Consider the following 72,089-nt stretch of genomic DNA (forward strand, 5'->3'; position numbering starts at 1 on the left):
AGGGTACCCTTGTAGTTGGGGTTTGAGTTGGTGTTCGGATTGGGGTTTCCACCGTTGTTGTTTCCTTTGAAACCCTCATGTCGTTTCGCCAGGTTTTGATCATAGGTCCCTCCCCTGTTGTTATCCCATTTGCGCTTCTCACTACTACCCGCTTTAGACTTAGCCTTCTCCGGTTCATCGATGATAATTTGGTTCATTAAAGTATGCGCCATGCGCATTGCTTCCGGGACATTGGGTGGCTTGGACGAGGCGACGTTTCCCTTAATGGACTTAGGAAGTCCCCACAAATATCTTTCCATACGCTTGAATTTCGGGGTGACCATGGTAGGACACATCAGGGTTAGTTCCAAATATCTACGATTGTACCCATCGAGATCGTTTCCCACGACCTTTAACTGCATAAACTCAATCTCCATCTTCTGGATCTCGGTCCTAGGGCAATATTCTTCAATCAGGGCCCCTTTGAATTCCTCCCATGGGGTAGCAAATGCCTCATCAATACCTTTTGCTTGAGCCAACGTGTTCCACCACGTCAGTGCGCCGTCAGACAGAGTGCATGAAGCAAACTTGGTTTTATTCGCCTCTGAACAGTTACTAACTCGAAACACAGATTCTAATTTCTCGAACCATCTAGTGAGACCAACCGGCCCCTCTGTTCCACTGAAGTTGTGGGGTTTGCAGCTTTGGAACTCTTTGTACGTGCACCCATTACGAATGGGTTGAATAACCGGTGGCGGTGGCGGTGGAGCTTGGAGGTTCCTTTCTGCTAAAGCTGCGGTGACTCGTTCATTGATCATATCCTCGATTTAGGCTGCGGTAGGTGTGGATCGTCCGTTGGCCATGGTGTTCTAAACAAAAATTTTGACTCAAGTCAAAATCCAGTATTCAAATAGTAATAATACAGTATATGGTAACCAACATGGAATCAACACATCACATGTTTATTAAGTAACGCATCTAGGTACAAATACTACAGAATCATACAGTAATGTAAATAGAACACCGTGCAAGAATTAAATAACGCAAAGTTCCATTCATTAATAATAATAAGTTGCATACATTCACATAATTTCGTACAATACATAAGTGAAACATAAAACTACAACTAGATTACATAATGAAATCTACTACAAAAGTCATACAGTGAAGGTGGCTGTAGGATGTCCAATACATGAGACATCTGGTCCTCGAGCTCGGCTACCCGAGCACGGAGGATCTCCACCTCCCTCGTCAATTTCTTGACAGTGGGAGATGGTGGGGCAGGTGGTGCAGTCGGTACGGGTGGTGCTGGTGGAGCTGGTGGTGCAGACGGTTCGGCTCCAGAAGTGGAGGCTGTGAAGCGGTAAGGCTTACTGATGAAGGGATCAGCAGGATTGTAACATCCCATTTTCCTCGAATATGACTTAAGACTTTCTGTCGCGTCTGATTGGGTTTCATCGCGTCCTGGTGCGTCGCGATACGCGACAAAGTGGGCTGGAATGCGACAACTCCAGAACCCCAGTTCTGTCAAGGTTATCACATTCTGTTATGGTTTGTCGCGTTTGGGCGTCGCGTTACGCGACAGATTGTCACGAAACGCGACAGATGTCGCTGTTTTTTGACCAAATTTAAATGGCATCTTTGGGGGTGTTTAAGTCTTTTTACTTGTGGACGGTTTTAGATCTAGAAAACTGATAAATGAGTTATCCTAACTCATTTAACACATCTTCATCTACACCACATTCAATTTAGAGAGAGAGAGAGAGTTAGGGTTTAGTGAGAGAAAGCTCACTTGGAGAAGAAGGAGACCAAATCTCACCCGAATCCAAGTTTTAAAGTTGTTCCCTATGTCTGTAGCTATGTTGTGATTGTATTGGTAAGTCTTAACTCAATGTTTTGAGTTTTATTTTGTTTAAGCTAGGGTTTGGTTCATGTGGGGTTTGTATGACCCATTTGAGGGATAAATGGGTGGATCTTGGGTTAGATTGTTGAAAGGAAACCCTAATTACCATAATCTAGGGTTTTGGTCTAATGAAATGAGGTTTGTAAGTGTCAAAGGTGTTGTAAGCATTAAAACACTTTAAGATTTATGAAAGAAGTGTTAATGGGTAAGTTTAACTTGATTGTGAGTCTAAGTAATATAAAATGGGTCAAGATGTACTAGTTGACCTAATTAGATGAAATGGGTATGGATTACCCTAAGTTTTGTGTTAATTGAAGTTAATAGACTTTAATTCACTAGTCTTAGTGATTAAAGTCGAGTCTTGGCTATTTATGGGCGGTTGTGAGTAGTTGAGTCATTTAATGCAAATTGGGTCATTAAATGCTCAAGTGGGAGTATTTTGGTTAATCCCACAAGTTGTGAAATTGAATGTGCACTTAATGATTTAGGTACATTGCGTTGAAGCTCGAAAGTGCTAAATCATCATCCTTGTGACAAGGTGAGTGGAATAATTATGCGTTCGTGTATATGACATGTTTATTTGTGAATGTTATGGTATGAACCACGTGCCGGTAGTGCCATAACATGTGTGGGATGGGATGTGAACCACGAGCCGGTAGCATCGAGTGTGAACCACGAGCCGGTAGCACTATAAACTAAGATGTGAACCACGAGCCGGTAGCATCGAGTGTGAACCACGAGCCGGTAGCACTATAAACTAAGATGTGAACCACGAGCCAGTAGCATCGAGTGTGAACCACGTGCCGGTAGCACTATAAACGAGTATGACTCAAAAGCGTATGGTGTGAACCACGAGCCGGTAGCACCATAGCGTTATTGGTTAACCATATTGAGATTGTTGTTCTGTTTAGCATATAATATATATTGAGTTGAGTATATGCTAATGAAGTGTTGAGATAATGTACGACTTGTTAGTGTTACGGGTATACTGACATGCTATTTGAGTTACAAGTTCGTATGAGGTATTTGGTATTGTGATTGCAAATGGATAGGTTATATATATGTATGTATAATTGTTGCACTCACTAAGCATTGCTTACCCTCTCGTTGTTTACCATTTTTATAGGTTCAGGCTTGGACAAGGGTAAGGGCATACGTTTAGACTAGTGGTCTCCCGCTTATGTTGTCGGGGGTGCTTTTGGTGTTAGCTTTTGAAGTTGGCCTAACGTTTTGGGTAGTTTAGCCCCAAACCATGCTCGAGGTCGTTTGGATTATAAACTATCCTTGTAGTGGGTCAAACTTGTATTAAACTTAATTAATGGCTTTGTTCCTTTTGTGAACATTTAAATTGATGTACGTTTAAATGGAATTGTGGAATGGTTTACATATTTAATTGGCGCGTAAATGTTTATTATATATAAAAAAAATTTATCGTATGGAAATACGGGTTGGGTTGTTTCAAGTGGTATCAGAGCATGGTCTAAGGGATTTAGGCGACTTGAGATAGGTGCCTAGACTTGGGCTTTATTGTGTGAGCGCTTTATGCGGGACTTGTAGGACTTTGGGTCTAATCGGGAATTGTTAGTGTTTTGGTTTTTGTGAACTAACCTTGTGCTAATTGTTTTTGTATTGTGTTTGGCAATCATCAAGCGAGACGGACATTGTACTAGCGAGTTAATGCGACGTGCTCGCGTAACAATGATTAGCTACCATTGTTACGGGTGCAAATCATGTCAAAACGAGTAATGTACGACGATTGTCGAGCAGGATGGAGTAGTGTGGTGTACATGTATATACTTACGTGTTATGTCTTTTCGTTACATGGTTTAACCTATTCCGTTTTATAGAATGAAGATGAGAAACGGTCCTGATCATGATAACGGAAGTACGAGCGAGGACGCCGAGTTTTCGGCTAAGGTTGAGGCCGTCTTTAAAAAGTTAAAAGCGGATTTTCTTACGGACGTCCGAAAGGTCTTCCAAGATTCGGTCGATGGGCAAGTGACCGATTTGATAAATGAACGAATGAAGGCCACTATCGAAGAGGCCCTTGATGCTAGAAACATTTATCCTCGCGGTGAAGGAGGTGAAGGAAGGCGAGACTTCCACTACAAAAACTTCAAGGATACTCAACCTCCGATGTTTAATGGGGTGAGGGATCCATTGAAAAGCACTTGTTGGATTTCCGATATCGAGGGAGCTTTCCGTATCGCAGAATGTCCTCCCGAGAAGAAGACGAGATATGGGTCTAGCATGTTACGTGAAGAAGGAAAATTGTGGTGGGACGATAAAATCAATTTATATGGTGAAGAACAATGTATGAGCTTGACATGGGAGGAGTTTAAGAAGGAATTTTTCCAAGAATACCGAACTTCTTTCGACCTTGATAGAATCCGGGACGAGTTGCATCATTTGCAACAAGGTTTAATGGACTTGGTTACTCTCAAGTCTACCTTTTTGGCAAAGACTCGTTTTTGCCCGGAATATGTTGGTGACGATCACAAGCAAATGAAAGATTTCTACCGTACCTTGAACGACGAGTTCAAGGGTAAGATTAGTCGGGGAATGGCTAAGACTTTTGAAGATCTATTCGAGTTGGCTCGGGGTTTTAAGCCGGAGGTTCCAAGGAAAAGCGATTTCACTTTTTCTGAAAGAAAGTTTGAAGGTTCGATTCATTCGAACTTTTCCAATAAAAAGAACAAGAAAGGCTTCGAAAGCGTTAATAGTGTGAAGAAGGGTGCTTCCGGGGGTTTCGGGCCCACGTGTTATAATTGTAATCAAAAAGGACACATGGCCCGTGATTGCACCAAGGCGTCGACCAAAGTCACTTGCTTTAATTGTGGTAAAGAGGGGCACAAGAGGCCGGAATGCCCCGATTTGAATAATGATAACGTTAAGCGGTTAGAGAAAGCGGCAGGTACGACTAGGGGTCGCAACTATTTGATGACCAATGACGAAGCCAAACAATCAAACGAAGTAGTCTCAGGTACTTTCATGGTTAATTCTAATCCGGCAAGGATTTTATTTGATAGCGGTGCAAACTTGTCGTTTGTGTCTCCAAAATTTGTGCCTAAACTTGATAGACCGTTAGCTAAGTTAAGTCGTCCGGTAGAAGTCGAAATAGCGGACGGCAAGATGGTGCTAGTGGTTGATGTGTGTAAAAATTGTGACGTTGTTTTTGGTGCCGAAAACTTTAAAATTGATCTTATCCCTATGACCTTGGGCGACTTTGATATTGTTGTGGGCATGGATTGGCTCGATCACAATAGAGCCGATATTGCATGCCATGAGAAGTTTATTCGTGTGAAGACCCCTAGTGGGGGAGAGTTAATTATTCACGGCGATAAACGAAGAAGACTTGTGCCGATATGTTCTTTTGCACGGGTACGTCGTTTTCTTGTTAGTGGAGGCATGGCTTTTCTTGCCCATGTTTTTGATGCCCGTGATGAGCCACCACCTATTCGTGAAATTCCGGTGGTTAGGGAATTCGAAGACGTTTTTCCGGACGAGTTACCGGGTGTTCCGGCGGAAAGACAAGTTGAATTTCGCATTGAGTTGGTTCCGGGAGCTACTCCCATTGCTAAAACTCCTTATCGTTTAGCACCGAAGGAAATGCAAGAGTTGTTAAATCAAACCCAAGAGTTACTTGAGAAGGGTTTTATTCGACCGAGTGCTTCGTCGTGGGGCGCTCCGGTTTTATTCGTGAAAAATAAGGATGGTAGTATGCGGATGTGCATCGACTACAAGGAGTTGAATAAAGTGACAATCAAGAATCTTTATCCACTGCCTAGGATCGATGATTTGTTTGATCAACTCCAAGGTGCGACGTATTTCTCTAAGATCGACCTACGGTCCGGCTATCACCAAATGCGGGTCCATGAGGAAGATATTGAGAAAACGGCTTTTCGAACGCGTTATGGGTATTTTGAGTTCGTAGTTATGCCTTTTGGTCTTACGAATGCACCGGTGGCATTCATGGATCTTATGAACCGAGTGTGCCAACCTATGTTGGACAAGTCGGTGATTGTGTTCATTGACGACATACTAGTCTACTCGAAGAGTATGAACGAACATGAACGCCATTTGCGCGAGGCTTTGAAGACGTTACGAAGGGAGAAGTTGTATGCTAAGTTCTCCAAATGTGAATTTTGGCTAAGGGAATTTCAATTCCTTAGCCACGTTGTGAACAAAGATGGTATTCAAGTAGATCCGGGGAAGATAGAGACGGTGAAGAGTTGGAGACAACCGACTATGCCTACGGAGGTTCGAAGTTTTCTCGAATTGGCCGGGTATTATCGTCGGTTTATCCAAGACTTTTCTAAGATCGCTTCTTCGTTGACGAAATTAACAAGGAAGAACGCGAGGTTTGTTTGGGAGAACGAGCAAGAAGTTGCTTTTCAATTGTTAAAGGAGAAGTTATGTTAAGCTCCAGTGTTAGTTTTGCCGGAAGGGGTGGAAGACATGACGGTTTATTGTGATGCCTCGTTAATTGGACTCGGGTGTGTTCTAATGCAAAGAGGTAAAGTCATCGCTTATGCCTCTCGACAATTAAAGGAACACGAGACGAGATATCCGACTCATGATCTTGAGTTGGCGGCGGTTGTGCATGCGTTGAAAATTTGGCACCATTACTTGTATGGTGTCAAGTGTACGATTTATTCGGATTATAAGAGTTTGAAACACCTCTTTAATCAACGAGATTTGAATTATCGTCAACGTAGGTGGATGGATGTGGTGAAAGATTATGATTGTGAAATACTTTATCATCCGAGCAAGGCGAATGTGGTCGCGAATGCGTTAAGTCGAAAGAGTCATCACCCGGCGTTACGATTGGGATTGTTACGTATGATTATTACTAACGATTTTCTTGAAAAACTCGGAGTGATTCAAATAGAGGCTTACGTTCACAACAAGCATGCGGAGCGAATTGTGGGACAATCGGAGTTCATTACTATAGGCTCGTGTTGTTTGTTGTATTTTCAAGGAAGAGTGTGGGTGCCTAAGATGGGTGATTATCGAAAAGTGCTACTTGATGAAGCACATAAGTCAAAGTATTCCATTCACCCGGGCGCGACGAAAATGTATCTTGATTTAAAGAAAGATTATTGGTGGCCGGGCATGAAATGTGATGTTGTGAAGTATGTTGAACAATGTGTCACGTGTTTGCAAGTTAAGGCCGAGCACCAAAAGCCGTATGGTAAGTTACAACCGTTAGAAATCCCGAAATGAAAATGGGAGCACATTACCATGGATTTCATCACAAAGTTACCTAAAATGGCGAGAACCCAATATGATTCGATTTGGGTTATAGTTGCCCGATTGATGAAAAGTGCTTTGTTTCTTCCCATTAAAGAAGCGATATCGTCGGACACCTTGGCTAAGTTGTTTATCAAGGAAGTCGTCTCTCGACACGGTGTTCCTATATCGATTGTTTCGGATCGAGATACTCGTTTTACATCTCGGTTTTGGGAAAAGTTTCATGAAGATATGGGTACGCAATTGAAGTTGAGCACGGCGTATCATCCTCAAACGGACGGTCAAACCGAATGCACAAATCAAACTTTGGAGGATATGTTACGGGCATGTATTATCGATTTTGGTGGTAGTTGGGACGAGCATTTGCCTTTGGTGGAATTCTCGTACAATAATAGTTATCATACTAGTATTGGGATGCCACCTTATGAGATGCTTTATGGGTGTAGATGTCGAACCCCGATTTGTTGGGGTGAAGTGGGACAAAAGGAAATCGGGAGTACCGATTTAGTTTTAGAGATGAATAATAAGATTGATATGATTCGAGAGCATTTGAAGAAGGCTCAAGATAGGCAAAAGTCGTATGCCGACAAACGTAGACGAATGATCGAATTTCAAGAAGGTGACATGGTGATGCTTAAGGTTTCGCCATGGAAAGGTATTATTCCATTCCGGAAACGAGGAAAGTTAGCTCCTCGATTTATTGGACCATTTAAGGTTTTAGCTCGTGTTGGTGAAGTTGCGTATCGTTTGGAATTACCCGAAGAGCTTGCGGGGATCCATAATACATTTCATGTTTCCCATCTCCGTAAGTGTCTTGCAGATGATTCATCTTGGGTGCCATTAGACGAGATCGAGCTAAATAATAAGTTAGAATATATTGAGGAACCGATTGCCATACTTGATGAGAAGGTCAAAAGGTTGAGACATAAAGAGGTTAGGACTTTTAAAGTTCAATGGCGTCGTAGTAAGGGTTCCGAGTTTACTTGGGAGCCCGAAGAGTTTGTGTTGGTTTATCTTCCTTCTTGTCATGCGGCTTGGATCGCGAGGACGCGCTCTGATTCAAGTGGGGGAGAGTTGTAACATCTCATTTTCCTCGAATATGACTTAAGGCTTTCTGTCGCGTCTGATTGGGTTTCATCGCATCCTGGTGCGTCGCGATACGCGACAAAGTGGGCTGGAACGCGACAGCTCCAGAACCCCAGTTCTGTCAAGGTTATCACGTTCTGTTATGGTTTGTCGCGTTTGGGCGTCGCGTTATGCGACAGATTGTCGCGAAACGCGACAGATGTCGCTGTTTGACAAATTTGACCAAATTTAAATGGCATCTTTGGGGGTGTTTAAGTCTTTTCACTTGTGGACGGTTTTAGATCTAGAAAACTGATAAATGAGTTATCCTAACTCATTTAACACATCTTCACCTACACCACATTCAATTTAGAGAGAGAGAGTTAGGGTTTAGTGAGAGAAAGCTCACTTGGAGAAGAAGGAGACCAAATCTCACCCGAATCTAAGTTTTAATGTTGTTCCCTACGTCTTAAGACTTAAACAAAATAAACCCTAGATTATGGTAATGTCGCGTTTGGTAAGTCTTAACTCTATGTTTTGAGTTTTATTTTGTTTAAGCTAGGGTTTGGTTCATGTGGGGTTTGTATGACCCATTTGAGGGATAAATGGGTGGATCTTGGGTTAGATTGTTGAAAAGAAACCCTAATTACCATAATCTAGGGTTTTGGTCTAATGAAATGAGGTTTGTAAGTGTCAAAGGTGTTGTAAGCATTAAAACACTTTAAGATTTATGAAAGAAGTGTTAATGGGTAAGTTTGACTTGATTGTGAGTCTAAGTAATATAAAATGGGTCAAGATGTACTAGTTGACCTAATTAGATGAAATGGGTATGGATTACCCTAAGTTTTGTGTTAATTGAAGTTAATAGACTTTAATTCACTAGTCTTAGTGATTAAAGTCGAGTCTTGGCCATTTATGGGCGGTTGTGAGTAGTTGAGTCATTTAATGCAAATTGGGTCATTAAATGCTCAAGTGGGAGTATTGTGGTTAATCCCACTAGTTGTGAAATTGAATGTGCACTTAATGATTTAGGTACATTGCGTTGAAGCTCGGAAGTGCTAAATCATCATCCTTGTGACAAGGTGAGTGGAATAATTATGCGTTCGTGTATATGGCGTGTTTATTTATGAATGTTATGGTATGAACCACGTGCCGGTAGTACCATAACATGTGTGGGATGGGATGTGAACCACGAGCCGATAGCATCGAGTGTGAACCACGAGCCGGTAGCACTATAAACTAAGATTTGAACCACGAGCCGGTAGCATCGAGTGTGAACCACGAGCCGGTAGCACTATAAACTAAGATGTGAACCACGAGCTAGTAGCATCGAGTGTGAACCACATGCCGGTAGCACTATAAACGAGTATGACTCAAAAGCGTATGGTGTGAACCACGAGCCGGTAGCACCATAGCGTTATTGGTTAACCATATTGAGATTGTTGTTCTGTTTAGCATATAATATATATTGAGTTGAGTATATGCTAATGAAGTGTTGAGATAATGTACGACTTGTTAGTGTTACGGGTATGCTGACATGCTATTTGAGTTACAAGTTCGTATGAGGTATTTGGTATTGTGATTGCAAATGGATAGGTTATATATATGTATGTATAATTGTTGCACTCACTAAGCGTTGCTTACCCTCTCGTTGTTTACCATTTTTATAGGTTCCGGCTTGGACAAGGGTAAGGGCATACGTTTGGACTAGTGGTCTCCCGCTTATGTTGTCGGGGGTGCTTTTGGTGTTAGCTTTTGAAGTTGGCCTAACGCTTTGGGTAGTTTAGCCCCAAACCATGCTCGAGGTCGTTTGGATTATAAACTATCCTTGTAGTGAGTCAAACTTGTATTAAACTTAATTAATGGCTTTGTTCCTTTTGTAAACATTTAAATTGATGTACGTTTAAATGGAATTGTGGAATGGTTTACATATTTAATTGGCGCGTAAATGTGTATTATATATAAAAAAAAATTTATCGTATGGAAATACGGGTTGGGTTGTTTCAAGGATACGGCACAAGCCGCTTACGGGCGGTAACCCTACGACGTCGACCATATGCGTCAGTGAATGCTCGACCTCCATTGATCCCTGGAATGACGGTACCATCGAAACGGTACCGCTTCTTCGGCGGGGTGGAGGGTGGCTGTACAGGTGCATCATCGGGGTCCTCCTCATCGGAGTCATCGTCACTAGAGTCGTCTGTGGATGAGTCGTTGGATGACGGGTCATCTGAATCATGTGGAGGTGGCTGCACGGGTGACTGTACTGGCTCTCCTCAGGCGGCCATCATCTGTCGGTATCGGAAAGGCGGGATCGGCACGAGACGTCCATCAGGAAGGCGTCGGAACCAATGACGATACTGATTACGGAATGGACCTTCCCCAAATTCCGCGGGAATCACAACACCACCAGGATGGTGCTGTGGCTCCTGAGGTACCGGGGTAAGTGGAGCTGGAATCTCCGGGAGGTCCTGGGCTCTGTCTGCAGTACCCAATGGGGCAGGCGCATGACTACTAGCTCCGGAGGACGAAGCGCCTGGCTCACTAGAGTGTGTCGCCGACGGGATCAGGGGAGCGGCAACAGTGGCAGGTGAAGTGGCTGAAGTGTCTGAATCGTTGCCCAAAATGATAGCAGGTGGAATATCCGACATCCGAACAAGGAAAAATAAATTTTCCATGTTAGTAAGTCATAAAGCAAGCACGTATTAGGCCAAGTAACTACAACAGTCTAAATCATGTATAACAGTAAATAGCATGGTAATAATAATGAATCATACAGAAGTAGCATGCAATCGAAATCAAATGGTAGCATACAGTAGTGAAATCATGTAGTACCATACGGCATATAGCAGTAAAAATAAGCAGCAGCATGCAGTAAGTTCCGCAGAAACAAGTAAACTAGCAGGTTGTAGATTAGTCCTATTAGTGAATCCTACTCGGGTCGGTCTTAGACTCACTAATGCAACCTAATTCCCTACAACCAATGCTCTGATACCAAATGTGATGCCCCGTACAAAGCCATCGTGTACGAATCATCAACAACAGGATCATTACAACGTCAAACACTATATGCGTTTTCAAAACAAGTTTGCATTCATGATAAAAGCTGACGTCATAACCAACGTCAATTGTTTTACAACTAAAGGTATGCTTCTATGAATGGAAGCAAGTAATAATAGTACGTGACCCTTAGGTCGTTACAAATCATTGTTCAAAAGTAAATAAGTTTATGAATGCAAGATAAACGTTCATGCGGTGACATCTCTAAAGCAGCGGGTGTCTACAGCAAGACTAGTACAACAGCGGAAGCGGCTAACCTTAAGCACCTGAGAAAAACATGCTTAAAAACGTCAACACAAAGGTTGGTGTGCTATAGTTTAAGTATAACAGTAATGTAAGGTAGGCCACGAGATTTCAGTGCTACAAAGAGTGTTTCAAAACAGTATGATAAAGTATATGTTTAACCGTAGGCACTTGGTAACTAACTTAACGTTTATAACCCCCCGAAAGTACACTTGGAAAGTGCATATGTTTACGAAGTATTAAACACCTGTTAAATGCTAGCGCTACTAGCCCGAGTGGGGATGTCAAACCCTATGGATCCATATCTAAGATTCGCGTTCACCAGTTCAAAAACCAATGACTAAACGTTACCGAGCTAAAGGAAATGTTTATGCCGTTGTATAACCCATACATATATAAAGTTTAGGTACTCATGCCTAGTATGTAAAACGTAAAATGCGCATGTATTCTCAGTTCCCAAAATAGTTAAAGTAAAAAGGGATGCTATAACTCACAGTGGTAAAGTAGTAGTAAGGTCGAATCGGGAAGTAAACAAGTATGTAGGTCCGGAAAGTCCTCAACCTAAGTCAAATATTACTAAGTCAGTAAATCGTCCTAATAGGTTTAAATGTATGTAAATTAGGTCTTAAGGGTCATCATCATTCATCATCAAACAAAAGGTGTAAAGTAAGTTTCATTCTAGAAAAGAGTTTAAAACAAAGGCTGACTTCGATCAGTCACCACGGCCTCTATACCTACTGAAATAAGGTGAGACCAGTGGCCATAGCTCCATATATGAGTCCTTTAGTTGTGGTAAAAATTCCAGAAGCAAACTCGTCTTCGTTTGACCGTGGCGACGGTCTAAGTGCGAGTAGGTCAGAATTTTCAGCACAACGTTAAAGGACATAGTGACACTCGGAGGGCCATAGATCCTAAACCGTAACTCGGATTAAGACGAGTCTTAAACGAAAAATTATCTACTAGAACAGAGCTAACTGAAAATAAGCTTTACAGTAGCCCAGGTATTCGGGTCTGTTCCAGAAAACAGTAAACAGTAGGTTCCAGTGGGTTCTTGGTGCTCGATGCTTATCACGGTTCTCATCCTTGATGCATATAGCTTCAAGTGTACAACTCGTTGATGTGTTTGCATCATCTTAACCAAGGTTTGACCATCATAACACTTGTGTAAGTCTAAGACATGTAGCACAACTCATTTAAGTATTGTAAGTAGCTTGATGAACCAAAGTTACATCAAAATCTTAGATCCGACACATACATGAACTATAAAAGTAATATTGAACTACAAAGTTGAAAGTAAACTAACTAATCAAGATCTTAAGATGTAGAACATAGTTCTTAGTTAGATCTTGAAGATCCAAGACTCAAAGGTCTAGATCTAAAGTTATTAAGTTAAATCCTAAGTAATAACACTTGAATCTTTACTTTAATGAAACCATAAGCTATAAAACTTAGATTTTCGTCTTGTAAAGTATATGTAAGCTTTCAAGCTTTTGATTATGACAAAATAAGTAGACCATAAGTTATAGAACTTAGATCTATCACAAGTATATGAAGTTATAACTAGAAAGTTATACTTCTATGTTCTTGAACTTTTAAAGTTAACTTTTGTTCAAGAAAAATGAGATCAAAGTTAACTAGTAACACTTGACCATTAACAACCAAAATCACGAATTTAAACATGCTAGGAAATGAAGTAATAAACTAAGTAATCAAGTAACAAGTCATGGTTGTTCATACTTTAAATATTCAAGCCAAAGTCTTGATCTTTAAGAATGTAAACTTTAAGTTCACAAACATGAATCACAAGTATGAGTTTAACAACACATGAACTTTCAATCTTTCAAACATTAAATGTAGAACATAAACTAGAGAGTTTAGTTCTTGTATGTTCTTGTTATGAACAAGATAAATGAAGAACAAACTAAAGAGTTTGATTCATAATAACTAGTAAGTAACAACAACAACTACAAGTAATCAAACAATAACAAGAAACAAGTAAACAAACAAGCAATTGATGATGATGTTTGTGTAGCTAGGCTACGGTTTTTGCAAGAAAAGAAGAAGAAGAAAAAGCTCAAGTTGCTTACAATGTAGAGAGGAAATGAGAGAAAGGAAAGTTGCAAGTAAGAGTGTGAGTTTGAAATGAGAGAACTACAAGTGAGAAGTAATACAAAAGTGAAACAAAAACTCTCTCCAAGGCCATTGTAGGCCGACGGTCACTCAAGGGGAGGGAGGAGAGAAATATCCACAAGTTAATTTCATGTATTTGACTAAAAAGTTGGTTACAAGGTGTGTGTTCATGGGGATAAGGTGCAAGTAACAAGTAACTAGATTCTTACAAGTTAATTAATCTAGTTCCATCACAAGGTAATACTTGCATAAATAAAATGGGCTAACTAGTCCATTAAGGATGTAGGGTGGGCTCCTAAGTCCACTAATATTAATCAAAGCCCAAGTTCAAGTAATTAACAAGTTAATCCAATTAAAGTCCAAGTAATTAACTAATAACCTTAGTTAATTAAAATAATTAATAAAATCAATCATGAATGTAAATAATATTTGAAAATATTATTCATGTAATGTACGTGTGTCACAAAGACGTTTCGGGCATTTAAAGTCAAGTATGGTAACATGTAAATGTATATAAACAATACATTCATTAAATCACAAGTATTAATAATAATTATTAATAAATAAACGTTGGAAAATTCAGGGTCGTTACACAAAACATTAAAACTATGAACTCACCAACCTTTGTGTTGACACTTGTTAGCATGTTTATTCTCAGGTTCCCTAGAAGTCTTCCGCTGTTTGCTTATATGTTAGACAAGCTATGTGCATGGAGTCTTACATGGCATATTTTTCAAGGAAACGTTGCATTCACCAAATCATCACCATGTATCTTATTTTGACTGCATTGTCAACGGAAGTACTATTGTAAACTATTATTTAAAATGATTGTCTATATGTAGAAATCATCAGATATCGAAAACATTTGATTTAAATATTCATTTATGGTGAGCCTTTTCAGAAGAATGCAATGTTTACAAAACGTATCATATAGATGTCAAATACCTCGCAATGAAATCGATGAATGACGTGTTCGTCCATATGAATTTGGAGCGATCGTCACAGAAACTGTAAAAAGAAGATGGGTTAATAAAAGAACCTACTTTGCACGTGAAGTCATCAAATGCCGCAAATTGAATAATTCTTGTGTTTATTTTAGTTGTTATGTATAATAATAATGTAAAACAATCGAGACTTGTGTCTTGACGAAAGCTCAACAACACCCCTCAATCTTCCCCTCCTCCGCCTATGTGCACGATATCAAAAAGTGATTTATTCAATTGTATAAGTATCAAATTAGTTGCTATTTCTTGACTTGAATCTAAAAGTAATATAACGTCATATTGAAATTCCTGACTTTGTAATTTTATGCAAATTTTTGTTTTTAGCATTAGCTCCTTGTTAGCTCGTTTTTAATAATTTTAGTCGTTTTAAAATAATAAAATTATAAATTTAAAATAATAAAATTATAAATAGTAATGTAAAAAATCTAAGATGAAAGGATTAATATTCAGTAGTTTTTTTACAAGTGAATAATTATTATTTTAGAAATATATAATATATAATATCTAAATCTAAATATCTAATCTTGATTCTAGAAGATGGACTGTTTTTAACAAGAAAAAAGAAAAAAATAATTTTCCAAAATAGAAAAGGAAAAAAAGATCTAATTTCGTTTTCTACAACATTATTTTAATTTATAAATTTGAAATTTATGTCCGAAGCTCCGACAACGATTGTTTGAGACGCTCGGGTCACACATATTTCGCGTTCCATATTCATTTCACATAACTTTCACTTAAGTCTCCTTTTGTGACCACCATCTTTACTCCCTTTTTTATCTCCCCCCAAAATCACCTTCAAAATCAATTCTTTCATTCTGCAATTCAATCAAGAATCATTTTTACAACAATCCCATTAGTAAAGTTGCAATCTTTATAGCATTTGCACATTACACAACTCAAAAAATGATCTTAAATTGAAAAAGATTGTTTTTTTTTTCTTTGCTAGACCCAAAATCTTGATTTTTTATAGAAAAATGGCGGGTGGTGGTGAAGGTGAAGGAACATCGTTAGAGTTTACACCAACATGGGTTGTCGCCGCCGTTTGTACGGTCATCGTCGGAATCTCACTTGCAGTTGAACGGCTACTTCATTTCACCGGAAAGGTTTTTAATTTTTATTTTTTACTTGTGAATGGGGTTTAATTATTTAGCAATTTGGTTAAATTGAAGTCGTTGATGAGCTTTTTTCTACACTTAATTTTGTAATCGTGTGTAGAAATTAAAGAAAGCAGGTCAAAAGCCTCTTTTTGAAGCCTTGCAAAAGATCAAAGAAGGTATTTTCAGTTTATTTCGATATTTTATTTTGGTTATAAGCTGATAGTATTTGGTGAGGTTTGTTTGCATATTTTGGGATTTTCATAATTTTGAGTTTTGAGAATTAAAATACAATATATTTACTTAATTAATTAGGACTGTAAGGGAGATTTCCTTTTAAGATATTTATTTATTATTATGCTAAACACTTCATACAAGGTTTTTTTTTTTTTTTTTTTTTTTTTTTTAAATGTATATCTTTTTTTATATAAAACAAGAATGGACTTTGACTTTAAGGTCAATTATGCCAATTACGTACTTGAAGCTTGTAAATTGTAATAGGAACTTGATGCTTTTTGAGTAACGTTTAAGAACACTGTTACAAGTAGCAAGTTCTAGAATCTATATTAGTGAATAGGTTTACACTAAAGGTGGTTAACACTATCATACGTGTCATAACATGACCAAAACTCCAATACTTGATATACTTGATAAAATAAAATATTAAAATGCTAAAAGAATAACACTGTATCACCTTATAAGTTTCATTTCTTATTTTCTTGTATCTGCTCAAACCCTAAAGTTTTCCTTGTCAAGTAAATTAAGGCACAAGTTGTCTCTCATCTACACATCCTCTTTGCCATCAGTCAACACACTTAATCCTTCCGGAACATAAGGTCTGGACCACTCACTGTTCGTAAAAGTCGGCCGACACGTTGTTTTGGGGACTAGCCCGTCCCGACTCGCCCAAAAATGTCGTAAAAGTCGGTCAACGCTAAAAGTCAGGTCAAAGTCGGGCTGAGATGGTCGAGTCGAGTCAAAGTCGGGCAAACTCAAAGTTAGGTCAAGTTGTTAAAATATTGGTACAAACTCAAAGTGTCACTAAAAGTGCACCTCAAAGTGCCACTAAAGTGTCACTCAAAGTGTCACTAAAAGTGCACCTCAAAGTGCCGAATGTTTTTGATGCGGAGTTTCAAGGGGATATGGCGCATTACCACAAAGAGATGCCCCGCATCTCTAAGTGATGTGGCACATCACTAGCAGATCAGCAGATCTGGACAGGCGGTTAAAGTTAACCCGATTTCTTTTGTTTATTTTGGTGTATTGCTTTCTTGTTGGCATACTTTTGCTCATGTTATGTGATTTATTTTCACATGTGTGTTAGGTATCATCTAGCTTTAATAGGTGGCCTAGTTGGTGTAGTTATGATTATGTTCTTGCTTTGTTCTAGTATTTAAGAAGGTTAAATGTAACCATTTGAATTAAGGTAAACCATTTACAATACACATTTAGTTTGCACATTCCAAGTTCATATTTTGTTTACTACACTTCTATTCTAGCAAGTTATTTGTTGTCATATGGTATCAAGAGCTTGGTTATAAACTTGGTTATAAGTTTAGTCCTAAGTTAAACTTTGTGTGCAATTACTCAAAGTCTAAACTAGTTTCTTGCTAATCAAAAATGGAAGTCTCAAATGTAAACAATGGTGGTATGGTCAATGGAATGGAGAAACTTGTAGGTAACAACTACAAGTATTAGAAGATGTGTATGGAGGCTTTTCTTCAAGGTCATGATCTATAGGAACTTGTGTCTGGAGGTGAAGCCATAATTCCCATGGAAACTCTAGAGAAAGAAGAATCTGGGGGAGATTGGTTGTTTTCTAGGGGTGGAAACCGGTAAGCTAGAATATGGGTGTTTAATCTCTAACAAGGATTATGCAAGAGGTATCTTGGAGCATTCCAACATGGGGGAGTCAAGACACATGACAACTTCAATGGAACCAAACCTCAAGCAAAGGAAAGATTGTGAAAAGGAGCCAAAAGAGTTTACTTGGTTAAAGGGATGATTGGTGATATACTTCAACAAGTATATGGTGTTGTCAAATTGAATTGTGACAACGGAATTGCAATCAAGGTAGCTTCGATGCCTATGTTTTGTTCACGTGTTAAGCATATAGAAATGCTTTGTTGGTTTATTCGTGAAAAGGCTCGTAGCGGGGATATCAAGCTCACAAATGTAAAGACGGATGATGTCTTTACTAAAGCTTTAATGAAGACCAAGTTTCTAGAGTTTCGAGAGGTGGTCGGAAAGGTTAAAATGGTTGATCGGAAGTTTGCACCAAGGGGAAGTGTTAAAATATTGGTACAAACTCAAAGTGTCACTAAAAGTGCACCTCAAAGTGCCACTAAAAATCAACCTATGTCTTGCGCGAAGTTTTCAGATTTCGGTATGCGTGAAATGGAAGAATGCGGCGCTTCCCTTCATAGATGCGGCGCATCTATGCACCAAAATGTGCCGAATGTTTTTGATGCGGAGTTTCAAGGGGATATGGCGCGCATCACTAGCAGATCAGCAGATCTGGAGAGGCTGTTAAAGTTAACCCGAAATCTTTTGTTTATTTTGGTGTATTGCTTTCTTGTTGGCATACTTTTGCCCATGTTATGTGATTTATTTTCACATGTGTGTTAGGTATCATCTAGCTTTAATAGGTGGCCTAGTTGGTGTAGTTATGATTATGTTATTGCTTTGTTCTAGTATTTAAGAAGGTTTTGTTCTAGTATTTAAGAAGGTTAAATGTAACCATTTGAATTAAGGTAAACCATTTACAATACACATTTAGTTTGCACATTCCAAGTTCATATTTTGTTTACTACACTTCTATTCTAGCAAGTTATTTGTTGTCATACAAGTCGATGGTGTCACATGGGTGAATGGTTGGGATAAGAAATTTAAAAGTTATCATATACATGAAAGGAGATTATGTATCTAATGAAACAATAAAGTCAAGTGGTCGTGCCCTAATGTTCCAAATGGGAGATATATGTGTTAGCCGATGACATAGACGATGTGGAGATGAGAGACATAAGGTGATGGACTGTTTCTCTTTTAACATATTATCAAGTGTTGGCCATGTTATGAAATGTATATATAAGTGCACTTTAAAATATTATGGGATGGGATGGGATGGGATTTACGTATGAGTTTCTTTTGACCATATCACTGGTATTATGATTATTTTTAAAGCTGCAAGGAAGGAATACTATATTCCCTAAAAATATTGAAAATGTATCTGCAATTTGATTGATACTTTTGTCATATTTTGGGCAGAGTTGATGCTGTTGGGGTTTATTTCTCTCTTACTAACTGTTTTTCAATCAAGAATTATCAAAATGTGCGTGAGGAAGAGTTTAATGGAGCACCTTTTACCATGTTCATTGACTGAAATGAACGACGCCGAAAGTCCTAAGCCTGAGGCTACGTCTCATCTTCGTCATTTGCTTGCGGAAGAAGCAACGGCTACGGGTTATTGTGCTATGAAGGTAATAAATTTAGTTCATATTCATAAATCATAAATTGTCTTGTATATGAAAAGATGCATATTATTCCCAGTTACTATATATGTAATCTTTTAAAATCAATATCTATATCTTCCCCTTTGGGTACTTTTTCTTATAACAGAATAAGGTTCCACTGTTATCTCTTGAGGCATTGCATCATCTACACATCTTTATTTTTGTATTGGCCGTTGTGCACGTCACATTTTCTGTTCTCACGGTTGTATTTGGAGGTGCAAAGGTTAGTAAAATAATATATATGATCTGTATTAGATTCCTTTTTTTATAGTTAATATATGTTAGGCATCATGTAGATACGACAATGGAGGTATTGGGAAGAATCTATCAGTAAAGAAAATTTTGACCATTCACAAGGTAAATGCTATCACTTGACATTTAGTTTTAATTAAAATTGGTCTTATAGTGTGTTGTTGCTATTGACTTTAGTTGATTTTTTTCACTTAAAGTAACAATGGAGAAAAGTTAATTATTAAAGTGCCTCTTGAGGTAAAAAACAGATTACAACTTTTGAAAAACTGTAAATTTTATAATCCATGTTGTAAATAATGCAGGTTTGTATGGTACAGTTAATCAAGTCATCTTTTAAGGTAGTCGAACATTATCCAACCAATAAAAGCTTAGAGCTTAAGCTCGTTGTTCAAATATACCACCTCTACTATCAGTAAATTGTACACTTATCGAGTTATCGTTTAAAGTACCACCTTATACAGAAAATCTATCGTCTCTTGTAGCATTTGACACATGGGTTAAGCAAATTGTTTATTTTATTTATTTGAAGTATGAAAATATAAACTTTTAAAGTAGGAATTTGCTAAACAACCCTTAGGGTTGTCGTTAGTGTGCTTTCAAGTGTTGTACTGAGCAGTTACATACTCACTTGAAAGCGACCCTTTTTAAATTGTACAATTATTTTATGCACGTTAAGGACAGGCTTTAAGAGCCGTCGTTAGTAAAATCCCTATAGATGATATTGTTAAATATTTTTAGCTTTCACTTTTTTCTTTTTTAGCTCGTTTCTAATGGATGCACTTTGCTTAGTTATTAAATATTCACCCTGTGATAGGCTACTTTAATTCAAACATTGAACTACTGTGATTTACAGTGTTGAAGCCGAAAGTCACTCAAGTTAAAGATCACGATTTCATTAAGAACCGTTTCTTGGGTATTGGTAAACGTTCGGCCATTCGAGGCTGGCTGGTAAGTTGTGAAACATTTTTTGCTCTTTAAAAGTGTGTCCTGATATATAAGTTCTGTTCAGGATAAACAGTAAATGAACAACTACAGCTTGTTTTGTGCGATGAATGAATTCTCTACATGATAGTAAATATGTTTTTAACTTCTATGAAGAACATGATTACAAAGTTTCATGCATAAAATGTACACTTTTGGTTAATTTCGAGCCACTTTTCTATGTACATTATCCTGAGTTAATCTTTTGACCTGGTAAACTATTGAATACATAAAAGATTAATTTCCTTTTTTCCGGCATAGATGTATATGTTGTGACATCATGCACATGCATTTTAACAATCATGGTATAACTAAATTTATTTGTTTAATTTTTTATTTTTTTGGAACATGTTTAATTTTTTAGTGACTTCTATTCTTTTATGAGCTTTACAGCATTCTCTTTTCAAGCAATTTTACGGATCAGTCACCAAGTCAGATTATGTAGCATTGCGTTTGGGATTTATTACAGTAAGGATCTTAATCAAAGATACATAGCTCTCGATCTTAAGGCCCACTTTCTCATTTGTTGACTTTTTGTTGACTTGTTTCTTTTCTTGGTATAATTTTCTTTTGTAGACACATTGTAAGGGTAACCCTAAGTTCAATTTTCACAAGTACATGATACGGGCTTTGGAAGATGATTTTAAGAAAGTGGTTGGTATCAGGCAAGTGGTCCTTCATCTCTAAATAGTAAATATACATATACTATGTTTATCCAAAAATAACAATTTGCATTTGATTTTGATTTTATACCTTTGAACATACTTCTTCCAAATTTGAAGTTATAGTAGATTCTTTCACTCTTTAATCTCCACTTTCTTATACTTTTTTTCGTTTTAATTTCATGACGGCTTTACTTTATTTAAAAAAAAAAAATCATAGTATAGTACAGGTTGTATTTCAACTCACTTGTGAACGGGTCAAATGACTAGAATAGGAAAAATGGCTTTTGAAGAAACGTGTCGAAAGAAATCACAAGAAAAATCCTAATGCATAAAACTCCTAATTTGTTTTTTAAAGTTTGGATTATCATTGAAAAGATATAAGTTTTACAATCATATTAGACAAATTGTACGATAAAAAAACTAAAAAGTCAAAGGCATTGTGGTTTATGGGTTCATCTAAACATGTTTTCTGATTTTGATGTTGTTGTGTGTAGCTGGTATCTATGGGTGTTTGTGGTCATTTTCTTGTTACTGAACATTCACGGTATGCAACCACATTCTATTCTATAACTAATTATATACTCGTATAAATTTTGAACTTTTTCCTCTGCACGAGTAACTTAATTGTGTTTCTTATAATTTTAGGTTAGTAGCCGTTATGTAAGATTATTTGAAGACCTTGCTACATTGTAGCTATAGATAGATCTATCACATGTTCAAAAACTTATCTTCGACTTCCGTATTTTCTAATCGTATTTAATAAAGTGTCATGAAAAAGTCTAAAAATTTAGACTTTTTTTTCTACTTATGATTGATTTTTTTTGCTTGGCATTTTACAGGTTGGCATACATATTTTTGGATTGCTTTTGTCCCTTTCATTGTAAGTAGTCTATCCAAAGTGTACCAATCGTTTACCTTATGCCCTTATAATAAATTCACACATATGGCTCGTGAGGATTGCATGCAAAGTTGCAAATGTATTTCGTTTTGTGATGCTGTTGTTCTTCAATTTTTAGGCGTTTTTAAATGATAATATCCATCATAAAGACTCATATTTTGTAGCAGCATTAATAAGATAAATAAAATTTTGTTGCTAGCTTCTGCTTGCCGTGGGAACAAAGCTTGAGCACATAATAATTCAATTAGCTCATGAGGTTGCCGAAAAACATATAGCCATAGAAGGTGATTTGGTTGTACAACCGTCTGATGATCATTTTTGGTTTAAACGGCCCAAAATCGTGCTTTTCTTCATACATTTTATACTTTTCCAAAATGCATTCGAGATTGCTTTCTTCTTCTGGATTTGGGTACGTCTCATGTCTCCATAAACATATAAAATCACATGCAAAAAATATAAATTGATTATCCACTTGTCATTTGTCATAATAGGTTCAATATGGCTTTGACTCGTGCGTGATGGGGAAAGTACGCTACATCATTCCTAGACTCATCATCGGGTAAAGTATCCGTCGGTTAGCCCGTTCGGTTTCTGATTGGGAAACTTGCAACCACCAAACTAACCGAAACTACAGTAATAAACTTATCGATCGAATGATTTTATTGCAGGGTATTCATTCAGATTATGTGCAGTTACAGCTCTTTACCACTTTACGCTCTCGTGACACAGGTAATTTTGTCAAGATCTGATTATTGTTTGTTTCTGAGAATGTGATTATGAGGTGGCAATTTCGATTCGATTACTTTAGTTAAATTTGGGTTAAGTTTCGGTCTAATGGGTCAAATGGGTAAAATTAACAAGCCTGTTATTCCGCTTCTAGTGTGTGTGTGTTTTGTTTCACTATACAAACAAATCTGATATGTTTTCATGTTCATATTCTAGATGGGAACGAATTTCAAGAAATCGATATTTGATGAGCATATTCAAGCTAAAGTTGTGGGTTGGGCTCAACATGCCAAGAAAAAAGCACATAATGGTGGAGCTAATGGCTCGAGCCATGATGGCTCAAATGCCCAAACTGCACCAACTGCTGCAGCTGCTGCTTTCAAGGGTGGTATTCAACTTGCTAAATTGAATCAGAACCAGCAGCCGCAGTTGTGAAGTCGCAACATGTTGCGGAGATGCATATATGTTAATATAATATGGTAGTAGTAAAAAAAATAGGGTCAATCAATAACCTGGTTTTGTTGTGGTGATATAGTAATCGCGGTTTAGCGAATTTTGCATTTGGCTCTGGAAATATGGGTAAATGATTAAGGAGAAGGTGTGTAAACATATAAGGTATTATTGGTGACATTTGACTAGTATACCTGTCAATTGAGACCCAAATACTCAAATTCGGGTCAAATGGGTCAAACATTCGGGTCAATTGGGTCTTGAGAAAAATTAGGCCTAACAATGTAAATGAAAACTTAAAAAAAGATTCAAATAAATTTCTCTCCAACCTATTGAGTCCTATACAAAAAATGAATGAACAGGTCTAATGGGTATCAATACTCAAAGATCAATAAATAGAAATAGGTCTAATGGGTTTTGTGAATGGGTCAAATGGGTCAAGCATAAAAAGTTTCATCCGTCAAAAATTTATAAATCATTCATGTTTATATCATTTATTATGTATATTAATGTTTCTTATGTATATTAACCATATATGCTAATAGCCATCAAAGTTTTTTTAGTTTCAATGTATTTGGAATGTAGTTTTGCGTTTGCGCTTACACTGCATCCGGCCCCTCATCTTTGCCTCAATTTACACAAGGACCCCTCAATTAACAATTAACCATTAATTAACCATTAACCATATATACTAATAGCCACCAAAGTTTTTTTAGTTTCAATATATTTGGGATGTAGTTTTGCGTTTGCGTTCACACTGCATCTGGCCTCCACCAAAGTGTTTTTAGTTTCAATGTATTTGGGATGTAGTTTTGCGTTTGCGTTCACACTGCATCTGGCCCCTCATCTTTGCCTCAATTTACACAAGGACCCCTCAAATTTACTTTTTCTCGGGGGTAAAAAGTGTAAATATACAATTCTATTAAAATAAAAAAAACTAACTCCACCCGAATTTTTAACGGGCCCTATCTTTTCGCTCGATGCGAGTTAAATTTTTCCGAGCCCACCGTTCAACTCAAAAAAATCCTACGAACACAACGGGACTAACTATACGCGAAGGAACACTAAAAAAAAACGTTCAATACCTCGGACAAAGTTTTTTTAGTTTCAATGTATTTGGGATGTAGTTTTGCGTTTGCGTTCACACTGCATCTGGCCCCTCATCTTTGCCTCAATTTACACAAGGACCCCTCAAATTTACTTTTTCTCGGGGGTAAAAAGTGTAAATATACAATTCTATTAAAATAAAAAAACTAACTCCACCCGAATTTTTAACGGGCCCTATCTTTTCGCTCGATGCGAGTTAAATTTTTCCGAGCCCACCGTTCAACTCAAAAAAATCCTACGAACACAACGGGACTAACTATACGCGAAGGAACACTAAAAAAAAACGTTCAATACCTCGGACTATATTCAATACATATACACACCTATAACACGCTCCGTTAACTATGAATACGCAACCCAAAGGCCCCGCGGCATCGCGCGGGCTCATTTTTCTAGTTTAATAACCAATAATAACTAAAATAATGTAAAAAATGTAAAAAATGTAATAAAAAAAAGTGATGTAACCCGTTTGACCCAATTGACCTGTGACCCGTTTCAACCCGTTACCCAAACCGACCCAACCTGAACCATTTTGACCCGTTTAAAAAATTGACCCATTTGACCTATGATCCATTTCAACCCAAAGCCATTTTGACCAGTTACCCAAACCGACCCAACCTGACCCGTTTGCCAGACATACATTTGAGGTTACTCTTGGTGGTTAGTAATATCATATTTAACTATACATGGTGTTTGATTTGCATGTGTTTGTGCTGTTATGTTTAATTATTGCATCTAGAGAAAACAAGAAGGGTGGGCTGGCTGGTTTATATTATATTATTAATAATTATATAAAAAATGTGATATTTTTACTCACTCATTTATGAACAATTCATCTCGGGCATCGAACTTACAATCTCAAATAAGTAATTTCAATAAAGCTAGGCTAAAGAAAGGCTCCTTGGTATATAAATATGATATTGTAAGGTACATGTGCAATGTAACTATACGTGAAAACGGCTTATCTTTACAAGAGGCGTCGTCTCTATGATATTTCATGAATTCCTTGAAAATGAACATTATTTGCGTAACATAGCTCCTTAATCCACACCTTCTTACTACGCTTTTTACACTCTCTAATATTCATCGAAAGGAGTTTCATTGTGCATTCGTTAACACCCCTAATTGATCAATGAGCTGCGAAAATAACGATTTTATTTTATCTTCATCAAAACCCGTTCTAACAGCAAAATCCGTTCTAACAGCAGCCTTAGCCATCGAGTCGATCTCATTTCCAAACATCTTCGAAGGGAACTTTGTAAAAATCGTTATTGTGTTCAACAAGAACCTCCATACCGGGAACATGGAACTCCCCTTATTCTTTCTTACTCCGATGGAATTACAGAAATTTCGTCATCTGAGCTACTACTATCATCCGAGTCTCCTTCCAATTTTATATTCCGAGTCTCCCGAAGTATTACGTATTTTGCAATACCAACCACTATCATCCTTGCGATATATCGATCTCCCACCCTTCTCCCGCCCCTAAAACTGCCGTTCACCGAAAGAAAACTGTCGAAAAAAGTGGATTGCCGCGTGTATTTGAAGACTTACGGTTACCAGATGTGCTATCCATCATGCGTATCATTAGTCGTAGGTGTGCTTGAAACACTAAGACTATGAGTATTCATATTTCCTATTTTGTTGGTTCAATCGAAATTATTACAATCTTCATTTCCGAGCTTCAATAAAAACCAAATGTCATATAAGCCTCTTGATCTTCGATCGTCAAATTCGTCTTTAACTTCACTGAATGTTCATTAGTTTAGATAACTAGGAAAAGAGCTTATTCTTGGAGTAAAAAAGCTATCTTAAGTGTATGTGCATAAAAATTATACCGGGCAATCAAGACCAATATACAAAAAATTGAGTGTATTTGGTCAATCATTTGGGTCTATTAGGTCTGGAGAAAGCAAAGAGAATGGGTACAATATGGATCCATCTTTAGTTCTGCGATATGTTAGAAGATCCATCTAGACCCGTTGAAACTCATTTCCAATCCAAAAACTAACAAAATGAAAAATTAAAAAACTTAGAAAATTAACAAAATTAAAAAGTTAAAAAAATAATAAAAACAACAAAAATCAAAAATTATTTTTTTGAAAAAGTAAACTTTTTTAAAAAACGTATTAAAAATGACAAAAAAATAAAAAAAGTTAGAATTTTTTTATATTAAAATTATTTTTTAAAAATAATAAGGAAAAAGTTTTATAAGAAAAAATGGGTCTCGACCCGACCCGACCCAATCCGTTTGGACCCGACCCGTGTGACCCATTTGAAAATTACCCATGACCCGTTTTGACCCAAACCCATTTGGGTCTCGACCCAACCCGACTCTTTTACATGGCTTAGAAACATTAGACCCAATAATTCAAAGAGCTATATACTAAAAAATTCTCTTTAATATCTAACTTTTTAGGTAAAGGGTTTTACCCGGAAAAATTATTAAAAATAATAATAATAAGATACAAGAAAGCAAAAACGACCTCAAGCGCACCTAGAGGCCCCACGAACAACCAAAGAACTATGCTAGATCCTAACCACAAAAAGAACTAGCAAGACCAACACATCTAACTACCAACCAGTCTTACTATGGACACAACCTATAACCAGCCTGATTTCATACCAAACGTGGTTCTTTCATTAGAAAAAGTTTTCGAAGCCATAAACTCAGCAGTTTCATCTTTATCAGATTCAACATCGCTTTCTTCATCAATTAATCTAAACGCCTCATTATTCAAAGCATTGAACGCGTTCTGAGTCTTCACTTATGGACTTTTACTTGTCCCTGATTCCGGCTTCTTTTTGTCACCCGGAACACTCTTATGCAACCCATTATTAGACTCAATATTCTTCTTGGGCCTATACACCAATTTTTGCTTCAGTTTGCTTACACCAAAAGTAACCTTCTGCTTGTTATTACCCTTTTGTCACTTCTTTCGCCACCTTCTTGCCCACTACCTGAAAACCATCTTCATCGATAGACCAATTACCCTCAGTAAAAGTCACCTCTTTTGGATTCACCACTTTTGGACACTGAGCATCTGAAAACTCAACTTTTGGACATTGAGAATCTGTGTGTCCAAAGATAGCACAATACGCACATCGAGGGGGCTTCCATTCATATTCCACCTTTAAAGAACATACGGATTTGCTCTTAACATTGACACATGAAATCGTCAATTTGATAATATCTTTTAAATCTTTATTCGACGAAACTTCAATCAATGCTCGAGCAAAATTAGGCGTCCCCCACGACTCTAAACACATTGTGCTCGTGTATGAATCCAACCTCATAGGAGTGCCAATATTTGATGCTATGACACTCAGCCCTGTCTCAGTGAATCCTGCAATCGGAATATCATGAAACTTTACCCAAACCGGAACCCGTGTTAAATCCTCCATAGTTAAGGGGGCATCAGGAGACCATGAATTAAGGATATAGGAGTGTGACGATCGCTCCAAATCCATATGGACGAATACGTCATTCATCGATTTCATTGCGAGGTATTTGACCTCTATATGATACGTTTTATAAACATTGCATTCATTTAAAAAGGTATACCATAAATGAATAATTAAATCCAAGGTTTTCGACATCTGATGATTTCTACATATAGACAATCACCGTAAATAATAGTTTACAATAATACTTCCATTGACAATGCAGTCAAAATAGATACATGATGATGGTTTTGTGAATGCAACATTTTATTGAATAAAGCATGTATGACTCCATGCACATAGCTTGTATAACATATAAGCAAACAGCGGAAGACTTCTAGGAACCTGAGAATAAACATTCTTGAAAGTGTCAACACAAAGGTTGGTGAGTTCATAGTTTTAATGTTTCGCATAATCTGTATATAAAGGTGGATCACAAGATTTCAGTTGTTTCATCCAGATACATTTATCAAAATATTCTACAAGATTGAGCACCCTGGTAACTAAACTTTAACGTCTATAATAAGTACCCCTATTTTAACATACATGCAACCAACATGTACAACACACGCAATCTAACGTGTACTAACCTCAAATAGCATACGTCTGTGTTGTAGTTCAGGCTAGGGTTTCTATACCTGGAACAGACGGGGATGTCAAGCCCTATGGATCCATATATAACTACTCGCGCCCACCAGTTCTTATAACCGGCAGTTACTAGTTACCAAAGCTAAGGGATTTTCGGTTCAAACTCAGTGTAGAATTTAGTATGTACTTGTATCCATTGCGTTTAAAATAAAGTGCATGTATTCTCAGCCTAAAAATATAGATTGCAAAAGCAATTAAAAAGGGAGCATATGAAACTCACCTTAGCAGCACATAAAGTCGTTCACCGAAATGTGACCGAAACTCGGAATACCAAATAACCGTAGATCTCAACCTAGAGAACATATGTTGGTCAATAAATGTCTATCAAGCTAGGTCAGGTCATAGTGTATCACAATCCTAATGCTCGAGATCGACATACAAAAGTTATCAAAAGTCGTTTCAAAAAGTTAATCTGACTCAATACTATAGTTGAATGATCATGGTAATCGAAACATTTTAACATTCCACATAGTTTCCCAATACTTGTAAAATTAAACTATAGTTTTTATAAGACTTTAAAATATGATAAAACAATCAATTTTGACAATTGTTCAACAAAACGAGACGTGCCTTAAGTAAGAATTCATTTACTTAATTAGTAATATTTGAAAATCCAAATTATCAATCTTATAAAAAAGTTGTTTAAATATCAATTGCAGATTCAAAAGCTTAAAGTCAATCATAATTCAGTTGACCATATCTTTTAATTCGTTTATCGAAATTACGCGATTTCTAAATGAAAAGTTATTGATTTTTCGCCAGCTTTCCAAAAAACATGCACATCATATACTTTTTATCAGTAGCATATGTATCAAATTCGTGATTCATCATAAACTATCTAACGACAAGAATTAGCATACAAGCATGCATAAAAATATATATACTCGAGCACTAGACATGGATACACTAATAATATATAAAAGATAAGATATGAATGCTCACGTATCAATATTGTGATTCAATATTGCAGGAAGTACGTAGACGCAATAGAGATGATAAACACTAGGTTTGACTTGCGAATAATACTCATGAACCACCCATAACCTCCATAGCTATAACCCATAGTTTCCATAGCTCTATCCCGCTCGAAAACCCATTTCGAAAGTAACCCGCTCATGACCTCTTCGTAGTATTTTATGTATAATACTACTAATAATAATACTCCTAACCAAAAGATTAATAATAATATTAATCTTAATAATAATAATAATAATATATATTTATATATATATACATTTACGGAGGAATTAATATAGAAGAAGAGTGTGTGCTTTGTGACCAGATTAATCGAGCTTTTATAGACTTGTCCTGAAATCCCCTACCATGCGATCGCATGGCTGTATAGGCATTTTCCCATGCGATCGCATGGGCCAACTGTCCAGCACACAAATGTTTTGTAATCTAGCTCGTCGACATAATTAAATATAATATATATAATATATATAATTTAAATTAATTAATTATATATTATATTATATTCTCGTGCACGGTTATCTTGTAATTTTGGTTCCGATGTCTTGTACGTTTACGTTCGACTTATGTCCCGCTTCTGGTTTCTCGAACGCATTTTCGTACGCTTAGAAAACTAATACTTTTCGTTTCGCGAATCGTACCTTTGTCAAAATATAGTCTTAAATTATCCATAAACTATACCACTCGAGATATAACTTATACATTTGAGTGTTTTGGTCATTTACTTCTATAAATCATTGCCTCGTTATTTATTAATATAATATTATTTATCAAACGTTTTAAAACCAAGTTAATATCTATTCTCAATATTCATAAACACGTTTTAAATACACGTCGCAAGTTATTCATACTATTAATATTCCAACTTATCATATATATTCAAATAGATATTTAAACCAATAAGTTTAATGCACAGTATCATACAATTAATACATTGTTACGTTTTCAAGTTATAGTATATATATGTATCTATATACATATAATTGTTCGCGAATCATAGAGAACAGCCGATGGGTAATTGAATAGTTTAAAAAAAAATATTGAGATTCAGTTTTACAGACTTTGCTTATCGTGTCGGAAACGTTAAAGATTAAGTTTAAATTTGGTCAGAAATTTTCGGGTCATCACAGTACCTACCCGTTAAAGAAATTTCGTCCCGAAATTTGAGTGAGGTCGTCATGGCTAACAATAAAAATGTTTTTATGGCGAATATGAGTTGATAAATAGAGTTTTATCACCGTTGAATAATATGGATAAAACAATCCAATTACTCGAAGAGTATGAGAGAAGTTATCGTAATAGAGTGAAATAAAGGAATAGAGATTCGTCTTAACTTTTGACGTAGTCACGATTTGTTTCCGGAATTTAAGGAATAGAAAAATCTTCATAATCCAAATAAGATTTGATTCTTCGGATTTTAAGGAAATTGATTGCTCTATCTGTTATTTCGTTATAAATTAACCCCTTCCGTTTCATTTATTTTCACCACTCCTATAATCTTCTTCCTTATTTCATACTTCTTAATAGATTGTGAAAATGCTTAATCCAGTTCTGATTCTTGATATTTTCTTGGCTATCGTATCCTTCATTCTTCTTTTTCATCTGCCACAAGCGGAGGTTATTTTCTTCTACTATTACCTTGGGGTTATAGTGTTTTTCATTCTCCCGTGTCTTTATATTGCTATACGCATTGATATACACGGTTTGTAATTTCGGGATTTTTATCGGGCTTTTTATTCTCCATTATATTTCGGAGCTTCATGCTTTTGTTTTCTTTTCCCGACCTTAAGTCAAGCGGATAATGGTCCAGAATTCGTAACTATGCATTTCAGAATGAACATAGTCAATGTTCTAAGAAAGAAATTGTAATGGCACGATCTTGATTTGTCAAATTACCAGAATATCCGAAAAAGACCGAATCATCAAGAAAAATATTTTCTTGATATATTTAGAGATTATATAGAATGAAAGAGTTATGTAACATGGTTCATGATGAGGGTGTGATCTGTGAACCTTTATCACGTTCCATTTGAAACTCAGCATGACTTACTGTAATATAATCACGTTGATCAAGTGTCATTATATTATACTAACTCATGCTTCAATTCCCAACACTACTTCAAAAACATCCATTTTTTGAAATTTTCAGAATTTAGAAACTATAATAGTTTCTTTTATGATGTAACACAGATAGCGCGAAGAAATAAATAATTTCGGATGATAATAGTTATGAAGATATCTTCAGAAATATCGAAGATATTTATAATGAAAGATATGATAATATCTTAGAATTTCTAATATCGAATGATGATGATGAAGATTTGTTCATAACGGATTTTGGGTCAGGAGCAAGGTATTCGTTGATGACTTCAGCAGATACTGAATCATTTGTATTCTTTGAAGGCAGGTTTAGTCTTTGTGATTTGTCCACAGCCTCCTTCATGGTCTGCTCAATCCGTTTTCCAGTTCCAAACCTTCTCTTTTTCTCAGCTTTACCACCATACTATTCTTTATCATCAAACTTTTGACTGTTAAGGTCGTTTACAGTTTTTGCTGCTTCATCAGCATTTTTCCAAAATTCGGAGAACTAGTTTCGCAGTTTGGGGTATTTTTCAGAAACTTCACATTCGAAGTAAGTCAGTCTAGGAGATGGACATTGTATATATATAACTGTTGATGTAGAAACGATGCGAGATTCAAAATACTGATTGCTGATTCCCGGTAATTGGTACGGCAATTCTCGTTACAAGACGCGGATGAGTATATGATAGGGTTTTAATGAGTATAAGGATTTTTCGGAAGGTCAAGGATCAATGAAGTTGTTGGTAAATTTACTGCTAATGTGGTGGAACATGAAAGGTTCCCCGGTAACAAGAACGTATATGTCAAGGTTACAATAAGGCTAATTTGAAAAGTCGAAGTTGACTGGTTGGAAGTGTGATAAAACTGGATACTTTGAAAAGGAATTGCAAGATTATTTTTGGTAATAACAATGCTAAAGGATCTTTCACAGTTTTGAAGTCAAAGTATAGCTTTGAAAGATGTATAGATCTAAGAATGATGTCACCGGTTCAGAGTTATGACTTGGATTCTGATCCGTTAATATCAGAATATGTAATTGAATTTATATGAAATGATTGTGTATCATTGTGAAGAGAGTGAGTATAGTTAATGATTTTTGAATCAAAATTGAAGAATGTACAGTGTAACATATCAATTGCGAACTTAAATATTTCCCCGGGTATTACCTACCCGTTAAAGATTTCACAAGTAATATTTTGTACAAAAGAATTTTTCATTACAGTCTTTATGAAAATATATGTATGTATATTTTTCTTCAGATGTAATACAAATTTTAATGAGTTAATATCATATTAAGCTCATTTATTTTTTGACTTGAATTAAAAATAAATAATCTCTAAAATATTGGAGATTACATAATCTTCTCGGAGTATTTCACTAATGAAATCAATACTTCATTATTTATTCTTATTGATATTCCTCAGTGAAGGATGTTGGTGTTCGTGGAATTTTTGTGAACCTTACAAGGCACAGATGATGTTTTCTGGAAAGTTTCGAGTACATCGAAAATGAAAATGTAAAATCAATTATATAATTGAATAATACACTTGGTTTATTAGGAAATGAAATTCATTGAGTTGAAACATAGATTGTAGTTAACGATGGTTAAGTCGCTAACGAAAGATGTACATTATAGCATATTAGTTATATGAATTAACCGAGTAATATCTACCCTTTTTCAATTCATACACAATAGCTTAGTACGAAAAGATTTATGATGGTTTCAAAATTTATATATATAAGATATAAATATAAATTCTTCAGAGGAATTGAGTTAATGATTCATAATTCATTAATACAATATAATCGTTGTTGATTCGTAATGATGTCCACGGTGATTCTTGAACTGGCGGAGCTTGTGATCTAGTAGATGCTGCTGGTGCTGACGATGCTGATGGTACTGTTGATGTTGTGATATAACAAGTCTAGCTTGTAAATCATACACCATTACGATTAGGGTTTCTACTCTATCTGATTTATGGTTAAGGCTAGAATAGATAATCTCTAAAGTTTAGAAATTACATAATCGTCGTAGAATGTTTCTCCGATGAAGTTATGAATCCATACTTCATCGTTTGTTGTTTTTGGTACTCCTTGGTAACTATGGTGCGTATGATGTTGATATCCGAGGTACAGATTGTGATGTTGAGGCGTGTGATGGGGATGTTGTTGTTGGTGGTGGCACTGGTTATGCTGCTGGTGTTTGTAACCTTTGCACCATATTCTCCAAAGCCACTACTCGAGCGCGAAGCTCGTTGACTTCTTCTATTATACCAGGATGATCGGTGGTTCGGATGACCGGATAAATAAGATTTAGAATATGGGATAGTATACAATCGTGACGAGATACTCTGGAGATGAGAGAGAAAATAGTATTACGAATAGGTTCACCGGTAAGTGCTTCAGGTTCTTCGCCAAGAGGGGAATGTGGTGGATGGAAGGGATCACCTTTTTCTTGTCTCCAATGATTTAGTAGACTACGAACCCATCCCCAATTCATTCAGAATAGATGATGGCTAATTGGTTGATCCATTCCGGTTACGCTGCTTTCGGAGCTCGAGTGAAAATCCATATCGGAATAGCTGTCGGAATCTAAGGAATTTGAACTAGATACATGATCCATTTTGTGTAATCAAGGAAAAGATTTTTGGAATGAAATAGATTATAGGACTAATTTGATACTCCTCAATACATAGTTTACATATGTATTTATAATATCAGAATCCCATAAGTTACGGAGGATTTTACGGAAGATGTCAGGCAAAGTTTACTGTAATAGATATGCCAAGATATGAATTTTGTCTATACACTATCTATGTAATCAATGCAGTAAGACGCGTTTAGACTTAAGATGATAGACAGGTAATTTCTGACAAGAAATGATAAGCAAAACTTTTGACATGCAGACACAGTCGAAGTCCAGACTTACTAATGCATCCTAACAACTATCAGTTAGACACACTCATGCAAGACCTGGTTCGCTAGGACCAACGCTCTGATACCAACTGTGACGATCGCTCCAAATCCATATGGACGAATACGTCATTCATCGATTTCATTGCGAGGTATTTGACCTCTATATGATACGTCTTATAAACATTGCATTCTTTTAAAAAGGTATACCTTCAATGAATAATTAAATCCAAGGTTTTCGACATCTGATAATTTCTACATATAGACAATCACCGTAAATAATAGTTTACAATAATACTTCTATTGACAATGCAGTCAAAATAGATACATGATGATGGTTTTGTGAATGCAACGTTTTCTTGAATAAAGCATGTATGACTCCATGCACATAGCTTGTATAACATATAAGCAAACAGCAGAAGACTTCTAGGAACCTGAGAATAAACATGCTTGAAAGTGTCAACACAAAGGTTGGTGAGTTCATAGTTTTAATGTTTCGCATAATCTGTATATAAAGGTGGATCACAAGATTCCAGTTGTTTCATCCAGATACGTTTATCAAAATATTCTAGAAGATTGAGCACCCTGGTAACTAAACTTTAACGTCTATAATAAGTACCCCTATTTTAACATACATGCAACCAACATGTACAATACACGCAATCCAACGTGTACTAACCTCAAATAGCATACGTCTGTGTTATAGTTCAGGCTAGGGTTTCTATACCTGGAACAGACGGGGATGTCAAGCCCTATGGATCCATATATAACTACTCGCGCCCACCAGTTCTTATAACCGGCAGTTACTAGTTACCAAAGCTAAGAGATTTTCGGTTCAAACTCAGTGTAGAATTTAGTATGTACTTGTATCCATTGTGTTTAAAATAAAGTGCATGTATTCTCAGCCCAAAAATATAGATTGCAAAAGCAATTAAAAAGGGAGCATATGAAACTCACCTTAGCAGCACATAAAGTCGTTCACCGAAATGTGACCGAAACTCGCAATACCAAATAACCGTAGATCTCAACCTAAAGAACATATGTTGGTCAATAAATGTCTATCAAGCTAGGCCAGGTCACAGTGTATCACAATCCTAATGCTCGAGATCGACATACAAAAGTTATCAAAAGTCATTTCAAAAAGTTAATCTGACTCAATACTATAGTTGAATGATCATGGTAATCGAAACATTTTAACATTTCACATAGTTTCCCAATACTTGTAAAATTAAACTATAGTTTTTATAAGACTTTAAAATATGATAAAACAATCAATTTTGACAATTTTTCAACAAAACGAGACGTGCCTTATGTAAGAATTCATTTACTCAATTAGTAATATTTGAAAATCCAATTTATCAATCTTATAAACAAGTTGTTTAAATATCAATTGCAGATTCAAAAGCAATTCAATTAAAGTCAATCATAATTCAGTTGACCATATCGTTTAATTCGTTTATCGAAATTACGCGATTTCTAAATGAAAAGTTATTGATTTTTCGACAGCTTTCCAAAAAACATGCACATCATATACTTTTTATCAGTAGCATATGTATCAAATTCGTGATTCATCATAAACTATCTAACGACAATAATTAGCATACAAGCATGCATAAATATATATATACTCGAGCACTAGACATGGATACACTAATAATATATAAAAGATAAGATATGAATGTTCACGTATCAATATCGTGATTCAATATTGCAGGAAGTACGTAGACGCAACAGAGATGATAAACACTAGGTTTGACTTGCGAATAATACCCATGAACATTACCCATAACCTCCATAGCTATAATTCATAGTTTACTTAGCTCTATCCCGCTCGAAAACCCATTTCGAAAGTGACCCTCTCATGACCTCTTCGTAGTATTTTATGTATAATACTACTAATAATAATACTCCTAACCAAAAGATTAATAATAATATTAATCTTAATAATAATAATAATAATAATAATAATAATAATAATAATAATAATAATAATAAAAATAATAATAATATATTTATATATATATATATATATACATTTACGGAGGAATTAATATAGAAGAAGAGTGTGTGCTTTGTGACCAGATTAATCGAGCTTTTATAGACTTGTCCTGAAATCCCCTGCCATGCGATCGCATGGCTGTATAGGCATTTTCCCATGCGATCGCATGGGCTAACTGTCCAGCACACAAATGTTTTGTAATCTAGCTCGTCGACATAATTAAATATAATATATATATATAATATATATAATTTAAATTAATTAATTATATATTATATTATATTCTCGTGCCCAGTTATCTTGTAATTTTGGTTCCGATGTCTTGTACGTTTACGTTCGACTTATGTCCCGCTTCTGGTTTCTCGAACGCATTTTCGTACGCTTAGAAAACTAATACTTTTCGTTTCGCGAATCGTACCTTTGTCAAAATATAGTCTTAAATTATCCATAAACTATACCACTCGAGATATAACTTATACATTTGAGTGTTTTGATCATTTACTTCTATAAATCATTGCCTCGTTATTTATTAATATAATATTATTTATCAAACGTTTTAAAACCAAGTTAATATTTATTCTCAATATTCATAAACACGTTTTAAATACACGTCGCAAGTTATTCATACTATTAATATTCCAACTTATCATATATATTCAAATAGATATTTAAACCAATAAGTTTAATGCACAGTATCATACAATTAATACATTGTTACGTTTTCAAGTTATAGTATATATATGTATCTATATACATATAATTGTTCGCGAATCGTAGAGAACAGCCGATGGGTAATTGAATAGTTTAAAAAAAAATATTGAGATTCAGTTTTACAGACTTTGCTTATCGTGTCGGAAACGTTAAAGATTAAGTTTAAATTTGGTCAGAAATTTCCGGGTCATCACAAGGAGTGGAACGAATAATCCACGGCCCCGATTCTAACACACCATGCAAACCCATTTCTGTTGCAAACTTAAAGAAGAAGAAGCCCTTGGAGTTCATCATTATTTTTTCCAACCCGAACTTCTTCCACACGTTTGTAACATAATTTTTGACAACCGGATATGCCACTCTTTTGCCTAGAAAATACCCGTAAAGAGTATTACTATACCGTTCATTCACTTCCAAAATAGAATCCAGCGGTAACTCAGCATCGATGCCATCATCTAAACTAGCAAGAGAATCAATGAACCTAAAATTCACCGTCTTTTTTTTTTTTTGCCTAGAAAATACTCAGTAATATTTAACTATGAGTTTATATAATATTTATGGTATACGTTATACGTTTAGTAATTGTTGTGTAGCTAGAATTGTAAATGGATCGATATAAAAACCCCATTAACTAATTGGGTCCGATTTGGGTTGATGTATGAATACACCAACCAAGACACAACATGAATCATCAGTAAATAGCTAGGTCATCATGTCTTCATAAAGCAATAACGATCAAAGGCCCCGATTACCTCACGAAAGAAATCATCATAACGACATGATTGGTTCTGATACGACTCATAACAGTCGCTTTTATCAACCCCGGCCAAGTTTCACAATTCATATACAGTTCAAGTGTATACAATTGGCTCAAGGATAACATATATACAGTTGTTGTACCATAATAAATCTAGAATCAAATCAACTTTATCATATTTACAAAGACTAATTAAGAGGCCTTAACCAACATACTTACAAACATATTCACAATCTCAATCTAAACCCGAAAAAAAAAAAAAAAAAAAAAAAAAGTTAACGAAAACCAGAAAAACGCATGTGCACTTTACCAACACAACGTTGATCATCAGTTTATGTACAGTTTCCAAAGAACCGAAACCAGGTATAAAGAAAGCCTATTGATTTATTTACACGAAGATTTTAAAATTTTCAAAAGCTATACGGCTGGAAAACTATAGAATGTGCAAGCTCGTCGTTAAGCTTTATGTTCAGAGGTGGCATACCCTTTTGCTTTAGTATATCATATGCGCGACTGCAATAATAATAATAATCCATCAATTGATTAGCATAAATAAAATTAACAAATGACAATATATAAACAAATTTTCAACAAATTATCAACAAACACTTAAAACACCAAGTAACAAGCTCATGACTTACTCGTTCAAGATTGCAACAATGTTATTCCTTGTTTGAGCAATGATATTTACGTTCTCGTACAACTGTCACGTGAGAAAAAATCAACCATGTATCTTAAGTAACGATTGTGTCAAATATGATTACAAATAAGTAAATGGGTAAGTTAAAACTTGATAAATGTGTGTTTGTTTACCTTCATTGCATTACAATTTTCAGAAATTTGTTGCAAGGCTTTGGCATTTTGTTCAAGAAGCATGGGCGACGGACCATCAATAGCTGCAACAACAAACATTTTTTTACAAAAAATAATGAAAGAAATTATAATAATAATAAATCATTTACAAGACAAAATACCAAAGATGACATGAAATGCACCATCAAGAAGAAATATTTTATGTAAAGAAATATTAATGTGGATACATTCATGAACGATAGCAACATAAATCTCGTTTCTTACAAAGTGAATCAAAAGCACATAATTTGATTGGCAAATAAAGTAGGTACCAACCTGCACAAGAGATGACATCATCATTGTTCATTGAGGTCGGTGATTGAGAATACGGAAGATCGCTGTCACGATGTGTCCCACCAGAAGATGGTTCCGACTGTTGTACATCAACTTTTCTCTAAATATAAAACAGAATATACATATTTAGTAGGGGTGGCAAAACGGGCGGGTCAGGTCAGGTTGACCTATATTCACTCTTTTTGTCTTCTTTTTATTTTACAACAATTAATGAATAATGATGATTTTTAAACATATTCATGTAAATAGTCCTAAAAGCATACTTTTTTTACTTTGTGCTTCCTTGATGAATTGCTATCGTCTTTCTTTCGCTTATCATCTGGAAGCTTGTTCTGCAAAAATAATGAAAGACACAAATCAGAACATTTATTAAATTGGCGGTAATTGCATGTGCATTGTGATTGTTACAGCTCAAAGAATAAAAATTAAATCTTAACGCTAGATAAATTAACATATATCTAAATCTAAATAATCAGTGGAAACGAACTTTCAAGCACCCGGATAGTACTATCCAATAAATTTACAACGTTCACTATTTGGCACATGTTTTCAAGAACTGGTCTATTAAAATTTTCAAGAACGCATTTTCAACCTTCAGGATCAACTGTATTTCAAGATTACAGTATTTCGGCGGAAATAGATAGACACTGTATTTGTAGTACAGAAACTAATACTTAAATGTAAATATCACCTATATTGATCACAATCTATATATGGAGTTATAAGTTATAGACGCATATAAAACATAAATCTTATATAAATAATTATAACATTTAAACAGTTCGGATGAGTTAATAATTATTATTTTTTTAGCCAGAATGGGAATCAGTCAAAAGTCACCCAAAGTATATTTTAATCCATTGAACCTCCTGTACCGCGCATTTTAAATCATCATTCGTCATCATATAATGTAAATTACAAATGATAAAATCGTCATCATATAATGTAAACTTCAAATGATAACGATGGACTAAAAATGCTTGGAGGAATATTACAAAAGATTAATTCTAAAATTACAGGCCAAAAGTAGCTACAATGGGACTTAACTTCTATGATGTAATCAATGTAAGAAAAAAAAAAACGCAAAAATAGAAATGAGCTAAGAGGAATAGAGATCATACATTCAGCATCCATCTAAAACGTAGTGCCACATCCCGTATTGTTTTGTCATTCAACTGTCTTGCAATCTTCGCAAATTGTACTACTCGCTTTTCTGAGGCATATCTTCATAATAAGAACATCACCCATTATTATAACAAACCGGGTTGATGTATTAAGGATTAGTAAAACAATATTAATGAGCAAGTAGAATAACCGAAAGAATAAAATATGTTAAACCATCTACAATAAGTTCTGTAACTCGATTTTCCTCCAATGTTGATCGTGGAACCAGTCGGGGCAGTCGGTTTTACCCTTTTTTACGATTAGATATTACATCTTTAGCCCTCTTAACAATATATCCACCATTAAATTTACTGCATCCACCACAATTATGCAATAAATAGTTGTACTATATGCATAAGTATGGTGGATGTATCATATATTGTGGTGGATATATAATTATCCGTTTCGAAATTTACTGTTAGCTGCACAAAACATTTTCCCTGAAAAATTATTTTGACACAAACAATACAAGCATTTAAGAAACTTATAATATCATATTAACTCAAACAAAAACACTTTATAAAATAACTTAAAGAGTCTCACAATAAGTAAGCCCAATCCAAACACCCCTTTTCAAAAGAAAGAACAACAACAGCAAATCATTATTAGAAAATAACCCTAGTTAACATTAACTAGAAGTATCAAACCCATCAACAATTTCAAATATTTAATATTCAATATTCAACAAGTTTTAAAATTAATAACAAATTAAAAAACTTTACTAACAATTTTACCCACAAACCATATACAACAATAATTCAAGCGTTCAAGATTCAACAACAAATAAAATTTCACATAATTAAAATCTTAAATTAATTTAATACTCAATAACCGAAAAACAAGTGACATACTCTTTGAGAAGTTTTTCAAATAAAGATTGTTCATCACGGGTCCATTTGGCTGTAAGATTAATGCGGTGCAATAAAGCATGTTGAGAATGAGCCACCGCAGAATTCTCCGGCACGGCGGATTGACCACCGTTGGCGGTGGCAGCTCCATTGATGGTATCTCCAGTTGGGATTGCCATAAAAATCAAGAAAGATAGAATCTTTATCAGTAAAAAAGATTAAAGAATGCGAAACAATTTGACTACAATTGGATAATGGAATCTTTTTTTTTTTTCTTTTTCTTTTTATGTAGCAAAAGAAAAGAGTCGAAAACGAGTAAAATAGGGATACAGGGGAAAATTAAGGAGAAAAATAGGGAAGAAAAAAATAAAATTTGTTGTAAAAATAATAAATTCTCGGTAAATATTTATTTATTGTTTTTGAAGTGAAACGTGAAATATGTGGGGAAATTTGGGCGGTGGTGGGGTTGTTATTTCTGTTTGGGATCTGGTTGCTTATTTAATGAGAAGCAGATTATTTATTATTTTTAAATAGAATTTAAATTAAATTTAACTTAAATAGACATGATAGTTGAGTTGTACACTGATTTCTTTTCTTCTTTTTTATTTTGTTTTCAAGTCCTTTTGTTCGAATGAATAAGACGTCTGTAGAAAAAGAAATAAATAATCAATTTATTTTAGGTAATAAATAATCATTTGAATAATTAAATTACAAAAATACACTTCAATGTGATGTAGAGTGTGTTTGGATGAAACTAGCTGGAGCTGGAGCTTATAGCTGGAGCTGGAGCTGGAGCTTGAGCTTATGGGCAAGAGCTGGTGAAGCGACCCGTCCTAATTCATAAGGACGAATACAATAACATATGATTTCATTGCGAGATATTTGACCTCTATATGATACATTTTACAAACATTGCATTCGTTTTTAAAAGACAACCTTTCATTACATCGAAAGTTGACGACATGCATACCATTTCATAATATATCCAACTATAATTGACTTAATAATAATCTTGATGAACTCGACGACTCGAATGCAACGTCTTTTGAAATATGTCATGAATGACTCCAAGTAACATCTTTATAATGAGCAAATGCACAGCGGAAGATTTCTTTCAAACCTGAGAATAAACATGCTTAAAAGTGTCAACCAAAAGGTTGGTGAGTTCATTAGTTTATCATAATCAATCATTTCCATAGTTTTAATAGACCACAAGATTTTCATTTTCATTTCTCATAAATATACGTCCCATGCATAGAGACAAAAATCATTCATATGGATTGAACACCTGGTAACCGACATTAACAAGATGCATATAAGAATATCCTCTATCATTCCGGGACATCCATCAGACATGATAAAATAACATCGAAGTACTAAAGCATCCGCAACCATGGATGGGGTTTGTTAGGCCTAATAGATCTATCTTTAGGATTCACGTCAATTAGTAGATCGGTTTACTAATTCTTAGGCTACCAAGCAAAAGGGCATATTCGACTTCGATCATTCAACCATATAATGTAGTTTCGATTACTTGTGTCTATTTCGTAAAACATTTATAAAAGCAGCGCATGTATTCTTAGTCCCAAAAATATATATTGCAAAAGCATTTAAAATGGAGCAAATGAAACTCACTATACGATATTTTGTAGTAAAAATATGCATACGACGGAACTGAACAATGCAGGGTTGACCTCGGATTCACGAACCTATATCATTTATATTTATATTAAAACACATAGTCGTAATCAAACAAGTGTATAGATATTATTTTAGGTATTAAGATTAATATTCTTTTATACATAATTTTTATTAATACTTATTATACATTATGATACTTATTTGATATCTAATTAATGTTATTAGTTAAAACAAGATTTTATGTAGTATTAGTATATTTTATGTAATAAATATATTTTAATATAGAAAATTATTTATTTGATATATCAATAGTATTAATAACAGTAATCATAAAGATAATACTAATTATGATAAAAATCATGATAATTCTAGTAATAATAATAATAATAATGATAATGTTAATAATAAAAATGATAACTTTAATAACAATGAATCCTAATAATAATAACTATATAAAAAATAATGATTTTTCTAATAATAATACTAATATTTATTAATAATTATAATGATAATAATACTACTAATAATAATACTTTTTTTTTTGAAAAGCCAAATTCATTAAAAACACGAAGAAAACAAACACGAATCGTCTAGTTGCAAAGTAAGCAACTACTACTAATAATAATACTAATAATAAAAATGATAAAAATAATAATGATACTACTTATAATACTTATATAAATGATAATAATGTAAATTATATTAATAATAATAATAAAAATCATGATATCAATAAACATAATAATAATAATAGTAATAATAATAATAATAATAATAATAATAATAATAAATAATAATAATAATAATAATAACAATGGTAATAGCAATGACTACCTCTCAAGAAAATTTTCCAAAAATAATGCCTATGCCCGGGCTCGAACCCATAACCTCCTGAATAACGCAAACACTCTTAAACCACTCAAGCAATTCCATTTTTCTGAATTTATTACCAACTTATAAACCTTTAACTCGTTTTGTTTTGGCCCATCAACAATTAATCGACCCAACAGGAAAGATAAAACAAAGTCTCGGCCCAAGTTACCAATAACACAGCCCAATGAAACAAAATCTTAATAGCCCGCTAGCAATACAGTCCAATTCTAATTGCTAACAGCCCGCTAGCAAATACAGTCCAATTCTAATTGCAGATTTTCGTGGGTTTGCTATAGTAACAGAAATATTCGAAGGTTCTGCATCATCCCTTCGTTAATGTTACAGTAAACAGAAACAGTATAGCCATCGTAGCAGTAACAGTATTCGTTGGGTGTTGACATAAAGCAGATGCCATTTCACACTACAACCACGTTGGTTCTTATAGATATAGAGACGATGAAGAATGTGTTGCAGACGAAAAACTAGGGTTTGAAAGTAAAATAAATTGGGGGTTGATTTTGGAGTCGGCAGATGGATACCACAGCGATGATGAGTAATAGGGTAATTGATGGATTGATTATCAAACTAACGGGGGTTCGTGCTTCACCATGAACAACCCTATTGTCCATCGTCTTGCTCGTTGTTTAAACCGATTCAGAAATATTAAACAAGAACAACAAAACAGTCAGTTCATATTGTAGGTTGATGTGATAGTTTTAGTGGTAGTTTGCGAAGTCTAAACAGAAATAAAACCTACGCTGCAGTTAGGTGGTGTTAGAATGGCATTGTTAGCTAGTACAGGAAATCAAAACTTATAGGGACGGCTGCAGTAGTTATACGATTATGATCGTGGTGATTCTTGACGTTTGGCAGTGGTGATAGAAAACAGAAAAAATAAAGTGAAGGTTGTGGGTTTTAAGGTAAAGTGATGGGTCACGATTAGAAGGGAGAGATGGTGAGCGGTTTGTCCGGTGGTTGGGCAGTGGTGGTGATACGGTGGAGTGAATGGCGGTTATCATGGTGGTTGGGTGGTGATTGATGATAACAAATCGATGAGAATGAGGAGGATGATGTTCTCGTTGGTGGTGTGTGGTTTGTGGTGTATGGTTGTTCATAGTGGTGATGGGTGTTCACGATGGGTGGTGGTGGTTGTGACCGATTGTATGGCGGTTGAGGATGGTAGTTGCCGGAGGTGATTGGTAGTGGTAGTTGAGTTCTTGGTTGATCATACTTATATGTATATATATAAGGTAATATAGATAGATGGTTAAATCTCTCGTGTATACATGTGTATATGTATTATATAGATTAGATATAGTGGAAGCAAAAGACATTCACAGTAATATTAATAATATCACATGAATTATAGTCCACAAGACATAAAGCTAATTAGTGTTTGAAAATAGAAACCAGTTGTCTCATTTTGTACGTTTCTCAAACATGAATGATATATATTCATATATCTCTATCTGTTAATATAAACTATCTGTTAATATAAACTATTAATTCATATTCATAATAATAATAATATAATAATAACTTTATATCTATTTTCACATGTTGAAGACCATGAAATGAAACGGAACAAGTTGTGCAAAACAGTGACAACATAGTGAAGCAACCATTCATTTGGGTTCTTCTACCGACAGTTTTAATAGGAATAGTATTTCGTACTCCTGTGATAATCAGTGGCGAATAAAAGTCTTCAGAAAAAAATTCCAAATTTCTAAATTAACTTTATTTATTTATTCTGGTCATTATGGTATAAAAATTGGTCATTAATTATTTACAATTATTAAATAAAAAATTTAATAAATTATTAGCTCCCAACCCCAAGTAAAAATACTAAATGTTAAAACTAATTAAATACATTCTAATTATATTTTTAACAAAGCTATAATTCATATAACTTATTTTCGGATCATCATTTATTTTAAAATCATATAAGTTCGACTTAACTTCTCTAAATAATAATCGAAACGTCACACGAGTACTACTATCATTTACTAAATGAATTTGAAACCAAATATATATATATATTCAATATACTTTATATAGATTTATTTTAACAAGTAAATCTTATTATTACTTACATCATTTTTCATACCTATTTCTAACAATTAAGTTGTATATTATTTTACGTATTTATTTACAATAATAAATTCATACAACGATTAATAACATTTATTATGTACATATATTTATTTATATTTATATACATATCTATTCACAAATAGTTGTTCGTGAATCGTCGGGAATAGTCGAAGGTCAATTGAATATTTGAAACAGTTCAAATCTTTTGAGACTCAAACTTACAGACTTTGCTTATCGTGTCGGAAACATATAAAGATTAAGTTTAAATTTGGTCGGAAATTTCAGGGTCGTCACAGTACCTACCCGTTAAAGAAATTTCGTCCCGAAATTTGATTGGGATGGTCATGGTTGACAATAAATATGTTTTCATGATGCATACGAGCTGAAAATTAAAATTTTATCATCATCGAGTAATATAGATAAAACAATTTAATTTTTGTGAAGAGTACGTGTAACGACCCGGATTTTTTCGATCGTTTTATACTTATAAGATTAATATTTACATAAATTAAACCTTACCAACATGATAAGCAATCTAAATTGTTGAGACTTATGTTTTTGAAAAGAGTTTTACACAACGTTTGACCGTCCAATTTGACCGATGATATCACGAACTATATAACATACGATAATTATATGTTTGTGTATATATATGTATTTATATATATTTAACATGATCTAAGGATGGTTTAACATCTCATTGTGTACTAATAACAATGAGTTATAAGTATACTTTGAAACTACTAACTTAAGTTTTCAAAACGATAACTATACGTAACGTTCTTTGACATAAATACTTATAACTTATAATGCTTATACATGTATCGTATAGATATGTATTTAATCACTTTTAAAGGGCTTTTATACATAAAAAAATATAAGTATATTTACAAAAGATAGCTATATTTGAATCCTCGTTCCGTTTCTTCAAGATTTTTACAAAGTATATCTAGGGTATATGTACCCGTATCATACCCAGCTTCTATACGTATTTACTATTAGTATATACATATCAAATCAACATCCTAATCAACATTATTACTGCCCTAGATATGAGGTAATTAGGGATTGGAAGCTAGCATAGATTTTTATACAAAATAACAAACTAAAATCTTGTCTTTGTTCCCCCCATTCACGTTTTTAAAGGGCTTCCCCCACCTCATTTTTAGTTCACAATTTTTACTTCCAATTACCCTCTAACTCACCTACTTGAAAGCCATAAGAAACCCACATCAATTCAGCAAGTAACCATGAAGATCTAGCTTCAAAAACAAGCCTTCATCATTATAAGAAATTCCTTTCAAGAACACTTCAATAATCCTTCCAAGTATACAAGTTTACTTCCAACCTTTTGATCTAACTCCACCATTCTTTGATTCCAAGATTATTTCTTATCTCTTGCAGTAACTTTGTCCAAGTAACTTGAGGTAGTAACCTTGTTCATAATCTTATTCAATTCATATTCATATAGCTATCTTATTTTGTGTTATAAAATTTTAACAACAAGAACATAGTTTGAATGATTTCAAACTTGTTCGCAAACTAAATAGATCCTTCTAACTTAAATTTTAAAACACTTCAAGACCTGTAATATATCATAATGATATGCTAACTTAACAAGATACAACTTGATTTTACAAAGAACACCTTAAAACTGAATCTACATTGTTGGAGTGCAACCGGGGGCTGTTTTGGGTTGGATAATTAAAAACCATCTTAAACTTTGAATTGGAAGTTTATATTCTGGAAAAATGATATTTATTATGAACATGTTAATATATAAAAATCTCATGGTGTAACTCAAAGTGTAAGTATTTTTGTAAAAATGATCATCTAGATGTTGTTTTTACAACGGAAATGATCACTTTCATAAGATTCACCAAAGTTTGACCTATAACCTATGATTTTGAATGCAAACTAAGGTATTTACAGTTCATATTCATAAATAATGACTCGATCCAAGGAAGTGGCAAGTTGAACCAACAAAAACGGAGTTATATTGAAGAAACTACGGCTAAAATAAAATTGGGTATCCAAAGCTAGTTTAGCTACGAAATTAATTGGAGTAAAACTAAACTAATCATATGTTTGCTAATTAATATGATATTTTATATATATTTACTTATGATTTGATTTTATATATTTCAGGACCACCCGTAAACAACACGAGAAGATTAATTATAAGACCTCATGATTGTACGCAACACGTCATTTGACAACACGGTACTTTATGTACGCAACACGTCATTTGACAACATGGTACCATGGGTCGAGATTAATTCTGATCAATACGAATACGATGGGGTCATTATTTATTTATTGAGCAACTAATTGTGGACCACTAACATCGGACTGCTAACTACGGACTAATAGATATTAAAAGTATTATAAGTATATATGTAATGATTATTTGAAAAGAAAATATGTTAATATATTATATATATGGTTAGGTTCGTGATATCTATCGGAGATCAAGTTGTGTTAAATATCTTCAAAGCAAAAGTGAGTATATAGTCCCACTTTTAAACTCTAAATATTTCGGGATGAGAATACATGCATTTTATGATTTTTGTTATGGACACAAGTGATTAAAAATATATATTCTACGTTGAGTTGTACCACTGACATACTTTCCTGTAACTTGGTAACTACTATTTACATGAGGTATTGTAAATGCGAATCCTGTTGATAGATCTATCGGGCCTGACAACCCTAACCGGACTGGACGACCAGTATTCAACGGTTGCACAGTACTTCATTTCGGTGACTACACTTGGTACGGTGTAGTGAGATTTCATAATAAAGGGAATATGCGACGTTGATTAAATGTTAAGTATGGTTATCAAGTGCTCAACCACTTAGAATATTTTTATTAAAACGTTTATGTATATTAAATCTCGTGGTCTATATTTATAACGCTGCTAGCATTAAACCTATATCTCACCAACTTTATGTTGACGTTTTAAGCATGTTTATTCTCAGGTGATAATTAAATGCTTCCGCCGAATTATGCCGAATTTAAGCAGGATTTGGAGTATGCATATTTGTGTCAAAAATAAAACTGCATATCGAAAGATTTGTAATGTGAAATATGTTGAAAATCATATTGTTATTATCAAATGTAAAGTTTTTAAAACTAAGATTATCGCTAAACGATAATCATTATTATGCTGTTTGAACCTTTGATTATAATAAAGGTTATGGTTTGTATTATAAAAACGTATGCAGATTTTGAAAAATGTCACATATATAGGTCAATACCTCGCAATGACACCAATGAGTACGTGACGTTTATATTCGATATGAATGGGACGCTTCAGGTGGTATCAGAGCGTTGGTCTTAGAGAACCAGAAAATTTGCATTAGTGTGTCTTATCGAGTTTGTTAGGATGCATTAGTGAGTCTGGACTTTGACCGTGTTTGATTTCGAAAACTATTGCTTATCCTTGTTGGTTAAAAATTAATATGTAAATATTATGTGGTACTAACGTGCTAGTTGTTGTGTGATAGATGTCTGGCTTAGAACTTGTTATCACATTCAGTGACTCCGAACCAGAATCCTCAGATAGTGTTCCAGTCATTAACCTATCCGATGATGAAAACGACACCTTTGGGGAAGACTCACAATTTCCGGATGAATCAATTGAAGAGGAACCGAAAAGTGATCCTGAGGAGGAAGAAATACAGGAAATTACGAAAGACAAGTTCGAACGAGGAAAGAAACGAAAGGCTACTGAATTGGAAAATCCTAATCCCGAGTTTAGTGAGGATATTGTGGCACCAACTACACCAGACACTTCCACCCCTATTCCCGCTATTCCTATTAGTTCTATCCCGGCATCCAGTTCTTCAGCCCCTCAGCCAAAACATAGGGAGACAGCCAGGATAACCTTTAAGCGATTTCTTTGAACACAAATGTTTTGGGATATAGGCTAAATGATGCGCTGTTATTTTAAACCATGGGATCATATAACGTTTTGTATAATATTACTAGTGTGGCTTGCTTGATGTTTGATGTAAGATAAGCATATGTAAAATAGTGAAGTATGAAATGCATTAATTTTCCATGGTTGAGTATTATTTGGGTGGTAGTAATTGATTTCTAGACTAAGCTATTAAGTATGAACTTTAACGGGTAGGTACTACCCTAGATATAATTATAAAACGCTAATAAGAAGAAAAGGCTTTTATAATAATAATTGGTTCATATTATTAATAAGCTACGATGTACTATAAATACACACTACATCTATAATATTCCATGTGAATAATTATTTTTTTCATTCTTATTGAAGAATATGGCGCGATTGAACCGAATGACGGAACAAGAAATCGAGGAACTCATCAATCAGTGAGTGAACGATAGAATGTTATGGGTCGAGGCTGTAAGAGGTGCTGCAGTTAATCCAAATCCTCGTGTGGGATGCACCTACAAAACTTTTCAAGGTTGCAAGCCCTCATCATTCAGTGGAACAGAAGGACCGATCGGTTTAACCAGGTGGATCGAAAAGATTGAGTCTGTGTTTAAAATCAGTGGTTGTATTGAGAAGGACATGACCAAGTATGCATCGTGCACCTTACAGGATATTGCACTCACGTGGTGGAAAAACTATGTGAAGGTCGTAGGAGGAGATGTAGTTTATGATACTCCATGGGAAGAATTCAAAACAATGCTAATCAACGAGTATTGTCCAAGGAACGAGGTTAGGAAGTTGGAAGCTGAACTACGAAACCTGAAAGTTGTTGGTACTGAACTCACCAACTACAATCAGCAATTCATGGAATTAGCTTTGCTATGTCCCGAATTGGTACCAACCGAAGAACGGAAGATAGAACTGTACAAAGATGGTTTGCCTAAAAATGTCAAGGCAAATGTTACAGCATCGAAACCCAAGACTATTCATGAAGCCATCACTATGGCAAACGAGTTAATGGACCAGATTATTCTGGATAAGAACACCGATGTCAAGACATCGGAAAACAAAAGAAAGTGGGAAGGTAATCAACAATCTAACAAGAAACAAGAAACCACGCAAGGTGCTGGTAGTGGTTCAAGCTCAGGTTACAAGGGACGAAATCCTTGATGTAACGGATGCCACAAACATCGCTCTCGTTATTGTAATGTGGTATGCAACAATTGTAATCGAAGGGGTCATCTTACTGAAGATTGTAGGGTTCCCGTTACAATTATAAATGACACCAAGACTCCTGCCACCAATGCAAATAGAACTGCCTTGGCCACTGTTACTTGTTATGGGTGTGGAAAATAGGGTCATTATAAGAGCCAGTGCCTGAATCCAGAGAAGAATAACGGATCTGCACGTGGAAGAGCATTTATTATTAATGCTAGAGAGGCGTGTGAAGACCCGGAGCTTGTTACTGGTACGTTTACCATTAATAACTTATCAGCATCTATTATATTTGATACTGGTGCCGATAGAAGTTATATGTGTAGAGACTTTTACGCTAAATTGAATTGTTCATCATTACCTCTAGATGCTAAGTACATGATTGAGTTAGCTAATGGAAAACTAATTAAAGCCGATAAAATTTGCCGTGATTGTAAAATAAATTTAGCCGGAGAAACATTTAAAATTGATTTGATACCCATAGAATTAGGAAGTTTTGATGTAATAGTCGGCATGGACTGGATGTCCAAAATAGGAGCTGAAGTTATGTGTGCCAAGAAGGCAATTCGCATTCCTCGTAAGGATAAAACGCCAGTAATGATTTATGGAGAGAAGAGTAACTCAAAGCTAAAACTCATTAGCTGTTTGAAAGCCCAAAAGTGCTTGAAGAAAGGGTGCTATGCAATCTTAGCACATATTAATAAAGTCGAAACAAAAGAAAAAGAGAAGAGCATCAACGACGTGCCTATAGCAAAAGATTTTCCTGAAGTCTTTCCGGAAGAGTTGCCGGGATTACCTCCATTTAGATCTGTAGAATTTCAAATAGATCTAGTACCAGGAGCTGCACCAGTGGCTCATGCTCCATACAGACTTGCACCATCTGAGATGAAAGAGTTACAAAGCCAGTTACAAGAATTACTGGACCGTGGTTTCATTCGACCGAGCACTTCACCGTGGGGAGCTCCGATTTTATTCGTCAAGAAGAAAGATGGATCCTTCCGAATGTGTATAGATTACCGTGAATTAAATAAGTTAATTATCAAGAATCGGTATCCACTACCGAGAATTGACGACTTATTTGATCAACTGCAAGGATCATGTGTTTACTCGAAAATCGACCTAAGATCGGCCTATCATCAACTACGCGTCAAAGAAGAAGATATTCCAAAAACTGCTTTCCGGACACGCTACGGTCATTACGAATTTTTGGTCATGCCATTTAGATTGACGAATGCGCCAGCTATATTCATGGACCTCATGAATCGAGTTTGTAGTCCGTATTTAGATAAGTTTGTTATCGTTTTTATTGACGATATTCTCATCTATTCTAAAAATGAGCAAGAGCATGAGCAACATTTAAGGTTGGTATTAGAATTGTTAAGAAAAGAACAGTTATACGCCAAATTTTCTAAGTGTGCATTTTGGTTGAAAGAAGTGCAATTTCTTGGTCACGTTGTTAGTAGCAAAGGAATTCAGGTTGATCCAGCTAAAATTGAGGCCATTGAAAAATGGGAGACTCCTAAGACACTGATGTTTAAAGCTAAGGGGTATAAAATATTATTAAATTTTAGCAGGAAATACTATTAAATACGATACAATTTTACTCAAGATATTTATTTATTTATTGAATGGATATACTTAAACCTTGCTACAACACTTATAGGCAGTGTACCTAATCGTACAGTAGTGTAGTTTTTAGTAAGTCCGGTTCGTTCCACAGGGAAAATCTTTTAATCAAAGCTTAACGCTATATTAGTTTTATTTTATAAAAATACAAATATATATATATAAGTAATATTATTATTATAAAGGGAGGGTTTTTACCGCTTAATGACCGGTTTGTTGATTTTAAAAACTTTAGTCGCAGTTAAAACAAAATGTAAAATATTGAATAAATAAAAGACTTAATTTAAAGCGTAAAATAAATAATGATAATGAAATTGCGATAAATAAAAATGCGATAAAATAAACTTGCGATAATTAAAAAGTACGATAATTAAAAGTGCAATTAAATACAATAACAAAAAAATAAAAGTGCGATAATTAGAAGTGCAATTAAATATAAAATAAAGGAAATTAAATATGAAATAAAAGAATTATGCTTATTTAAACTTCCGTAATCATGATGTTTGACGTGTTGATTTTAGTTTTATGCCCATGGGTTAATTGTACTTTGTCCTAGATTATTTAATATGTCCGTCTGATTTTTGTCCATAACAGTCCATCAGTCATAAATATAAAGTGCGAGTGTCCTCGTCAAATTATCCTTATACCCGAAGTTAAATATTCCAACTAATTGGGGACTTAAACTGTAACAAGATTTTAATACTTTGTTTAATAATTACACCAGGATGTCGACTGAATGTAACCCAAGGTTTTAATACTTTGTTATCAATTATGCCAAGTGTCCTTGTACATAATTTCACCCATGTTTTAATAATTCTAGTGGCTATTAATCCATTCCCGTATCCGGTTAAATGAACGATTATTCGTACATATAAATATCCCGCCCATCGTGTCCGATTGAGTGTATATGGTTATTTATAGGGACGTCCAATTGTAAATCTTTATATTAAAATTAACAAACTATCATTTAGTTAAACAAATATAAAGCCCATTAATAGCCCATAGTCTAATATCCACAAGTGTCGTTCTTTTGTCCAAACCCCAATTATGGTACAAAGCCCAATTACCCAATTTTAATATTTTTAGCCCAACATCATGATTACTTCGGATTAAATAAGCATAATAATAACTTAGCTACGAGACATTAATGTAAAAAGGTTGAACATAACTTACAATGATTAAAAATAGCGTAGCGTTACACGGACAGAATTTCGACTTACACCCTTACAACATTCGCTAACATACCCTTATTATTAGAATTAAAATTAAAATTAAAATATAAATATAAATATATACTACGTATGAATGAGGAGAAGAAAAAGATGTGTTTTGATGTTCACCAAGCTGCGAATTTTATAGGCATGTGGGCTGGAAAAGTGGCTCATGCGATCGCATGAGCTTTACCCTTCAAGGCCATACGATCGCATGGCCAGCTGGAGAGGCTCACATGCCTTTGTTTTTTCTGCCGACGGTTTTTAATAATATAATATATAATATATAAATAATTATAAGAATTATTTAAATATTATATTATATTTATGTACATAGTTGACTTGTAATTTTTAGTCCGGTGCGTCAAGCGTTGAGAGTTGACTCTGGTCCCGGTTCCGGATTTTCGAATGTCCTTGCGTACAATTTAATATCTTGTACTTTGTGTTTTGAATCTTGTACTCTTGTAATTTTGAGACGTTTCTTATCAATAATTGGAACCTCTTTGATTGTCTTTTGTACTTTTGAGCTTTTTGGTCGTTTGCGTCTTCAATTCGTCGAATCTGCCTTTTGTCTTCACCTTTTATTATTTAAACGAATATCACTTGTAAATAGGACAATTTCAACTAAAAGCTTGTCGTTCTTGAGGAATAATGCTATGAAATATATGTTCATTTTTAGCATTATCAAATATTCCCACACTTGAGCGTTGCTTGTCCTCAAGCAATATAGTCTTGAAATACTAGAATCACTTCTTTATTCTTCACACTTTGTACACCAGTGATTTCTTTACGGCGGTATAAACAATGGTAGTAACGATGTGGTTTACAGTCCCACATGACTATAAAATTTAGATCCATTAAGGAAATTAGATCTTTATGAAAACATTTGATCTTTTGAAAATTAAATCTAGTTTTTACCCTAGATAAGTTTTTCGAAATAACCCTTCACCGGTGTTTGCAAAATATTTTTGTGGGTTTGGTGGGTTTCAGATTTGAAAATTTTAGCTCAAAACTTGTGGTTTTGTGTCACCCACTTGCTAACCTTGTATTAGGAAAGCAACACGTCCAGTATACTTGCTCCGTATATTACCTTTCGGTAAACTATCGTCCGGTTGTAAAGGAAAGCGTTGAACAAGCAACTGTTAAGGCAATGTCCCCTGACATGCTTTTAATTATGGTCTATAACGTGTCGGACGCAATTACTATCCTTTGTAGGAGCAATAGTAAAGCTCACCCTTATAATTTTCCGGTCTGGCACAAGGTCCTGTCTTTGACCATGCTATACAACCACCGTTCTTACGGTTGACACCCGATTTGGTTCAGATGACCTAATGAATTCCAGGTGAATTCCCAGGATTTTACGTTCAATGGTAATGAACGCATTGAAAATGGGTTTTTAGAAAACAAATCGGTTTATAATTTGAACAAAATATTTTTTCGTTCAAGCTCGAGTTTAGATATCATTGAATTCCATGAGTTTGTAATTCTCAATCTTTAAGGTCAATCTCTAGGATTGAGTAATATCAGTCTTAAAAGCTGATTTTTGATCTTTAAAGGAGATTATCCTTTCTGGGGATCTGATTCATTAGTCTTATCAAGCTAATTTGCACGGTGCCCCCCATTGTACGAGATAAATTCTTCTCATGGTTAGGATAAATCTGACCACTTGGCGACCCTGTTTTATGCTGAGGTCCATGAATTTTGTAGTGACCCGAACTTTTCCATGTTTATATATATATATATATATATTAAATGAAATTGTTATTTACATGATTAAGTGTTTCCAACATGTTAAGCAATCAAACTTGTTAAGACTTGATTAATCGAAATAGGTTTCATATAGACAATTGACCACCCAAGTTGACCGGTGATTCACGAACGTTAAAACTTGTAAAAACTATACGATGACATATATATGGTTATATATATAGTTAACATGATTTTATTATAAGTATGTATCTCATTAGGTATTTTAACAACGAGTTATATACATAAAAATGAGACTATTAATTTAAGAAACTCGAAAACGATATATATAACGATTATCGTTATAACAACGTCTTACTAGGTACATATGAATCATATTAAGATATTGATACACTTGGTTAATTATGTTAAATGATAAGTAAATATATTATTAAGTGTATTAACAATGAAATACATATGTAAAAATAAGACTACTAACTTAATGATTTCGAAACGAGACATATATGTAACGATTATCGTTGTAACGACATTTAACTGTATATATATCATACTAAGATATATTATATATCATAATATCATGATAATATAACAATTTAACATCTCATTTGTTATAATAAACAATGGGTTAACAACATTCAACAAGATCGTTAACCTAAAGGTTTCAAAACAACATTTACATGTAACGACTAACGATGACTTAACGACTCAGTTAAAATGTATATACATGTAGTGTTTTAATATGTATTCATACACTTTTGAAAGACTTCAAGACACTTATAAAAATACTTCTACTTAACAAAAATGCTTACAATTACATCCTCGTTCAGTTTCATCAACAATTCTACTCGTATGCACCCGTATTCGTACTCGTACAATACACAGCTTTTAGATGTATGTACTATTGGTATATACACTCCAATGATCAGCTCTTAGCAGCCCATGTGAGTCACCTAACACATGTGGGAACCATCATTTGGCAACTAGCATGAAATATCTCATAAAATTACAAAAATATGAGTAATCATTCATGACTTATTTACATGAAAACAAAATTACATATCCTTTATATCTAATCCATACACCAACGACCAAAAACACCTACAAACACTTTCATTCTTCAATTTTCTTCATCTAATTGATCTCTCTCAAGTTCTATCTTCAAGTTCTAAGTGTTCTTCATAAATTCCAAAAGTTCTAGTTTCATAAAATCAAGAATACTTCCAAGATTGCAAGTTTACTTCCAAGTTTTCTAAATCCATTCCAAGTAATCATCCAAGATCAAGAAACCTTTGTTACTTACAGTAGGTTATCTTTCTAATACAAGGTAATAATCATATTCAAACTTTAATTCAATTTCTATAACTATAACAATCTTATTTCGAGTGGAAATCTTACTTGAAATTGTTTTCGTGTCATGATTCTGCTTCAAGAACTTCGAGCCATCCAAGGATCCGTTGAAGCTAGATCCATTTTTCTATTTTCCAGTAGGTTTATCCAAGGAACTTAAGGTAGTAATGATGTTCATAACATCATTCGATTCATATATATAAAGCTATCTTATTCGAAGGTTTAAACTTGTAATCACTAGAACATAGTTTAGTTAATTCTAAACTTGTTCGCAAACAAAAGTTAATCCTTCTAACTTGACTTTTAAAATCAACTAAACACATGTTCTATATCTATATGATATGCTAACTTAATGATTTAAAACCTGGAAACACGAAAAACACCGTAAAATCGGATTTACGCCGTCGTAGTAACACCGCGGGCTGTTTTGGGTTAGTTAATTAAAAACTATGATAAACTTTGATTTAAAAGTTGTTATTCTGAGAAAATGATTTTTATTATGAACATGAAACTATATCCAAAAATTATGGTTAAACTCAAAGTGGAAGTATGTTTTCTAAAATGGTCATCTAGACGTCGTTCTTTCGACTGAAATGACTACCTTTACAAAAACAACTTGTAACTTATTTTTTCAACTATAAACCTATACTTTTTCTGTTTAGATTCATAAAATAGAGTTCAATATGAAACCATAGCAATTTGATTCACTCAAAACGGATTTAAAATGAAGAAGTTATGGGTAAAACAAGATTGGATAATTTTTCTCATTTTAGCTACGTGAAAATTGGTAACAAATCTATTCCAACCATAACTTAATCAACTTGTATTGTATATTATGTAATCTTGAGATACCATAGACACGTATACAATGTTTCGACCTATCATGTCGACACATCTATATATATTTCGGAACAATCATAGACACTCTATATGTGAATGTTGGAGTTAGCTACACAGGGTTGAGGTTGATTCCAAAATATATATAGTTTGAGTTGTGATCAATACTGAGATACGTATACACTGGGTCATGGATTGATTCAAGATAATATTTATCGATTTATTTCTGTACATCTAACTGTGGACAACTAGTTGTAGGTTACTAACGAGGACAGCTGACTTAATAAACTTAAAACATCAAAATATATTAAAAGTGTTGTAAATATATTTTGAACATACTTTGATATATATGTATATATTGTTATAGGTTCGTGAATCAACCAGTGGCCAAGTCTTACTTCCCGATGAAGTAAAAATATGTGAAAGTGAGTTATAGTCCCACTTTTAAAATCTAATATTTTTGGGATGAGAATACATGCAGGTTTTATAAATGATTTACAAAATAGACACAAGTACGTGAAACTACATTCTATGATTGAATTATCGAAATCCAATATGCCCCTTTTTATTAAGTCTGGTAATCTAAGAATTAGGGAACAGACACCCTAATTGACGCGAATCCTAAAGATAGATCTATTGGGCCTAACAAACCCCATCCAAAGTACCGGATGCTTTAGTACTTCAAAATTTATATCATATCCGAAGGGTGTCTCGGAATGATGGGGATATTCTTATATATGCATCTTGTTAATGTCGGTTACTAGGTGTTCACCATATGAATGATTTTTATCTCTATGTATGGGATGTGTATTGCAATATGAAATCTTGTGGTCTATTATTATGATTTGATATATATAGGTTAAACCTATAACTCACCAACATTTTTGTTGACGTTTTAAGCATGTTTATTCTCAGGTGATTATTAAGAGCTTCTGCTGCCGCATACTTAAATAAGGACGAGATTCGGAGTCCATGCTTGTATGATATTGTGTAACAACTGCATTCAAGAAACTTATTTTGTTGTAACATATTTGTATTGTAAACCATTATGTAATGGTCGTGTGTAAACAGGATATTTTAGATTATCATTATTTGATAATCTACGTAAAGCTTTTTAAACCTTTATTGATGAAATAAAGGTTATGGTTTGTTTTAAAATGAATGCAGTCTTTGAAAAACGTCTCATATAGAGGTCAAAACCTCGCAACGAAATCAATTAATATGGAACGTTTTTAATCAATAAGAACGGGACATTTCAGTTGGTATCCGAGCGTTGGTCTTAGAGAACCAGAAAATTTACATTAGTGTGTCTTATCGAGTTTGTTAGGATGCATTAGTGAGTCTGGACTTCGACCGTGTTTTCTTTAAAAATGATTGCTTAACATTTTTGTGGGAAACTATATATTATTAACATGTATATATTATGTGATATATTAATCTCTTAACATGTTTGATATTGTGTGATAGATGTCTACCTCTAGCACAAATCCCATTGACTCACCTAATAATAATGAAGAGTCGAATATATATTGGACTGATTCACAAGTTCCCGAAGAGGAACCGGAAGAAGAATCAGAACCGGAAGAAGAATCAGAACCGGAAGAGGAGGAACCGGAGGAGGAAATAGAACCGGTGGGGGAAATAATAAAACGGTTAAGTAAAAGAAAATCCTCAACCAACCGACCAAGGTTAATTATGGTCAATGGTGTTTCCGCCAAGGAAGCAAAATATTGGGAGGATTACCAATTCTCCGATGAATCGGATTCCGACGAGAATTCCGATGATGTTATAGAAATTACCCCAACTGAATTTAAAAAAGCAAAAGAAAATAATAAGGGAAAGGGCATAAAAATAGAGAAATCTAATTCCAACCCCGATGAACTTTATATGTATCGTCAACCCCCAAAGTCCTTAAGTTGTAACAATGACCCGGGAACCTCTAAACCACCAGGGTTTTCTAAACCGTTGTGGAAAACGACAGCTAGTATTAGGGGAACATCATATATCCCTAGAAACTTGGCAAAACGAACCAAAATCGAAGAAGAAGAAACGAGCGAGTCGGAATAAGATAGTTGTATTCGTGTGGTGTAATATATGTAATATAGTGTGCTTATGCTTTATGATATATGTAAAAATTGCTTGTATTAATAAGTATTTTTTTATGAATCTAACTCTTGTCTATTTTACAGTTTAAAAACACAAAATGGATAGACAACCCAATATTTTAAGAGACCTACCCGGAGACATGATTGATGAAATCTTGTCTAGAGTCGGTCAGAATTCCTCGGCACAACTATTTAAGGCGATATCAGTTTGTAAGACATTCGAAGAACGTTCCAAGAATGTCTTGGTTTATAAGAGACTTTCGTTTGAAAGATGGGGGATATCACATTGGGAAACCCATAAGTTACGATGTGTTTACTTTGACGCATATATTGCGGGGAACCCAAATGCTATTTTACGCAACGGGTTAAGAAATTATTTTGACTCAATGTATCCGAATATAGGACTTCATGATTTAGAAAAAGCGGCTAACATGCAACATAAAGAAGCATGCTATGCTTACGGGTTAGTAATGTTCGCTTCTCACCAAAGTGAGAAAAAGAACATCGGGCTACAGCTATTAAAAAAACGTTCCCACAAGTGACGGAGTCGGTAATTGGGGTAAGAAATGAGGTTTTTAGGTTATTACGAGACTGTTGGTCATTACGTAACCCTCGTCCCTTTGATGACATTACAACACGCTGTCTTATCAACGGCCATAACGGTTATGTTCCACAAGACCAAGGATGGGAAGTAATCCTAGTAAAACCAGAATGCATGACTTGTTTCTGGACGTATGAATTACGTGTCTTTATTGCCTTTGCTGAACGACTTGTGTACTAGCTAGAATTATCTTCACAACCATCTTGTATCAAATTTATTATATGCTATATTTCATGCTATATGTAAAATAAGCGGTATTGTAAGTTTGTAAAATATTGTGTAAAAGTTTGAACGCGAAATATTATTATAATCAGTTTTTCATATAGAATTGTAGTAGTTGAATTGTATATTAGCTACTAAGTATGAACTTAACAGGTAGGTACTACCCGAATTTAAACTTATAAAATGCTAATATGAAGAAAAAGCTTTTATAAATGAGTTCATATTATGCTACGAAATACTATTAACTACTCTTAATATTCTGTATGATTAACTTGTTCCATTTGACTATTTTGAAGGAAATGGCACCGACTACTCGACATACCGTGAATATGAATGAAGAGGAATTCCGTACTTTTCTAGCTTCAAACATAGCCGCAGTACAGGCTGCGCTACATACCAACAATAACCTTGGATCTAGCAGTACAGGAAATTGTGTAGGATGCACCTACAAAGAATTCACTGCCTGTAAACCTTTGGAATTTGATGGAACCAAAGGACCGATCGGATTGAAACGGTGGACCGAGAAGGTCGAATCGGTGTTTGCCATAAGTAAGTGTACTGAAGAGGACAAAGTGAAGTACGCTACGCATACCTTCACAGGTTCTGCGTTAACATGGTGGAATACCTATCTAGAGCAAGTGGGACAAGACGATGCGTACGCACTACCGTGGTCAGCATTCAAGCACTTGATGAACGAGAAGTACCGTCCCAGAACCGAGGTCAATAAGCTTAAGACAGAACTTAGAGGGTTACGAACCCAAGGATTTGATATTACCACGTACGAAAGATGATTCACAGAATTGTGCCTATTGTGTCCGGGAGTATTCGAAGATGAGGATGAGAAGATCGACGCGTTTGTGAAAGGATTACCGGAAAGAATCCAAGAAGATATAAGTTCACACGAGCCCGCCTCCATACAACAGGCATGTAGAATGGCTCACAAACTAGTGAACCAGATTGAAGAAAGAATTAAAGAACAGACTGCTGAAGAGGCCAATGTGAAGCAAGTCAAAAGAAAGTGGGAGGAAAACGGTGATAAGAATCACCAATACAACAACAACAGCAATTACAACAATAATCGCAACAATTATCCCAACAATCGCAACATCAATCGCAACTACAACAAACGGCCCAACAACAACAACAACAACAACAACAACAACAACAACAACAACAACAACTACAACAATCATCCCAACAACAATAATAACCGCAACAACAACAACAATCAGAAGCAGCTATGCCAAAGGTGTGAAAAGTATCACTCGGGGTTCTGCACCAAATTTTGCAACAAGTGTAAAAGAAATGGTCATAGCATGGCGAAGTGTGAGGTCTACGGACCAGGGGTTAATAGAACGAAAGGAACAAATGGTGTCGGAACAAGTAATGGCGAAGCAAGTAGTGTCGGAGCAAGTTATGCCAATGTAGTTTGTTATAAATGTGGAAAACCGGGCCACATTATTAGAAATTGCCCGAACCAGGAGAACACGAATGGACAAGGCCGCGGAAGAGTTTTCAATATTAATGCGGCAGAGGCACAGGAAGACCCGGAGATTGTTACGGGTACGTTTCTTATTGACAATAAATCTGCTTACGTTTTATTTGATTCGGGTGCGGATAGAAGCTATATGAGTAGAGATTTTTGTGCTAAATTAAGTTGTCCATTGACGCCGTTGGATAGTAAATTTTTACTCGAATTAGCAAACGGTAAATTAATTTCAGCAGATAATATATGCCGGAATCGAGAAATTAAACTGGGTAGCGAAATATTTAAGATTGATTTGATACCAGTAGAGTTAGGGAGTTTTGATGTAATAGTTGGCATGGACTGGCTGAAGAAGTGAAAGCAGAGATCGTTTGTTACAAAAATGCAATTCGCATTATACGAGAAAAAGGAAAACCCTTAATGGTGTACGGAGAAAAGGGCAACACGAAGCTACATCTTATTAGTAATTTGAAGGCACAAAAACTAATAAGAAAAGGTTGCTATGCTGTTCTAGCACACGTCGAGAAAGTACAAACTGAAGAAAAGAGCATCAATGATGTTCCCATTGCAAAAGAATTTCCCGATGTATTTCCGAAAGAATTACCGGGATTACCCCCACATCGATCCGTTGAATTTCAAATAGATCTTGTACCAGGAGCTGCACCAATAGCTCGTGCTCCTTACAGACTCGCACCCAGCGAGATGAAAGAACTGCAAAGCCAATTACAAGAACTTTTAGAGCGTGGTTTCATTCGACCAAGCACATCACCGTGGGGAGCTCCTGTTTTGTTTGTCAAGAAGAAAGATGGTACATTCAGGTTGTGTATCGACTACCGAGAGTTGAACAAACTTACCATCAAGAACCGCTACCCACTACCAAGAATCGATGACTTATTTGATCAACTACAAGGCTCGTCTGTTTATTCAAAGATTGACTTACGTTCCGGGTATCATCAAATGCGGGTGAAAGAAGATGATATTCCAAAGACTGCTTTCAGAACACGTTACGGTCATTACGAGTTTATGGTCATGCCGTTTGGTTTAACTAATGCACCAGCTGTGTTCATGGACCTTATGAACCGAGTGTGTGGACCATACCTTGACAAGTTTGTCATTGTTTTCATTGATGACATACTTATTTACTCAAAGAATGAACAAGAACACGGTAAACATTTGAGAAAGGTGTTAGAAGTATTGAGGAAGGAAGAATTGTACGCTAAGTTTTCAAAGTGTGCATTTTGGTTGGAAGAAGTTCAATTCCTCGGTCACATAGTGAACAAAGAAGGTATTAAGGTGGATCCGGCAAAGATAGAAACTGTTGAAAAGTGGGAAACCCCGAAAACTCTGAAACACATACGCCAGTTTTTAGGACTAGCTGGTTACTACAGAAGGTTCATCCAAGACTTTTCCAGAATAGCAAAACCCTTGACTGCATTAACGCATAAAGGGAAGAAATTTGAATGGAATGATGAACAAGAGAAAACGTTTCAGTTATTGAAGAAAAAGCTAACTACGGCACCTATATTGTCATTGCCTGAAGGGAATGATGATTTTGTGATTTATTGTGACGCATCAAAGCAAGGTCTCGGTTGTGTATTAATGCAACGAACGAAGGTGATTGCTTATGCGTCTAGACAATTGAAGATTCACGAACAAAATTATACGACGCATGATTTGGAATTAGGCGCGGTTGTTTTTGCATTAAAGACTTGGAGGCACTACTTATATGGGGTCAAAAGTATTATATATACCGACCACAAAAGTCTTCAACACATATTTAATCAGAAACAACTGAATATGAGGCAGCGTAGGTGGATTGAATGGTTGAATGATTACGACTTTGAGATTCGTTACCACCTGGGGAAGGCAAATGTGGTAGCCGACGCCTTGAACGAAAGGACAGAGAACCCATTCGAGTAAAATCTATGAATATAATGATTCACACTAACCTTACTACTCAAATAAAGGAGGCGCAACAAGGAGTTTTAAAAGAGGGAAATTTAAAGGATGAAATACCCAAAGGATCGGAGAAGCATCTTAATATTCGGGAAGACGGAACCCGGTATAGGGCTGAAAGAATCTGGGTACCAAAATTTGGAGATATGAGAGAAATGGTACTTAGAGAAGCTCATAAAACCAGATACTCAATACATCCTGGAATGGGGAAGATGTACAAGGATCTTAAGAAACATTTTTGGTAGCCAGGTATGAAAGCCGATATTGCTAAATATGTAGGATAATGTTTGACGTGTTCTAAGGTCAAAGCTGAACATCAGAAACCATCAGGTCTACTACAACAACCTGAAATCCCGGAATGGAAATGGGAAAACATTACCATGGATTTCATTACTAAATTGCCAAGGACTGCAAGTGGTTATGATACTATTTGGGTAATAGTTGATTGTCTCACCAAGTCAGCACACTTCCTGCCAATAAGAGAAGATGACAAGATGGAGAAGTTAGCACGACTGTATTTGAAGGAAGTCATCTCCAGACATGGAATACCAATCTCTATTATCTCTGATAGGGATGGCAGATTTATTTCAAGATTCTGGCAGACATTACAGCAAGCATTGGGAACTCGTCTAGACATGAGTACTGCCTATCATCCACAAACTGATGGGCCGAGCGAAAGGACGATACAAACGCTTGAAGACATGCTACGAGCTTGTGTTATTGATTTCGGAAACAGTTGGGATCGACATATACCGTTAGCAGAATTTTCCTACAACAACAGCTACCATTCAAGCATTGAGATGGCCGTTTGAAGCACTTTATGGTAGAAAGTGCAGGTCTCCGATTTGTTGGAGTAAAGTGGGGGATAGACAGATTACGGGTCGAGAGATAATACAAGAAACTACCGAGAAAATCATCCAAATTCAACAAAGATTGAAAACCGCCCAGAGTCGACAAAAGAGCTACGCGGACAGTAAAAGAAAAGATATAGAGTTTGAAATTGGAGAAATGGTCATGCTTAAGGTTTCACCTTGGAAAGGCGTTGTTCGATTTGGTAAATGGGGGAAACTAAATCCAAGGTACATTAGACCATTCAAGATTATAGATCGTGTCGGACCAGTAGCTTACCAACTGGAGCTACCTCAACAACTCGCGGCTGTACATAACACTTTCCACGTCTCAAATTTGAAGAAATGTTTTGCTAAAGAAGATCTCACTATTCCGTTGGATGAAATCCAAATCAATGAAAAACTTCAATTCATTGAAGAACCCGTCGAAATAATGGATCGTGAGGTTAAGAGACTTAAACAAAACAAGATACCGATTGTTAAGGTTCGATGGAATGCTCGTAGAGGACCCGAGTTCACCTGAGAGTGTGAAGATCAGATGAAGAAGAAATACCCGCATTTATTTCCAGAAGATACGTCAACACCTCCAACTGCTTAAAATTTCGGGACGAAATTTATTTAACGGGTAGGTACTGTAGTGACCCGAACTTTTCCATGTTTATATATATATTAAATGAAATTGTTATTTACATGATTAAGTGTTTCCAACATGTTAAGCAATCAAACTTGTTAAGACTTGATTAATTGAAATAGGTTTCATATAGACAATTGACCACCCAAGTTGACCGGTGATTCACGAACGTTAAAACTTGTAAAAACTATACGATGACATATATATGGTTATATATATAGTTAACATGATTTTATTATAAGTATGTATCTCATTAGGTATTTTAACAACGAGTTATATACATAAAAATGAGACTATTAATTTAAGAAACTCGAAAACGATATATATAACGATTATCGTTATAACAACGTCTTACTAGGTACATATGAATCATATTAAGATATTGATACACTTGGTTAATTATGTTAAATGATAAGTAAATATATTATTAAGTGTATTAACAATGAAATACATATGTAAAAATAAGACTACTAACTTAATGATTTCGAAACGAGACATATATGTAACGATTATCGTTGTAACAACATTTAACTGTATATATATCATACTAAGATATATTATATATCATAATATCATGATAATATAACAATTTAACATCTCATTTATTATAATAAATAATGGGTTAACAACATTCAACAAGATCGTTAACCTAAAGGTTTCAAAACAACATTTACATGTAACGACTAACGATGACTTAACGACTCAGTTAAAATGTATATACATGTAGTGTTTTAATATGTATTCATACACTTTTGAAAGACTTCAAGACACTTATAAAAATACTTCTACTTAACAAAAATGCTTACAATTACATCCTCGTTCAGTTTCATCAACAATTCTACTCGTATGCACCCGTATTCGTACTCGTACAATACACAGCTTTTAGATGTATGTACTATTGGTATATACACTCCAATGATCAGCTCTTAGCAGTCCATGTGAGTCACCTAACACATGTGGGAACCATCATTTGGCAACTAGCATGAAATATCTCATAAAATTACAAAAATATGAGTAATCATTCATGACTTATTTACATGAAAACAAAATTACATATCCTTTATAACTAATCCATACACCAACGACCAAAAACACCTACAAACACTTTCATTCTTCAATTTTCTTCATCTAATTTATCTCTCTCAAGTTCTATCTTCAAGTTCTAAGTGTTCTTCATAAATTCCAAAAGTTCTAGTTTCATAAAATCAAGAATACTTCCAAGATTGCAAGTTTACTTCCAAGTTTTCTAAATCCATTCCAAGTAATCATCCAAGATCAAGAAACCTTTGTTACTTACAGTAGGTTATCTTTCTAATACAAGGTAATAATCATATTCAAACTTTAATTCAATTTCTATAACTATAACAATCTTATTTCGAGTGGAAATCTTACTTGAAATTGTTTTCGTGTCATGATTCTGCTTCAAGAACTTCGAGCCATCCAAGGATCCGTTGAAGCTAGATCCATTTTTCTCTTTTCCAGTAGGTTTATCCAAGGAACTTAAGGTAGTAATGATGTTCATAACATCATTCGATTCATATATATAAAGCTATCTTATTCGAAGGTTTAAACTTGTAATCACTAGAACATAGTTTAGTTAATTATAAACTTGTTCGCAAACAAAAGTTAATCCTTATAAATTGACTTTTAAAATCAACTAAACACATGTTCTATATCTATATGATATGCTAACTTAATGATTTAAAACCTGGAAACACGAAAAACACCATAAAACCGGATTTACGCCGTCGTAGTAACACCGCGGGCTGTTTTGGGTTAGTTAATTAAAAACTATGATAAACTTTGATTTAAAAGTTGTTATTCTGAGAAAATCATTTTTATTATGAACATGAAACTATATCCAAAAATTATGGTTAAACTCAAAGTGGAAGTATGTTTTCTAAAATGGTCATCTAGACGTCGTTCTTTCGACTGAAATGACTACCTTTACAAAAATGACTTGTAACTTATTTTTCCAACTATAAACCTATACTTTTTCTATTTAGATTCATAAAATAGAGTTCAATATGAAACCATAGCAATTTGATTCACTCAAAACGGATTTAAAATGAAGAAGTTATGGGTAAAACAAGATTGGATAATTTTTCTCATTTTAGCTACGTGAAAATTGGTAACAAATCTATTCCAACCATAACTTAATCAACTTGTATTGTATATTATGTAATCTTGAGATACCATAGACACGTATACAATGTTTTGACCTATCTTGTCGACACATCTATATATATTTCGGAACAACCATAGACACTCTATATGTGAATGTTGGAGTTAGCTATACAGGGTTGAGGTTGATTCCAAAATATATATAGTTTGAGTTGTGATCAATACTGAGATACGTATACACTGGGTCGTGGATTGATTCAAGATAATATTTATCGATTTATTTCTATACATCTAACTGTGGACAACTAGTTGTAGGTTACTAACGAGGACAGCTGACTTAATAAATTTAAAACATCAAAATATATTAAAAGTGTTGTAAATATATTTTGAACATACTTTGATATATATGTATATATTGTTATAGGTTCGTGAATCAACCAGTGGCCAAGTCTTACTTCCCGACGAAGTAAAAATCTGTGAAAGTGAGTTATAGTCCCACTTTTAAAATCTAATATTTTTGGAATGAGAATACATGCAGGTTTTATAAATGATTTACAAAATAGACACAAGTACGTGAAACTACATTCTATGGTTGAATTATCAAAATCGAATATGCCCCTTTTTATTAAGTCTGGTAATCTAAGAATTAGGGAACAGACACCCTAATTGACGCGAATCCTAAAGATAGATCTATTGGGCCTAACAAACCCCATCCAAAGTACCGGATGCTTTAGTACTTCGAAATTTATATCATATCCGAAGGGTGTCCCGGAATGATGGGGATATTCTTATATATGCATCTTGTTAATGTCAGTTACCAGGTGTTCACCATATGAATGATTTTTATCTCTATGTATGGGATGTGTATTGAAATATGAAATCTTGTGGTCTATTATTATGATTTGATATATATAGGTTAAACCTATAACTCACCAACGTTTTTGTTGACGTTTTAAGCATGTTTATTCTCAGGTGATTATTAAGAGCTTCCGCTGTCGCATACTTAAATAAGGACGAGATTTGGAGTCCATGCTTGTATGATATTGTGTAAAAACTGCATTCAAGAAACTTATTTTGTTGTAACATATTTGTATTGTAAACCATTATGTAATGGTCATGTGTAAACAGGATATTTTAGATTATCATTATTTGATAATCTACGTAAAGTTTTTTAAACCTTTATTGATGAAATAAAGGTTATGGTTTGTTTTAAAATGAATGCAGTCTTTGAAAAACGTCTCATATAGAGGTCAAAACCTCGCAACGAAATCAATTAATATGGAACGTTTTTAATCAATAAGAACGGGACATTTCAGATTTCCTGCTGATTTTAGAGATGACTTTTCTAGATTTTTCATCAACCTACAGCTGGTCTGGACGACAACTTCATGACCTAAATCAAGAAGCGCGTGTCTTTTTCGAAAGACTTTACTTCCTTTTAACGATGAAATTGATTCATCATGTAGATCCATCTCTTCTTTTCTTTCATCGGGTAAAACAGTTTAGTTTAGTCCAAAGCAAAGGTATCTTCAATTATTTGTTATAGAAATATGTGACATATGTTTAAGATAACTTGGTAATTTTTCCCACACTTGGCTTTTATTTTCCTTTTTATTGTCCTCTATTCCATTTTAAATGAATTTTAACATTTTGGTTTGTTTCTCAATTTATGTCCTTTCCGAGGTAACAATAATTTCGGTGTTAACACCTAGTTTTATCGTTCATAAATATGTATAAACATGATTTTGAGTTCATTTAATTGAAAATTTTGAAAAATTTTACTAGAATTGGGTAGTCAGTATATAAGACTAGGGCTGTTCTTTATCAGAGAGCACTAGATTCTAATACAACTACTACTTTACTAGTATTTCTAATGGTAACCAAGTATATAAAGTAAAAATTTTAAAATCCGAAAGAATTTAACCCCTTCCCACACTTAAGATCTTGCAATGCCCTCATTTGCAAGAAATCAGTAACAATTTAAATTATTGAGGGTGGTTAGTGTGAAAATTATTAAATTTTACCAAAGTTTCCAAACATATTGGCGTTTGTTTGCTGAATGATAAATGGTGCATATCATTTGTTCATTCCGTCTGTTGTTACATCACATTTATCTTGTCATCAAAATTAGTACGCCAGTCTTTGAAAATGCGCTGTTTTACCCTGTTTTGTACAATTTACAATATACATACATACAAATATAAACATGCATGGCAATTTGAAATGGGACTTAATATCCCACTTTCAAATCCTAAATGTGAAATATTAGTACACAATAATAATAAAAATGATAAAGATTACATAAGTATATTTAGTAACATAAGTTTAAACATGAATAAGTAAAAAAATAAAAATATAAAAATCATATAAATAACCAAATGGAACCAAATCAGTCTGGATAGGGGTTCTAGTTCATCTCATCAGGTGGGTTCCATTGTTGGTTATAGGTGTTCTGATAGGCTTGGTGATAATGCTAAAAACGAACATATATTTCATAGCATTATTCCTCAAGAAAGACAAGCTTTTAGTTGCAATTGTTCTATTTACAAGTGATATTCATTTAAATAATAAAAGGTGAAGACAAAAGACAGATTCGACGAATTGAAGACGCAAACGACCAAAAAGCTCAAAAGTACAAAATACAATCAATGAGGTTCAAATTATTGATAAGAAACGTCTCAAAATTACAAGAGTACAAGATTCAAAACATAAAGTACAAGATATTAAATTGTACGCAAGTACGTTCGAAAATCCGGAATCGGGACCAGAGTCAACTCTCAACGCTCGACGCAACGGACTAAAAATTACAAGTCAACTATGCACATAAATATAATATAATATTTAAATAATTCTTATAATTATTTAATATATTATATTATTTATAAAACCGTCGGCAGAAGAAAACAACCAAATATGAGCCTCCCCAGCTGGCCATGCGATCGCATGGCCTGGAAGGCATAAATCCATGCGATCGCATGAGCCCCAGTTCCAGCCCACATGCCTATAAAAATCGAGCTTTGGTGCACCACAAATCCATCTATCTTTCTCTTCTCTCCATTCATACGTAATATTTATATTTATAATTTATATTTTAATTTTAATTTTAATTATAATTCTAATAATAAGGGTATGTTAGCGAATATTGTAAGGGTGTAAGTCAAAATTCTGTCCGTGTAACGCTACGCTATTTTTAATCATTGTAAGTTATGTTCAACCTTTTTACATTAATGTCTCGTAGCTAAGTTATTATTATGCTTATTTAAAACGAAGTAATCATGATGTTGGGCTAATTACTAAAATTGGGTAATTGGGCTTTGTACCATAATTGGGGTTTGGACAAAAGAACGACACTTGTGGAAATTAGACTATGGGCTATTAATGGGCTTTATATTTGTTTAACTAAATGATAGTTTGTTAATGTTAATATAAAGATTTACAATTGGGCGTCCCTATAAATTACCATATACACTCGATCGGACACGATGGGCGGGGTATTTATATGTATGAATAATCGTTCATTTAACCGGACACGGGAATGGATTAATAGTCACTAGTCACTAGAATAATTAAAACAGGGGTGAAATTATGTACAAGGACACTTGGTATAATTGATAATAAAATATTAAAACCTTGGATTACACTCAGTCGACATCCCGGTGTAATTATTAAACAAAGTATTAAAATCTTGTTACAGTTTAAGTCCCCAATTAGTTGGAATATTTAACTTCGGGTATAAGGATAATTTGACGAGGACACTCGCACTTTATATTTATGACTGATGGACTGTTATGGACAAAAACCAGACGGACATATTAAATAATCCAGGACAAAGGATAATTAACCCATGGGCATAAAACTAAAATCAACACGTCAAACATCATGATTACGGAAGTTTAAATAAGCATAATTCTTTTATTTCATATTTAATTTCCTTTATTTTATATTTAATTGCACTTCTAATTATCGCATTTTTATTTATTGTTATTGTATTTAATTGCACTTTTAATTTTCGTACTTTTTAATTATCGCAAGTTTATTTTATCGCACTTTTATTATTCGCAATTTCATTATCGTTATTTACTTTACGCTTTAATTTAAGTCTTGTATTTATTTTTAATATTTTACATTTGGTTTTAACTGCGACTAAAGTTTTAAAATCGACAAACCGGTCATTAAACGGTAAAAATCCCCCTTTATAATAATAATATTACTTATATATATATTTGTATTTTTATAAAAGTAAACTAATATAGCGTTAAGCTTTGTTTAAAAAGATTCCCTGTGGAACGAACCGGACTTACTAAAAACTACACTACTGTACGATTAGGTACACTGCCTATAAGTGTTGTAGCAAGGTTTAAGTATATCCATTCTCTAAATAAATAAATATCTTGTGTAAAAATGTATCGTATTTAATAGTATTTCCTTGTAAAAATTAATAGCTATTTTCTATATACCTCGCACGACATCAAGTATATTTTTGGCGCCGCTGCCGGGGATTGTCTTAAAAGCCGGAAGCGCAACGCTATATATAAAAAAAAAAGATTTTTACTTTTAGTACGCTTTTGTAAAAATACGTTTTAAATATTCAAAAATATTAAAAGAAAAACAAAAATATAAATATTTTTTTTAAGAGTTTGGTAAA

At 34.6% G+C, this 72,089-nt stretch overlaps 2 protein-coding genes across 2 annotated transcripts; one reads left to right on the top strand and one right to left on the bottom strand.

The window, feature by feature from the left end:
• The first annotated feature begins 15,380 nt into the window (after positions 1-15,380).
• On the top strand, positions 15,381-23,473 carry LOC139904425 (MLO-like protein 1). Its single transcript, XM_071886361.1, has 14 exons — positions 15,381-15,740; positions 15,853-15,910; positions 18,999-19,210; positions 19,350-19,466; positions 19,540-19,600; positions 20,349-20,443; positions 20,870-20,944; positions 21,053-21,141; positions 21,636-21,685; positions 21,981-22,021; positions 22,239-22,448; positions 22,531-22,598; positions 22,708-22,768; positions 22,982-23,473. The coding sequence occupies exons 1-14, from the start codon at positions 15,612-15,614 to the stop codon at positions 23,198-23,200; spliced, it is 1,485 nt and encodes a 494-aa protein (XP_071742462.1). The 5' UTR covers positions 15,381-15,611; the 3' UTR covers positions 23,201-23,473.
• A 14,578-nt stretch (positions 23,474-38,051) lies between these two features.
• Positions 38,052-41,322, bottom strand: LOC139845603 (uncharacterized). Its single transcript, XM_071835865.1, has 7 exons — positions 41,010-41,322; positions 40,116-40,218; positions 39,258-39,326; positions 38,977-39,094; positions 38,662-38,744; positions 38,490-38,551; positions 38,052-38,361 (listed from the first exon to the last, which is right to left on the bottom strand). Exons 1-7 carry the CDS (start codon positions 41,183-41,185, stop codon positions 38,259-38,261), a joined length of 714 nt encoding a protein of 237 aa, XP_071691966.1. The 5' UTR covers positions 41,186-41,322; the 3' UTR covers positions 38,052-38,258.
• Between the last annotated feature and the right edge of the window lie 30,767 nt (positions 41,323-72,089).

This window comes from Rutidosis leptorrhynchoides, chromosome 4 (assembly GCF_046630445.1).
Source record: "Rutidosis leptorrhynchoides isolate AG116_Rl617_1_P2 chromosome 4, CSIRO_AGI_Rlap_v1, whole genome shotgun sequence".
Classification (NCBI taxonomy): domain Eukaryota; kingdom Viridiplantae; phylum Streptophyta; class Magnoliopsida; order Asterales; family Asteraceae; genus Rutidosis; species Rutidosis leptorrhynchoides.

Excerpts from the sequence above, each read along its gene's own strand:
- LOC139904425 (XM_071886361.1), top strand. The coding sequence starts at position 15,612 with ATGGCGGGTGGTGGTGAAGGTGAAGGAACATCGTTAGAGTTTACACCA. Across the intron at positions 15,741-15,852 it reads TACTTCATTTCACCGGAAAG|AAATTAAAGAAAGCAGGTCA; the intron begins GTTTTTAATTTT and ends AATCGTGTGTAG. Across the intron at positions 22,599-22,707 it reads ATTCCTAGACTCATCATCGG|GGTATTCATTCAGATTATGT; the intron begins GTAAAGTATCCG and ends ATTTTATTGCAG.
- LOC139845603 (XM_071835865.1), bottom strand. The coding sequence starts at position 41,185 with ATGGCAATCCCAACTGGAGATACCATCAATGGAGCTGCCACCGCCAAC. Across the intron at positions 39,327-40,115 it reads GTTTTAGATGGATGCTGAAT|AACAAGCTTCCAGATGATAA; the intron begins GTATGATCTCTA and ends TTATTTTTGCAG. Across the intron at positions 38,552-38,661 it reads AAAATTGTAATGCAATGAAG|TTGTACGAGAACGTAAATAT; the intron begins GTAAACAAACAC and ends CTCACGTGACAG.